The sequence below is a fragment of the Coregonus clupeaformis genome, chromosome 16 (genome assembly GCF_020615455.1).
Source record: "Coregonus clupeaformis isolate EN_2021a chromosome 16, ASM2061545v1, whole genome shotgun sequence".
Classification (NCBI taxonomy): domain Eukaryota; kingdom Metazoa; phylum Chordata; class Actinopteri; order Salmoniformes; family Salmonidae; genus Coregonus; species Coregonus clupeaformis.
The window spans coordinates 42,882,097-42,953,742 of record NC_059207.1 but is presented as its reverse complement, the minus strand read 5'-3'; the positions used below and the strand labels follow the sequence as shown (position 1 = coordinate 42,953,742).

At 43.3% G+C, this 71,646-nt stretch overlaps 4 protein-coding genes across 9 annotated transcripts in view; all 4 read right to left on the bottom strand.

Annotated features, from left to right (window-relative positions):
* LOC121584683 (zinc finger and BTB domain-containing protein 26) overlaps positions 1–3,610 on the bottom strand; it is a 3,916-nt gene extending 306 nt beyond the window's left edge. Inside the window, exons 1-3 of one of the 3 annotated variants that reach the window (XM_041900725.2) lie at positions 3,158–3,610; positions 2,441–2,598; positions 1–2,247 (exon numbers count right to left, since the gene is read on the bottom strand). The exon at positions 1–2,247 is cut by the window's left edge and continues 306 nt beyond it. In XM_041900725.2, the coding sequence (XP_041756659.1) occupies positions 1,030–2,247; positions 2,441–2,581 (1,359 nt within the window). In that variant the 5' untranslated portion in view covers positions 2,582–2,598; positions 3,158–3,610 and the 3' untranslated portion in view covers positions 1–1,029. Of the gene's footprint in view, positions 2,248–2,440 lie in introns of all 3 variants that reach the window. The other 2 variants (XM_041900724.2, XM_041900723.2) reach the window with 2 other exon arrangements.
* A 24,762-nt stretch (positions 3,611–28,372) lies between these two features.
* Positions 28,373–33,652, bottom strand: LOC121584684 (UDP-glucuronosyltransferase 2A2-like). 2 transcript variants are annotated; one of them, XM_041900727.2, is made up of 3 exons: positions 33,483–33,652; positions 31,290–31,292; positions 28,373–30,034 (listed from the first exon to the last, which is right to left on the bottom strand). In XM_041900727.2, the coding sequence occupies exon 3, from the start codon at positions 30,018–30,020 to the stop codon at positions 28,437–28,439; it is 1,584 nt and encodes a 527-aa protein (XP_041756661.2). In that variant the 5' UTR covers positions 30,021–30,034; positions 31,290–31,292; positions 33,483–33,652; the 3' UTR covers positions 28,373–28,436. The 2 variants fall into 2 exon arrangements, with proteins under 2 accessions (XP_041756661.2, XP_041756660.2); XM_041900726.2 differs by lacking the exon at positions 31,290–31,292.
* A 7,567-nt stretch (positions 33,653–41,219) lies between these two features.
* Positions 41,220–55,833, bottom strand: LOC121584113 (keratin, type I cytoskeletal 18-like). 2 transcript variants are annotated; one of them, XM_041899944.2, is made up of 9 exons: positions 55,712–55,833; positions 54,027–54,446; positions 53,656–53,738; positions 52,838–52,994; positions 51,726–51,890; positions 46,346–46,471; positions 45,117–45,334; positions 42,124–42,149; positions 41,220–41,977 (listed from the first exon to the last, which is right to left on the bottom strand). In XM_041899944.2, exons 2-9 carry the CDS (start codon positions 54,432–54,434, stop codon positions 41,862–41,864), a joined length of 1,299 nt encoding a protein of 432 aa, XP_041755878.1. In that variant the 5' UTR covers positions 54,435–54,446; positions 55,712–55,833; the 3' UTR covers positions 41,220–41,861. The 2 variants fall into 2 exon arrangements, with proteins under 2 accessions (XP_041755878.1, XP_041755877.1); XM_041899943.2 differs by having other exon boundaries at positions 54,027–54,451; positions 55,712–55,832.
* Positions 55,834–62,407: 6,574 nt separating this feature from the next.
* LOC121584114 (LIM/homeobox protein Lhx6-like) lies at positions 62,408–68,017 on the bottom strand. Of its 2 annotated transcripts, none has more exons than XM_041899945.1 (8): positions 67,534–68,017; positions 66,097–66,279; positions 65,649–65,770; positions 64,440–64,660; positions 64,040–64,140; positions 63,726–63,821; positions 63,380–63,560; positions 62,408–63,147 (listed from the first exon to the last, which is right to left on the bottom strand). In XM_041899945.1, the coding sequence occupies exons 1-8, from the start codon at positions 67,609–67,611 to the stop codon at positions 63,065–63,067; spliced, it is 1,065 nt and encodes a 354-aa protein (XP_041755879.1). In that variant the 5' UTR covers positions 67,612–68,017; the 3' UTR covers positions 62,408–63,064. The 2 variants fall into 2 exon arrangements, with proteins under 2 accessions (XP_041755879.1, XP_041755880.1); XM_041899946.1 differs by lacking the exon at positions 67,534–68,017 and adding an exon at positions 66,663–66,928.
* Between the last annotated feature and the right edge of the window lie 3,629 nt (positions 68,018–71,646).

Sequence of the window (71,646 nt, the reverse complement as noted above, 5' to 3'; positions counted from 1 at the left end):
AAGACAGCACATCATGTTGTGAGATTACATGGTATACAATGGCTCCATCTGCTGTAGGAAGCATAGTAATGCTTTTGGGGTTGCAGGCTGACTACAGTAACTTGATTGGTTCCATTGTGCAGAAAAAAATGTGTACTAGTATTTACATGGTGGTTACATTGACAGGTACAGTGTAATTACAGTGTAGATACACATTGTTGCATAGTACTTACAACTATACATGTTTGGACTTTGTAGGCTATCAATTAGATTTGCAAATACATTTTAATTGACAGTTGGCCCCAAACTGGCTGTACTAAGTACTAATGTGTACACACACTGTAATTATCCTGTACCTAACAATCTAATAACATTGCAAATATATCAGCTTTTAGTGTCGCTTAAAGTAATGTGGGACTCATTGTTTTCCTGTTGGGTGTCTGCTCCTCTGATATGGCACAGTAGAAACACAACATCCTCATCCTTCTCACCCACATGTCACGTACTCATACAAGATACAACATTTATTGTCTACCCATTTCCAAAACAGGCTTAATCGACAATAATAACATATTATCTTTTACAGACACACTATCATCACTTTGGTCCTACTGTGGGCTACCTTAGCCAAAACAATCCTCCTGAGGACAAATCATTTCAGTAAATATTTTTGGCACTCATTTCACTTAAGAACACTTGTTGTGACTTAACAGAAATGTCAGCATGACACATTTTTAAAGCTGGCTACTTTCATCTGATAAAAAATCTAACAGATTCACATTCTGTTGTCTATTCATAAATAAAATAAGCATTTGCATGTTTACAAAAATGACACCACACACAATCAGGGCAGCTTTTTAAATATCATGTTAACTCATTCACTAAATTAACATTGTTATGAAATATGAACACATGTACTGTATACAGTAACTTTTATTCTAATATTCAGTGTTGTACCTTCAAGTACCGTACGATACGGTTTACAATTAAGCTAACATTACTACGCAGCTATTAATTTATGACTCAGCAGAAATTAAACGTGATACAGCACTAAAGAGAGTCATCCATAACAACAGGCTTATTGTCCATGCTATTGTCCATGCTACAGTCCTGCAGATGCCCATACTCAAAATCCAGAACCCCGTCATGTAGTAGGCTCCGCTCGTTGGCGTTGTCAAAGCTGTTCTTGCCGTGGATTTGTTTGAGATGTTTGCGGAGCACGGGCTTGTGTGCGAACACCATGTCGCAGTAGTTACAGCGATGGGGCTTGTCTCCGCTGTGTAAGTTCTGGTGGTCCAGGAGAGAGCATTTCTGAGTGAAGGTCTTGCCACATATGTTGCATTGAAAGGGCTTGATGCCAGCGTGGACCCGCATGTGCCGGTGCAGGTTACCCTTCTGGGTGAACGTCTTTCCACACAGCAGGCACATGAACAGCTTGTGCATCTTGAGGTGGTTGGCATAGTTCTCTAGCTGGCGGAACACGCGGGCACACTTTGGGCATTGGTGGTACCACTGAAGTGATTTGTCTGAGTTTCGTAGGTGGCCCCCCAGATTAGGTCTCCCAATGGCTGAGGTGGGTAGTGGAGGGGGGCTGAGCGGGTATCCTGGCATTTGTGGTATGGTCATCTCGCCAGCCCGGGTGTCCACGGTGGAGTTGATGAGGGAGTGCTGGGGCTCAGGGGAGTGTAACGATGATGGGGGGCTGGTGTGGAAGCACCCTGCAATGGAGGCAGAGGAGCGTTCAGACATCTCCGACACCCGCTCACAAACGGCCTCCACCTTTACGATGGTGATGGGGCTCTCCTCGCCCTCACCCCTGTCTCGCCTCTGCCTCTGGGGAGGGGTCATCGGCTGAATTATCACATCATCATCTTCATCATCCTCCTCCTCACGATGTATTAACTGAGCTTGGGGCAGCTCCTGTATTTTCTGGGTGGGAGAGGCTCTGAGAGTCCCTCCATCTCCTTCCTCCTCCTGAGGCTGCTGTTTCACTTGGCAGTGTCGTGGCTGGATGAACTTCTTGAGGGCCTGGGTGCACTGCTCCACCACGTGGCCCATCTGGAGGAAGCTGGCCACAGTTAGGTAGTTGACCAGCTCCAGCTCAGGCAGCTCCAGGGTGCCCGTGTAGCAGGAGAGCAGCAGCCGCTGGCCCACCTCCGCCTCCTGGGTCATGGAGATCTGGACCTCCCTCGTGGACGAGTCCTGCAGGAAGAACTGGTCCCGGAGGAAGGGAGAACCAGCAGCCAACACCACCTTATGACCGGGGACCTAATAATAATATTTATAAAAAATGTAATAAAATGTATAGCACAATTCATACAGAGACTGCAACTCATGGTGATGTACGTAATAAAATAATAATCAAAATAGATACAAAATATATTAAAACTTGGTAAACAGTAAAAGCAGCAGAGAATGCTTATAATAAGTGTACAAACACAGGTGATTGATAGATGCGTACCTCCAGGTCATTGATGCGCACGGTGACGTCACAGAAGCGGGTCTGGCAGCGAAGCAGGTTCATCTTCTGCAGCATAGAGTCTCCGAAGGTTCCGAAGCGGAACTGGAGGATCACCTGGTTCTGCTGCTGGGCCATGGACATGGCAGCTGCCTGCAGGCCTGGTGGGAGAGAGAAAACACAGTGGCAATTAATTTGATAACAGGTATATGGAATATTATGTGGTTAAAATGCATTTTAAGACTTTTATAAGAATATGATCCCTTTATGAGGTATTATATTATCAGAATGATCCTGATTTAATAACAGCCAGTTTGAGGCAGTTGAAAATGTCCTAGAGAGACATAATATGTCATTATAAAGGCTTATAAGACATTATAAAGGCTCATACAATATGATAAGGGTCAAGCATGATGAGAAGAGAGTGCAACATTAATTTATGTTTCTGAGCAATGACTAGCAGTGTCATGAGAAGAAGTGTACCATACTCATACAGAAGTCCCATACTCATACAGAAGTCAAAAATAGAAAATCATGACATAACATAATATATTCGTTCTTACTATAAAATAAATATTTTAACAATAATAATGCCATTATTATAAGAGATCAATAGGAAAACTCCAACATATCAAAACATATCAAGACGTAAAACAATCCCAAAATCACCCATCTCAATTGGTAATATAGTAGGATTATTATTTTTAGGCCTATTATTACGCTGCTGTGCAGAGGAGACGTGGTTGACAGCAAAAAAACGCGGTGCCTATTCGTCAGATACAAACTGATGTTTGATAAACATTCAGAAAAAAAGACGTCACTCCCTTTGGATCAATCAGAAACATAGCTAGGCGTCATTCATTGTTTTAGTGAAACGATCAAGCAAAAGCATATTATGTCTACTCGGCGTTCTTTCTCTTCATCACGGGAATCTAGATACGACTCTAAAACAGTGGCCATATTTTACCAGTGTCCCGAATGAAAAGACAACAGCATTACTACATTTTCAGCGCTAGAGAAAACATTCACCTATCGTCTATTGTCAATAGGAAAATCCCGCCTCGAAAACTGTCTCGGTAAAATCACTTTACATTAATCTACTTTTTAATCTAGAATAGTCTTGAAAAATACTTCAATTTGCCTTCAGTGCGGAAGTACTAGTAAAGAGGTTCGTCACTGGATACAACAGCCATAAAGTCATAAACCCCGCCTATTTCTACCATTTATTTTCCTAAACTCAGATTTTAAACCTAACCCTAACCTTAACCACACTGCTAACCTTATGCCTAACCCTAACCTTAAATTACGAACAAAAAGCACATTAATTTTTTTCATGAACTCTTAACGATAATAGCCTAATTTTACTTTGTGGCTGTGGTAACTAGTGGAAAGCAGTAAGGAGGGGCACCGCCACAGAGTTTCTAAACCCAGAGACACAACATCGCGAGACTTCCGGGAACGCTTGCGAAGCAGACTCCGCAGAACGGGATTTAAGAAGGCAATGGGCAAATTCGAGCCTTTCAAAGTGTGTTGCATTATGGGGTAAATCATTGTCCGACTTGGGCCTGAACGTCAACTACATGAACGTTACAAAATCACGTGATCAAAGGTCATGAAGTTTTGACTGCTGTCTACTGCAAGTTTCTGCAGTTGACTTACCGACTTCATCCTGCAGCCATCGCCTGTATTGTGGGAGGATCTATTGTCAGCCACTCATTAGGGTGATTTTGTTTGACCCACGCGAATGTGACCTGACTGAAACAGCAACCAATTTTGCCGCAATTCATGTACAATGGAGGAATACAAATGAATGTGATATTTGAGGCTCTCGCTCACGGTTTGATTCTAGAATGTGTTCGCTTTACCACTCAAACGTGCTCAATGACAGAAGTGAACAATTCAAACTAAGTTGTTAATTTTCTCGATTTCTAATAGTACAACCTAGATTCAAACCAATTATTTTATGTAGCTGAATATGTCATTATTACAAAGTCGTGAGTGACAAACTGACACGTTTTCATTTTCATGAAAAACAACTTTATATCGAAGGAGCAACCCAGTCTCTCATTAATTATGTACTATATGTACAAATTAGCACAATGTTCTTATGTACAGTCGTGGTCAAAAGTTTTGAGAATGACACAAGTATTGGTCTTCACAAAGTTCGCTGCTTCAGTGTTATGAGATATTTTTGTCAGATGTTACTATGGTACACTGAAGTATAATTACAAGCATTCCATAAGTGTCAAAGGTTTTATTGACAATTACATTCAGTTTATGCAAAGAGTCAATATTTGCAGTGTTGACCCTTCTTTTTCAAGACCTCTGCAATCCGCCCTGGCGTGCTGTCAATTAACTTCGGGGCCACATCCTGACTGATGGCAGCCAATTCTTGCATAATCAATGCTTGGAGTTTGTCAGAATTTGTGGGTTTTTGTTTGTCCAAACGCCTCTTGAGGATCGACCACAAGTTCTCAATGGGATTAAGGTCTGGGGAGTTTCCTGGCCATGGACCCAAAATGTCAATGTTTTGTTCCCCAAGCCACTTAGTTATCACTTTTGCCTTATGGCAAGGTGCTCCATCATGCTGGAAAAGGCATTGGTCGTCACCAAACTGTTCTTGGATGGTTGGAAGAAGTTGCTCTCGGAGGATGTGTTGGTACCATTCTTTATTCATTGCTGTGTTCTTAGGCAAAATTGTGAGTGAGCCCACTCCCTTGGCTGAGAAGCAACCCATTTTACATTTTAGTCATTTAGCAGACACTCTTATCCAGAGCGACTTACAGGAGCAATTAGGGTTAAGAGCCTTGCTCAAGGGCACATCGACAGATTTTTCACCTAGTCGGCTCGGGGATTAGAACCAGTGACCTTTCGGTTACTGGCACAACGCTCTTAACCACTAAGCTACCTGCCGCCCCGCACATGAATGGTCTCAGGATGCTTTACTGTTGGCATGACAGAGGACTGATGGTAGCGCTCACCTTGTCTTCTCCGGACAAGGTGTTTTCCGGATGCCCCAAACAATCGGAAAGGGGATTCATCAGAGAAAATGACTTTACCCTAGTCCTCAGCAGTCCAATCCCTGTACCTTTTTCAGAATATCAGTCTGTCCCTGATGTTTTTCCTGGAGAGAAGTGGCTTCTTTGCTGCCATTCTTGACACCAGGCCATCCTCCAAAAGTCTTCGCCTCACTGTGCGTGCAGATGCACTCACACCTGCCTGCTGCCATTCTTGAGCAAGCTCTGCACTGGTGGTGCCCCGATCCCGCAGCTGAATCAACTTTAGGAGACGGTCCTGGCGCTTGCTGGACTTTCTTGGGCACCCTGACACCTTCTTCACAACAATTGAACCTCTCTCCTTGAAGTTCTTGATGATCCGATAAATGGTTGATTTAGGTGCAATCTTACTAGTGTTAGAAATTGCGTAATTCAAATCTGGTTTTGGAATAAGAATCAAGAGATCTTCAATCCAAGCTTAATTTATTATATGCAAAATGTATGTATGATAAGTATGAAGGTTCGTATACGGGCTCACTGAAAAACCACGCAGGGCCGACAGAGAACTAGAATTATTGTTTACAGATTCTTTCTCAAATACTCTGACAGAAAGCCTCCACCTCTTCTGTTGGCCAACCAGAGCAAAGGACTGAGTGTGGTCCAGACTCCATTCAGCCAATCCGTTGGCGCAGGGGTTGGTCCCAACTCCTCGGCATTCCATTTGTTGCCAGGCATAGTTGCTATGATAATAACCTGCGGAGTCAGCACCTAAAAGACACCATTCCACTGTACTCCATGTTCAAGGACAGTTTCACAGACTACAAAGAGAGAGTGTTCGCATCTGCAAGAAACACAAGTCTTATCTGTCCTACCCCCAACGTTCCCCACATGAATAACAGCCTGTTATGTGAAACAATCCATATCAGTACAGTGCTCCTCATTAATGCATTCCTTCCAAGCTATTCATCACATACAGATCCAATTATGAGAAAAATAAAACCCAACAATTCCCCCTTTTGACACCCTCTAGGGTGTCACTCATTAAAATACAATACAAACAAAAATAAACACTTTTATTACTAGACAATTTGATAATAAAAGTCCTTCAGTCCTTCCATCTACACCCAACTTGCAAACGGTTGGCCACAAGTCACCCAGGCACTTCAAACCTTCACATAAGGAAAGACAAACATTCTCAATGGTTAACTTGATTAATAAAGCATAAAACACAGGATTAATAGAACACAAAACATAAGATTATTAAAACATAAAACACCAACAGGGAAGTAAATTTTGGCCCCCTTTAGACACCCTCTAGAGTGTCACTCCACCAAGCCTGGTAGGTCATATCCTTCATTCCTTAGGTCGGAGTCCGGGATTGGGCCGTATCTCACCATCTGTTTGGAAACCACCTTCTCCATCTCCTTTTCTCACCAACCCTCAGACACAGGAAATAAGACAACATCCACAAAGAACAAGTATACCCATAGAAGCTATAACTTCACCCAGAATAGTCACAACAATAGTTTTCCATTTTACCAAATATGTTATCAAACCAACCGTTTATGGAGCTATCAATACCAGAGTTCTCAACCAGTTCGTTCGCCAGCGTGGTGATGGTCACTCAAGCGCTTTGGTCACGGACCCGTCCGGTGCTGTGTTGTTGGAGATGAAAGTACAGCACATATATCCAAACAGAACACAAACCCCGTCCCGCTCAGCCAAAAGCATATCTAAAGCTATTCTATTCTGCCATGTCATTAAGCTAGTTGCCGCTGTCTGCTCAGCTAATCCCTTTATTGCATCACGAGTGTGGTTTATAAATCTTTTGCTGGTTATATTAAATATAATTTATCCAATCTACATTTTTATTAATTGTTGACCACCAGAAAATACTTGATTCAAACCCAGCTACGATCTGATTGTGGATCCCATCAACATATATCCTTTCATCAAAGGATCCCGGGAGGAGGTCCTACTTTCTACGTGACAACTCACCAGTCTCTGACACGCTTGATTGTTTGCGTATGTAGGTGAGTTCACAATCAGTTATCACCACACAACCATCAGATGTCAGCACGGGCCTGGTTTTGGGTCCTAAAATCCTCTGGCTGCAACAAAGAGGAGAGATTAGTCATGGTCTCTTTTAGTTGTGACATTCTCTGTGTGGGAACAGGAGCTAAGATGCCCTACCCTGTATCCTATCTTATTAGTCCTAGAAAAACAATAAGAATCCCCTGTGACTTCAAACTGAGGCAACCCAGGTCGGGATGACTTTGTTATCGGGGAAACAGATAGTGCAAGTTACCATAAGACTCTTTCACCACATTCCCAGGTGGCTTGCATGGAGGATAAACCTGACAGAGAGTCAAAGCCTGTCAAGGGGAACGGAGTAGTTGTTAACCTTGGTTTGGCTGTCCTACAGGCATAACAGTCCTCTTTAGACCGTATACTGAATCCATTCCAACCACAGGTTAAAATCTATTTACTCCATCTCCATCTGTACTACTTCCTTCAGGTCTATAGTTTGCACTGTCTCACTACCTCCCTCAGAGAGGTTTACTCTATAGGGTGCCCCAGTTGAAGAAGATATCTCACTTGTCAGGTCTGTAATCTGTTTTAGCATAATTCAGACTTTCAGACAGTACCTACCCTCATATGGGTCGCACTGCCATTTCTGATAATTCCCTACTTTCACAATACTCCACCTGTCCCTAAACGGTGTATGGAGATTGGTGATGTCCTTCCCTAAAGTCCCTAGTATTTCCCTTTTCCTACGTCTAGCTGTCTCCTATGCCTTTTCAACTTGTGTTAGGTTAACTACAGCTTCTGGCTGAAACAGGAGGGTCCGTGTGTGTTAGGAATATGGCCCCCACAATCAGACAGCTACCTACCGTCGGGAGACCTGTGAATCCCCACCCTCGCCCTGAGAACATGTCAGACGCCAGAGGCCAACCCATTGCTTCACCTTCTATCGAACTCACACAGGGATGATCAGACAGGGTAAGGGAATCTTCGTTAAGGAGCCAACCCCCGAACCCTAGTGGTGATCGGATCTTTCTCCTAACTCTGTGTTTGTTCGTCAGGTGTAGCTGGGTTTACCTTTTTGCAGTGAGTGACATGCACCCAGATGGATCTCTCAGCTATTCTGCTGGCAAAGGCAGTACTTGGTAGGGCCCTTCCCGCCAGGCCTGCTTCAGTCTCCTGGTTAGATAGAGTGGGTCACCTTCTCCTTTAGTTCACCTGTGGGGCACAAAACCTCTGACATACAGGTGTGGTTAATAAACTATCATACATGTTTGTTTGTTTTTTAAAGTATTTTGTCCTCTCCTTCGTATATATTTAATATATATTTTTTTACAAGTATTTTGTCCTCTCCTTCGTATATATTTAATATTTTAATCCAACCACCCCCCTTTTTGACACATGATTTGGCCATGTGTCAATATTACCACCTATCTAAACAATCACTTTAGTTAATATTGGTAATTCATTATCCAATTGCCATTCCTCCACTCTCTCTTCTGTTATTTTATGGTCCAAATCAAATATACTATTACCAAACTATAATCTTCTTCACAATTTGCACAGTATTACAAATTACCCTCAACTTAGTAAAATAAACTATCTTAAAGTCCTCCTCTCATGCCTTTAGAATTTACTAGTGTGGATGATTAAAATAACACCAGAAGGTTAAAACAGAGTTCAGAGGCAACTGAAATCATTTAACGAACTGTTTAATCCCATAGTATACTAAACATTACCATTATTCTAAATATTTCATAAATGTTAGTTATCCCAAGTGTACATTAAGTCCTCATGACATTCATTCTCATAAGAAATCATATATACCCCAAACTCAGCCAAAAAACTCCATAAAATTCCCTGTGTGCTCCTCTAAGACCTATCACCCTTGACCTGCTGAAACCCCCCCAAAATTGAAACAACAAGGCTTTATAAACATCATACTAGGTGTGTTGTTTTTTGTTTGAAAAACCCAATTTGAAAGACTACCACAAATAGCCAGGCCTTAATTTGGTAGCTCACTTTTATGACCTAAATACTGCCTAACTCCACTACTGCTCCCCTAGCCCTTGGCAACATTCCAACGAGATGAGCTAATCTCTTTCTCCTGGTTATCCCCAGTCTTAACCCATCAATAATTGTTTGTATCAATCTAATTCCTCATTTCCCGCTAAACCATTTCAGTTCGCTATTCAATTTATTTAACTGTTCTCTCTGATTATGCCCTAATTAATAAAACAACTACTTGCTATCGTTGATTAGCATACATTTAATGATGTTTCTACCATCTGAACTGTACTGTCTCTCACCCTCCCCTTGCTCCTTCGGGGAGAGCGCATGGTAACCTTATAACATATTTTCATAGACTTTTCTAGAATACTTCTATTTAAGCTATCTAATTCAACCTTTCACATTTCTCAATCCACATAGTAATCTAGGTATATAGCCCCACTGCGAAAGCTTTGTCTACTGTCCCTACCTGTGTTCGAACCAGGGACATCGCCAGTCACTCCACACCATCTACGATTCTCTCAAAGTAAATACTTTCACGTTGCACATCCAGCCACGTCATCACCCCCGTCTAGCCAGCCCTTCCATCTCAAACACCCTAGTAGCCAAAATAAAACACACTCTCTAACAGCGTTCTGCATTTACCTCTATCATCGGGTTTAAGAACTAACGTAACAACATTAACTATTCTCTATTGCTGTAGTAACGTCTTGTTTGGTTCAGTTTATTTATTACGGAGTGTCCATAATACTATAATAATACATAATCGAATTCCCCTCATGCATACAGATTTCACCTTATGCCATTGAAATGCCAAATAAACCATAATAGTTCAATGGAGCCCCCTATTGGCTCTCCCCTACCTATACATTACTTCTATAACCACCAGTTATGGTCCGATTACAAATTAAACCTTATCACATGATCAAACAACGCCACAACCTTAAACTCATATGGGGCGGCAGGCAGCTTAGTGATCAATAGCGCCGCGCCAACAACCGAGAGGTCGCCGGTTCCAATCCCCGAGCCGACCAGGCGAAAAATCTGCCGATGTGCCCTCGAGCAAGGCACTCAACCCCAATCGCTCCTGCAAGTCGCTCTGGACAAGAGCGTCTGCCAAATCACCAAAAATGCAAATGTAAATATTCTCTACTTTCTCACCCATCTCATCCCTCGTCAGAAACCCACAGGTACCTCTCAAATAATCACCCCGTGGTGTTCCCAGCCAACTCCCAGTCTTTCCTCGCTCCAAAAGCCACAGTTTCGCTCTCTCCAGCCCCTCCCCTCGCAACTTTCTCTCCCTCTCCTCTGGGAGCAGGCTCTTTCGAGGAGCTGTGTTAGTGTTTCCAATATTCTGTGGTTATTTAAAGTATTTTAGTCTATTTATTTAAATCAAATCATTCCCACCTAATTAGTTAAAGTTGGTGCATGTTTATATTGAAACGATAAACCAAATTATTTCAGTCTAATTGTTTAACCAGTATTTTGCAGGGTCAAACATCAAACGTTAAATCAAATAATAAACCAAAAAGCCTCAACCCAAGCACCTAAAACCAGTATTATGCTATGTCAAACATCAAACATTAAATCAAATAATAAACCGAATTGCTTCAACACAACTATTCAAAACCAGTATTATGCTATGTCAAACATCAATAACAGGTTATACGGTTTTAAGCAACCACAAACCCAACAGTTATCCCCAAATTTATACAGTTTGGACAGGCACAGACGTCTTTGATTCCCAATTAGTTTTCTATCAAGGTATACAGGTTTATCATTCACACTCTCATGCATTGTTCCCTGTCTTAAAGAATTTTAAGTGTCTCCTTTGAACCTAGTCATATCTAGTCTGAACTGATATGTGCCATAGCGTCGCACTGCCTATTTATTTAAAGTACCTCCTATGGGTGTCTTTTGTTAACGTTTGCACAATTTAAACTTTATTTCCTAATTGTAATTCTCATTATTTACTGTTTTAAAATATTGTTTGTATTCTCAGCCAAAATGGTACACAGTTATTACACAGTTAAACGTAGTATACAGTTATCACACTCACTCACAACACACAGTCATAATCCTATCACAGTCATAAATGACACACTTACACTCGACACACAATCGTAATTCTTTGTCACACAACTAAAGTTTCTTAGGACACACAGATAACAAAGGTATACAATGGGGCACACAGCCACCTCTACTATGGGGCACACAGCCTCCTCTACTATGGGGCACACAGCCACCTCTACTATGGGGCACACAGCCACCTCTACTATGGGGCACACAGCCTCCTCTACTATGGGGCACACAGCCACCTCTACTATGGGGCACACAGCCTCCTCTACTATGGGGCACACAGCCACCTCTACTATGGGTCACACAGCCACCTCTACTATGGGGCACACAGCCACCTCTACTATGGGGCACACAGCCACCTCTACTATGGGGCACACAGCCACCTCTACTATGGGGCACACAGCCACCTCTACTATGGGGCACACAGCCACCTCTACTATGGGGCACACAGCCACCTCTACTATGGGGCACACAGCCACCTCTACTATTCCATGGGTTTAACCATCACAATTATCAAACATTTGCATAGTACATTATGAAATCGAAGTAGTATACTGTAATTGTTATTTATAGTAGAATAGGGTTCACTTACATCAAACAGGTGTTTCACAAAATTAATTTGGATAAAGCCAATGTGCAAAACTTCAGTTATATTACAATTGTCACACCCTGGCTCTGGGACTCATTATGTTGAGCCAGGGTGTGTTCATTCTATGTGTGTATTTCTATGTTGGTAATTCTGTTGTGTTTATTTCTATGTTTGCCTGAGTGACTCCCAATCAGAGGCAACGAGTGTCAGCTGTTGGCTGGTTGTCTCTGATTGGGAGCCATATTTAAACTGTCTGTTTTCCCTTTGTGTTTGTGGGTTTTTGTTCCGTGTTCGGTCATTGATACCGTTGGACGTCACGAGTCGTTTCTTGTTTTGTATTGTGTTTAAACTTTAACTAATTAAAGTATGTTTGTTCATCACGCTGCGCCTTGGTCTGTTCCATATGACGATCGTGACAGAAAAACCCACCATGCAACGACCAAGCAGCGTGTCCAGGGGCAGCTCTTGGGCTGGACATGGGAGGAAGCGCCGGGAGAAGAGACGGTGGAGGCGCGCCGTAGAGAGGAGCAACGGCGTGATCAGGGTCGTCGTCGGGCGGTCGAGAGGCAACCCCAGAAAATTTTTTAGGGGGGCACACGGCATGGGACGACGGGGCTGACGGAGGCAAAAAGGGGCGGATTCTGGAGGCCACCAGGTTACGGATACACCGCCCTGTACGTCCTGTGCGGATGCCTCACACAGAGTGTGTGAGGGTAGGCATTCAGCCAGGACGGGTTGTGGCCGCTCTTCACTCCAGGGCTCCTATCCGTCTCCACAGCCCGGTTCGGCCTGTCCCTGCTCCGCGCACCAAGCCTACGGTGTGCGTCGCCAGCCCAGTCCGGCCAGTCCCTGCTCCACGCACCAAGCCTACGGTGTGCGTCGCCAGCCCAGTCCGGCCTGTCCCTGCTCCACGCACCAAGCCTACGGTGTGCGTCGCCAGCCCAGTCCGGCCAGTCCCTGCTCCACGCACCAAGCTTACGGTGTGCGTCGCCAGCCCAGTCCGGCCTGTCCCTGCTCCACGCACCAAGTCTACGGTGCGCGTCGCCAGCCCGGCCCGGCCTGTTCCTGCTACTCGCACCAAGTATACGGTGCGCGTCGCCAGCCCGGCCCGGCCTGTTCCTGCCACTCGCACCAAGTCTACGGTGCGCGTCGCCAGCCCGGCCCGGCCTGTTCCTGCCACTCGCACCAAGTATACGGTGCGCGTCGCCAGCCCGGCCCGGCCTGTTCCTGCCACTCGCACCAAGTATACGGTGCGCGTCGCCAGCCCGGCCCGGCCTGTTCCTGCCACTCGCACCAAGTCTACGGTGCACGTCGCCAGCCCGGCCCGGCCTGTTCCTGCCACTCGCACCAAGCCAGGGGTGCGAGTCGTCAGCCTGGTAAGGCCCGTCCCTCCTCCACGCACCAAGCCAGGGGTGCGAGTCGTCAGCCTGGTAAGGCCCGTCCCTCCTCCACGCACCAAGCCAGGGGTGCGCGTCGTCAGCCTGGTAATGCCCGTTCCTCCTCCACGCACCAAGCCAGGGGTGCGCGTCGTCAGTCCAGCACAACCCGTGCCTGGGTCACCACCGGTCAACTGCTCCACTATGGAGCTGAAGCTAACCGCTCCTGCTAAGTCCAGTTCGGCTCCAGCCGGCGGGGCCAGACTGGACCAGGGGCGCTATGGGGGGTGTATTGGAGGGTGGTGGTCAAGGCCGGAGCCAGAACCGCCGCCGAGGAGGTATGCCCGCCCAGCCCTCCCCTGTTTTGTTTAGTTGAGGCGCGGTCGCAGTCCGCGCCTTTAGGGGGGGGTACTGTCACACCCTGGCTCTGGGACTCATTATGTTGAGCCAGGGTGTGTTCATTCTATGTGTGTATTTCTATGTTGGTAATTCTGTTGTGTTTATTTCTATGTTTGCCTGAGTGACTCCCAATCAGAGGCAACGAGTGTCAGCTGTTGGCTGGTTGTCTCTGATTGGGAGCCATATTTAAACTGTCTGTTTTCCCTTTGTGTTTGTGGGTTTTTGTTCCGTGTTCGGTCATTGATACCGTTGGACGTCACGAGTCGTTTCTTGTTTTGTATTGTGTTTAAACTTTAACTAATTAAAGTATGTTTGTTCATCACGCTGCGCCTTGGTCTGTTCCATATGACGATCGTGACAACAATAGGTGTTTTGCTTACCTTTATAGAAGCCCGGGCAATTTGTGAAACACAGTTCGATGACAGTGATGTCCAATAGGCTGGGTGAATTCCAGCAAAGTGAAGTTCCGCTACCAGATCACAGTCGGAGGTCACCAATTGTTAGAAATTGCGTAATTCAAATCTGGTATTGGAATAAGAATCAAGAGATCTTCAATCCAAGCTTAATTTATTATATGCAAAATGTATGTATGATAAGTATGAAGGTTCGTATACGGGCTCACTGAAAAACCACGCAGGGCCGACAGAGAACTAGAATTATTGTTTACAGATTCTTTCTCAAATACTCTGACAGAAAGCCTCCACCTCTTCTGTTGGCCAACCAGAGCAAAGGACTGAGTGTGGTCCAGACTCCATTCAGCCAATCCGTTGGCGCAGGGGTTGGTCCCAACTCCTCGGCATTCCATTTGTTGCCAGGCATAGTTGCTATGATAATAACCTGCGGAGTCAGCACCTAAAAGACACCATTCTTCTGTACTCCATGTTCAAGGACAGTTTCACAGACTACAAAGAGAGAGTGTTCGCATCTGCAAGAAACACAAGTCTTATCTGTCCTACCCCCAACGTTCCCCACATGAATAACAGCCTGTTATGTGAAACAATCCATATCAGTACAGTGCTCCTCATTAATGCATTCCCTCCAAGCTATTCATCACATACAGATCCAATTATGAGAAAAATAAAACCCAACACTAGCAGCAATATCCTTGCCTGTGTCAAGATCGTCTAACAGAGTGGACCAATGCGCAGCGTTGAATGCAAACATATTTATTCTCACTGAAGGCAACACGAACAAAACAACGAACGATACGTGACAGTTCACGGTTACCATAAACAGACTCGAAACAAAAACCCACAAACACGAATGAAAACCCGACTGTTTAAATATGGCTCCCAATCAGAGACAACCAGCTGACACTCGTTGCCTCTGATTGGGAGTCACTCAGACCAACATAGAAATAAGTAACCTAGACCCACAACAAAAACATAGAAACTAACACCCTGGCTCAACATACGAGAGTCCCCCGAGCCAGGGCGTGACAGCCTGTGAAGCCCTTTTTGTGCAAAGCAATGATGATGGCACATGTTTCCTTGCAGGTAACCATGGTTAACAGAGGAAGAACAAAGATTTCAAGCACCACCCTCCTTTTCAAGCTTCCAGTCTGTTATTCTAACTCAATCAGCATGACAGAGTGATCTCCAGCCTTGTCCTCGTCAACACTCTCACCCGTGTTAACGAGAGAATCACTGACATGATGTCAGCTGGTCCTTTTGTGGCAGGGCTGAAATGCAGTGGGAATGTTTTTTGGGGATTAAGTTCATTTTCATGGCAAAGAGGGACTTTGCAATTAATTGCAATTCATCTGATCACTCTTCATGACATTCTGGAGTATACGCAAATTGCCATCATCAAAACTGAGGCAGCAGACTTTGTGAAAATTAGTATTTGTGTCATTCTCAAAACTTTTGACCACGACTGTACAGTACTAATAGCACAAACTCATGGCGCATCAAACTCCATCAATGGCACGCCCCTTCTGAATTCCTTAACTCGATGCTCTCAGAGTTACTGGTATTTCCTGACTGCACAACCATTAAAATGATCAGAGAGAAAAAATGAGAATTTTTTTTGAGTCTTAGTAGTTGCTCAGTGAAATATTGTTGACAGTATATTGAGATGTTATTCACAGTACACTCAGAAAAAAAGAGTGCTTTGGGGGACCATTTGTGCCTGTAGGGGAACCCTAAAAAAAAAAATTCCAGATCGAACCATTTAGGATCAGATACAACTCTTTCTTTCTGAGAGTGTAGATTATTAATTGTCCCACAGCTCACTGTCTTTATTAACGATCAGGTAAAACACAAAATTACTGTTGTAGCCTAAGTTTGTGCGCTGTGACAGCATCAGTGGTAGCATCAGTGGCCTAGACAGAAGGCTTACTGTCCAAGTCTACAGGGGCAACAGAGATGTGACCCGGCAATAGTGCAATCAATAACACTATATTACTTTGGTAAAACTGCCCTACAAAGGCAAAACGCAGTAACTACGAATTTGGTAAAACATCTTTGATCTGTTGTAATGGTTTCCTGACACAAGAACAAACCAGTTGATCAGAATATATCATGGATTATCAGAAATTGCATTTGTAGGGCAGAAGTGGGAGCCTAATAATCATATTTTACTATCAATACTGCATATAGCAACTATACAATAAAATATAGGCCTACAACATTTTACAATCATGGAGGAACCCAGTCTAAATAGGCTACCCCTCAAGTACGGTCATAGAAATAAATAAGAAAACTATTGCATTAGGTAAAACGGACCTCCTAAATCTTTCTGTTGAGCACTTTGGCATTACAAGCCAGTTGTTAAAAGTACTCCTAAGGTCATTGGAAGTACTATACAGATATCCTGTTTCTGTCTGGTTCTCTGCTCTGTCATGACCTCCAGAGAGTCTGGAGTCAGGCCAATAACTAACTCCAATAACTGAATCAGCCTAGCTTCCTGCCATCCAGGACCTACAGTGCCTTGCAAAAGTATTCATCCCCCTTGGCGTTTTTCCTATTTTGTTGCATTACAACCTGTAACTTAAATTGATTTTTATTTGGATTTCATGTAATGTACATACACAAAATAGTCCAAATTGGTGAAGTGAAATGAAAAAAATAACTTGTTTAAAAAAAGTATACAAAATAAATACCGGAAAAGTGGTGCGTGCATATGTATTCACCCCCTTTGCTATGTAGCCCCTAAATAAGATCTGGTGCAACCAATTACCTTCAGAAGTCACATAATTAGTTAAATAAAGTCCACCTGTGTGCAATCTAAGTGTCACATGATCTCAGTATATATGCACCTGTTCTGAAAGGCCCCAAAGCAAGCGGCACCATGAAGACCAAGGAGCTCTCCAAACAGGTCAGGGACAAAGTTGTGGAGAAGTACAGATCAGGGTTGGGTTATAAAAAAATATCCGGACCTTTGAACATCCCACGGAGCACCATTAAATCCATTATTTAAAAATGGAAAGAATATGGCACCACAACAAACCTGCCAAGAGAGGGCCGCCCACAAAAACTTACGGACCAGGCAAGGAGGGCATTAATCAGGGAGGCAACAAAGAGACCAAACATAACTCTGAAGGAGCTGCAAAGCTCCACAGCGGAGATTGGAGTATCTGTCCATAGGACTTTAAGCCGTACACTCCACAGAGCTGGGCTTTACGGAAGAGTGGCCAGAAAAAAGCCATTGCTTAAAGAAAAAAATAAGCAAACACGTTTGGCATGTGGGAGACTCCCCAAACATATGGAAGAAGGTACTCTGGTCAGACAAGACTAAAATTGAGCTTTTTGGCCATCAAGGAAAACGCTATGTCTGCCGCAAACCCAACACCTCTCATCACCCCGAGAACACCATCCCCACAGCATGATGCTGCCACCACCATGCTTCACTGTGGGGATGGTGTTCTCGGGGTGATGAGAGGTTTTGAGTTTGTGCAGGGACTGGGAAACTGGTCAGAATTGAAGGAGTGATGGATGGCGCTAAATACAGGGAAATTCTTGAGGGAAACCTGTTTCAGTCTTCCAGAGATTTGAGACTGGGACAGAGGTTCACCTTCCAGCAGGACAATGACCCTAAGCATACTGCTAAAGCAACACTCGAGTGGTTTAAGGGGAAACATTTATATGTCTTGGAATGGCCTAGTCAAAGCCCAGACCTCAATCCACTTGAAGATCTGTGGTATGATTTATAGATTGCTGTACACCAGCAGAACCCATCCAACTTGAAGGAGCTGGAGCAGTTTTGCCTTGAAGAATGGGCAAAAATCCCAGTGGCTAGATGTGCCAAGCTTATAGAGACATACCCCAAGAGACTTGCAGCTGTAATTGCTGCAAAAGGTGGCTCTACAAAGTATTGACTTTGGGGGGGTGAATAGTTATGCATGCTCAAGTTCTCATTTTTTTTGGTCTTATTTCTTGTTTGTTTCACCCCAAAAAATATTTTGCATCTTCAAAGTGGTAGGCATGTTGTGTAAATCAAATGAAAAATATATATATATATATTCAATTTTAATTCCAGGTTGTAAGGCAACAAAATAGGAAAAATGCCAAGTTGGGTGAATACTTTCGCAAGCCACTGTAAGTAAGCATTTCACGGTAAGGTATGTATTTGGCGCATGTGACAAATAAAATGTGATTTGATGTCATACATGTAGCCTGTCAATATGCAATGGGACCAGGGAGGACAACACTTTTATTGTTGTAATCTACCCAATTAATATTGGTTTATCTATATTGTTACACGTGTAGGCCTAATATTAAAGTTAGTCTGCAATCAAGGTTAGGCCTAGTAGAATGTATTTATTAACCTTTATTTAAACAGGGAGTCACATTGAGATAGTGATATTTTACAAAAGAGCCCTGAATACGTTTACAAATAAAACCCAGTACTTAAATAAAACTCAACAGCCTTACATATACATTACAAATAAAACACACTATAATAAAACACATAATACACATTAAACATATTTAAGAAAAGCAATTGCATTCTGTAACATAAAGTCTCCAATCAATAATTTAAGGCACCAGAATATCTAATTGCAAGGAATTTCTGTGTATTGTTCCACACATAAGGGCCCAAAAAACTAAAAGCAGATTTCTCCAATTCTCTGGCGACGAAAGACATCTCCAGAGTTAAATTAAGATATTAAGATTTAGTTCAGTAACATGAACAATTCTCAGGTCAATAACTGCTAAAATATGTCTAGGGCATACATTCATTAACTGGCAATAAAAGTCATACTGAATCGGTATGTTCCTGGTCAATGTTGAAGTGTTGTTATAGTTTGTACCGCTGACACGATTGCCTCTACACAAAACATTTCTATGTGTTTAACCCTGCTGAACAGGTCCCGTATTTTTGGCAACAGCTTCGTTTGCTAGTAAAGCTCGCAATTGCTTGTATAATTATTACAATTAGAGGAAATTAATTGTACATTTTACAGGTTATGATCATAACAATAACTAAGTCTCTGACATATAAAGAGGGAGAATGGTAAACATGCACTTCGAACAGACATCTCTATGTTGTCTTTGTGCTTTGGGTCACTGCTGTGTTCTTCCGGTACGGTTACGTCACGTGACGTTGATACTCCTTTGTAGGAAGGGTATCATGTGAACCTGTCAGATTTTTATTCTAACTTTTTTTGGGATAATATTCATAAATTATTGTAGCTGCATCAGTCTTTAATTTGAATCACGTTTACGTTTGCTTATGCAACATCAGTTTTTTATGAAATCATGTATGCAAAAATAATGAAAAATTTTCTTCCCTAAACCGGATAAATTGTGAACTACAAATATGCCAACATTTTGTTGTTTATTTTTCTAACACTAACCCTAATCGGATTCTTATCAATATATTCGTCAATATCATTATAATATGTCTGTAAATTGATATGTACCTTCATTAAAACCTACATAACGATGTGCTACATTAGCACATGCCAACTCAATGTTTAAATTGGTGCACTTTTTTAAATGTGTTTTTCCGTCCTTAATATTTAAGTTTGAAATGTGAGAGCCTCATGATTTAATGAGGGTCCCTTAGTTAACCTTCATGTCAACTGTAAGTCGCTCTGGATAAGAGCGTCTGCTAAATGACTAAAATGTAAAATGTAATGTAAATAATGTTAGGATATGTTCATCTGTTCTTCACTTAAAAATCATTTAAGTTTGGAGGAATTTCACCTTTGGGGGGCGCTACTGAGCACCCCATGGCCACCAGGGGTATGGGATTGCACAAATATGTCTGATTCATCCCAAATATATTTTGTGCCAAGCCACAAGTCTGAGCTACAAAGAAATAACATTTTGGATTCCATGACCAGACATGGCTTGTTAAAATAGAAGGTTTTCTAGAGGTGTATAGAGCTTCATAGCAGAAAACAAGTGTATGTATGTAAATGTTTATAAAAATGGTTTTATATTGATATTGGAGCCTTGAGAACCTCGAAAATATACTATTTAAACATTCTACACCCTTTATATGGCCATTCAACCCCTATACCCATTATTCGCATAATGGCCATAACCACACCTCTATTGCCATGGTTTTCAGCACAGCATATTTCTGATAAGCAAGACAATTATGCACTGAATTCTCACTGCCTATCCAAATAGAGCAGCTGTGCCATGATTTGTCTTTCACCTTCAGAAAATACATCCCTCTGTTAATAGCATCCCTCTGTTAACCCAAGCAGATAAACGCACCTGTCGCAAACCATGCCGCATGTCAATATGATGCAGTGGTAGCCTACAGAAAGAATGGACGTAAGGTGGTAGGCTATATATACAGCATATAAGCTATGATGATATACACGTAGGCCAAATGTATTTTAATCTACAGCTACATCTAGCATATTATAGGCCTATAATAAACTCCTCTATGAAGATGTGCTTATTATCGCATATAGCCCTATTTTGCGTAGCCTATTTGAAGGTCAGTCGGAAATATAATAAGTTATAGCCTAATAAGTTGTTCCCTGTTACAAAAGGTAACAGGAGCCCTGCATGGCCTAAATAGTGTAACACTGTATCAGCGCCCTAATTCTTCATGACACGCAGGTCCACTGATGTTGGAATTTGCCTACATATTTAATCTAAATATTTGCTTTTCATAATGCAATGTTCCCATCACTTTTGATGATTGTTTTCTCATTACTCACAAGAAAATCACTAGGCCTACTAAAGTTGTTCAGCCCAATCCACTGCTCATAAACTGTATCAATCAGCATTGTGCCAGGTGCCCATTTTAGTAGGCTATAGCTTGTGAACAGTATACTGTAAAATGCTATATTTTTTTATATGATGAATATATCAATTGACATCAATGAATTTTGGTAAAACAACTATCAAATCATATGCTGCCGTAAATAGGCATACATTATTGTCCTTCAGCCAGTAAGCTTCAATAGGACACATGTAAAGAGACCCTATGTCCTACCATTTTAAATTATGGTGTAGGGTACAATGCACTGCTGAAACAGTACATTCCATAGTACATATCAGATTTTCACTGATACACCGTTAACTGATTTTAAGTCAAACATAAGAACGAGTGATAGACTACTGTTAGATTTGGCAAGTGACATTTTAGAAAGGTGATGTTGTACTTACAATGTTCCTGGTGTTGTCTTGGTCTTGTGTCGGTTCACTCCATCTTCTCTTCAGGAGGCAGAGAAGGCCATTCCTCCCTCCCTTTGACAACTCCACTGCATTGCCTAAAAGTCATATGTAAAGCAGCAAATGATTTACAATTCCACTACACAAAATAGTATGGAGGGTATTTGTAAAGACAAAAAGTTCCGTCCAAAAATAGCATAAACCTCAACTTCCTCTGTTCTTGCAGCTGTAGGGACAGTGCCTCCAGAGTTCCCGCTGCCCTTTGTAGGCTCCCCCAGTGCCTCTTCATCTCCTGCCCCAGGATCCTCTCTTCCTCCTGCAGTCTGTTCACCAACCTCAGTCTGTCGAATATTGCCTTTTTGATGGCAAGATGGCTGTTGCCTGTGAGATGTAAACTCACAGAGGTATATAACAGAACAACAGCAATGATTGCAGCCTACGCTGAAGGTAAAAATTCAATCACAATACATACAGTACCTTCTGCAATCATATACTTACTGGTGCCAAGTCTCTCCCATGGCCACACACAGTTGTCAGTATCGAGCAGCTCATTCACTGTGGGGAGCCTAAACTCTGCCTGCTGCTCGTGAAGTTGAACAATGTCAGTTGTCAAGGCTGCCTTGTCCTCAACAATTTTTCTCAGAATCTGATGCCTCCTCTTGTTGCCGTCTGAATAAAAAGGGGTGATTAGATGGACTGTAGATTCAGGAATATTACATGACTATAAGTTATAGAGCTACTATAGAGGCACAAATAAAGAGAGTGCAAAGCAATCAATTCATTTCTAAAGTATTTGTTGTCATGCAGTTATAACATTATACAAGCCATGCAGAGTTGTGGCTCACAAGGTTGTCTGCTGTTTATGGTCACGTCATTTCTCAGTTTAATTAAATATTTTACATTAGATCAATTAATAAGATAGGTCATGCCTACACTTGATCATGAACATAGTCTGATGTGTATGACTAATGCATTTTATTTCACAAATCAGTTCTACTGCTTGATTAATAATGTGTTGTTGTAATAATATTGTTGTTGGGCCTTCCCTGTCAAACGATATATGTAGTGTTTCCTCTGTTTCACACTGAGGTAAAGCACCACAATCTTCTTCTGGAGATGCCCTGTCTGCCCTGTCTGACTATCCTGAAGTGTGGCTGTCAAACATAAGGTAAGTTACAAACATTACTCCACTGAAATCAATGCAATTATGCAGTTGAGAGACAGAGAAACATTAACTTTTCAACCTGTTGGATTCTGGCTTGAAATATACTTATTCCTGTCATCATATTAGAACGTATTGATTACTTTACATGTATAAGAAATGTATATGTTATGTGTCAATTAAGGGTGAATAGGAACTTTGTGCTTGGAAAGTTACTGAGTGAGACAAGGGGAAGTGCAGAAAGTTCATATTCTGTTCAAACATGTTTTTCCTGAATATTAATATTTCCAAGGAAGGAAGCAAAGGGTAGAAATCTAGTTTCAGTTCCTGATAAGGCAGGTCAGTTGCTGAGGAACTAGGACAATGGATGTGGAACTCAACTTGAGATAAGTCAACAGTTGAAGAGAGAAGACACTGGTGGGAGGGGGGCCATAGGGGCCCACCCCGAAGACCATCTGACTACAGTCCTATCCCATACACACACACTTCCACGCCCATGAGGGTCCTAGACTTAGGCAGGCCATGACAATACCAGTGAGAGGAACATACTATGTTTCTGCCTAACAGAGAAGGATTGTTTATCTTCCGCCTAGTCGGAAGGTATAAATATATGCTTATGGGTTGAATAAAGTTGGTTTGAGCTTTTTCTGGTTGTCCGTTTGAGTTTTTGCTCTATTTGTTCAGAACCTAACATACTGTACCTTCAGGCCACTGCTGCACCTCAGCAACCCACTCCTGAAGCACAGCGTCGTTGATGTCCAGCTCTGCCTGCTTTTCTTCAAGGAGGCTGGTCTCCTCCTTCATTCAGTCTTTTGATATTCTGAAAAAAATACAATTCAATTAAGGAATAACATAGGTGAAGGTCCTAAGTTTTCAAGTGAATCACACTAAAATATTTGACTTTAATGTATACAGTCATCTTGATGTTTTCCTACAGTAAAAATAATAAAAAGCTGAGCCAGGATTGCAGACTGAATACCAGACATGTAGAAATAGATAAACAAGAATGAGAAAGCAGATACAAGCAGATACAGGCAACAACAAAAAAAAGTTAAGAAAGCCCCCCCCCCAAAAAAAAATATCTTCACATATCTCTTTGCCAACATGCGATCCATGTTGGAAAACTTCCTCTTATTCCAGCCCATTGCCAGTAGTGTGATAATGTCTGTCGGTATTGTTGGAAAACATCTTCAGTCAGCTATTCTAATAAATTATAACTGTGTGCCTAACCAATCAACATAAAGACTGCAATTACAGTCATGGGTAAGATAAAAAATCAACAACAATAAAATCATCAACATAGCATAACATAATATTGTCATAGCATCATCAGTTAAGCCCAAAAAGTAAATGTCCTTCACTGTCAGCTTCTCCCTTCAGCAGTAACATGTGTCCAAGACAATGTCCTGCTTTGGGGAAATTAATTTGGTTTCCATTCGTCAATGTTTCTGTTTTTTCCGTGGTGGGGTAGCCCCACTCCCAGCCCCCAACATGGAGGACCATGGACTGCTTTGTCTGCCTCCTACCCTTTGACCTGGCCGGCTTGGTTGCTTGGGAGGAGATGCGCGAGAGTCTGGCAAGAGGGATGGAGGCCATGATCACGGGGGAGAGACAAGCCCCAACATTTTTTAGAGGGTGGCTCACGCCGTGGACGACGAGGCAGCAGGAGGCCGCGATAGAGCGGTTCAGCCGTTTAGCAGAGGAGGCCGCCAGATTAAGGGGGTCTTTGGTTCAGAGGGAACAGAAGGAAAGTGTAGAGGCACGGCGAGAGGAGCTGGTTAGGCAGCAGAAGGAGCGGGGGTTAATGAAGGAACCCAGTCCCGCTCCTCGCACCAATCAAGTGGTGCGTGTCGCCAGTCCGGTCCGGCCCATTCCTGATTCCCGCACTAAGCCAGTGGTGGGTGTTCCCAGTATGGTTCGGCCCGTTCCTGCTCCTCGCATCAAGCAAGTGGTGCGCATCGCCAGCCCGGTCCGGCCTGTTCCTGCCCCGTGCACCAAGCCAGTGGTGCGCGTCGCCAGCCCGGTCCGACCTGTTCCTGTCCCTCGCACCAAGCCAGTGGTGCGCGTCGCCAGCCCGGCCCGGAGGTGGAGAGTAAGTGGTGGTCACACCCGGAGCCGGATCCGCCTCCGAGGCGGAATGCCCACCCGGCCCCTACCCTGTTAGGTTTATGTGGCGCGGTCGGAGTCCGCACCTTTGGGGGGGGTACTGTCACGCTCTGACTCTAGGGACTTGTATTTGTTGAGTCAGGGTGTGTATTTTCTGTGTTGGGTTTGTCTATGTTAGTTTCTAGATCGTTTAGATCTATGTTGGCCAGGGTGATTCCCAATCAGAGGCAGCTGTAGCTCGTTGTCTCTGATTGGGGACCATACTTAGGTAGCCTGTTGGCACTAGTGGGGTGTGGGATCTTTTTCCGTGTTGAGGTATGTTATTTGTCTACCTTGGACTTCACGTTTCGTTTGTTGTTTTGTCGTGTGTTTAGCCGTAAATAAATATGAATGCATATCACGCTGCGCCTTGGTCCTTCTCGTCCGTAAACGATCGTGACATCTTCAGCATTAGTTATGTTATCATAATACACTTACCAGCCTTGGACATGTACTTTGTCGTGACAGCAGCCCTGGATATAAAACTGTTCACCTGCTCGACTATAATATAATGCCATAACGAACAAATAATTTTTTCAAAATAATGTATTCATTCTATTATTTTAAAAAGCATTACAATATCCTTTCTGCAAAACACAAAAACAGTCATGAAGGAAAACAATTACCTCACGAGACCATTCATGTGCCTTCGCATGCATAATGGAGAGGAGAGGATGCCTTTTTAGAAGCTCCTCCAACTCTGGGCACGCCTGCACAACTTTATGCAAATATGGCCAGTATTTGGATGCAACATCGCAGCAGAAAAAGCCCACATGCCAGCAGAAGACAGCTCCTTCTGCAAGTACATTGCATAGGCATATCTCTCGCCTCTGTACATGTTGAGGGCCTTGAGGAGAACGCCGTGTCGGCAAACTGCTATCTCAAGACCCTCCTCATCTACTTTGGCAGATGATTTTCCTAACGGGTCTTTTGCCGCTGTCCAGTCTAACGTGCCACACACTCCTTTGCCTGGCGTCTACAACATGAAAATCACAGTGAAGTGCCGAGATTAACTTAAAAGAAACAAGTTCTAAACTGGGTGACATTAAAGCTTTGTTATAGAAACTGAGAATAATTACATGATTGGTCTTTTTATGGACATGTTTGACGAAGGATGACATAGTCTTTCGCCAAGAAGACACTGTCGCAGAAGCCCTTCTCAACACTAAACAGAGAGTCAGACTGCAAGATTACATCACAAAATTGACCACGACCACGACCACAGCCTCTTGGGGGATGGGGGGGTGGCTGCATCGCCGTCTGGGGCTGGCGAGCACCTGTGTTAGGCTGGTGGTAGGACCAAGGGCTCCTACTCTGTGATGCCTGTTTTCTGGGATGTGGGTTCCACAACGGTGTAGCCTGACTCAGCTGTTTTCTACGTTTGATGGCCCGCTCAGCCGCGGGCCGAAGAGCAGTCCGGGGACCACTGGGAGCTTTCTCAGAGTCCGTCTGAAGTCATCGGGCATTGGGGCTTGGGCGAGCCAGACCTGGCGACGAGTCACATCAGTCTGCCTAGCTCTCGGGTCATGAACGCAAACGCTTGAAGAGATGCGTCATTCATTCAAGTTGCAGAGGTCCAGGTCTGTGTGCTCCAGCTGGAGCATCCTGTTCTGTGCTAGCATGAGCACTGAGAGGGAGTTTCCAATGCGGGTCATGAGGGCTGCTGTGTCGTAGGCCCGTGAAAGTAGCTCATCTGTGGCCCTGCACTGAGGTCTGGGGCAGCGGGCGTCATCCTTCAGTGCTTCATTTGGGGAGAGCATTAGCTCTGCTATGCATTCATCCACCTTAGGCATGTTGTTTCGCGTCGCGCTTGGCAGATAGCATACTACTGTCCTTGCCATGGTGGATGAATGCAAATTAACTAATATAATAGTAACCGGAGACTGTATACAACAGCTACCACAATACACAGTTAGGGTAGAGAGCTACAATAATCTGGTGGGAGCTGTACAGCTGTCACGACTTCCGCCGAGGCTGCCTCCCCTCCTTGTTCGGGCAGGTTTCGGCGTTCGTCGTCACCGGCTTACTAGCTACTGCCGATCACATTCTCATCACTCCACTTGTCATGTCTTGTCTTGTCAATCACACACACCTGGTGCTCATTCCCCTAATTAGTATGTGTATAAGTGTTCCCTCTGTTCCCCTTGTCTTTGTGAGTGATTGTTTCATTGTGAGAGCGAGTAGCTCGGTTGAGCTACTCTTCCATTTGTTATTGCCAAGGTGGAATATTTCCCTTGTGATAGTTTTGTTTTGACGCTTGGTGCGTTTTATTTATGTAAACGGAATAAACTCTGGACTTCGGTGTTTTACCTCCTGCGCCTGACTCCTTCATTCACACCTCATCACAACAGCACCTACAAAATAATTTCGGGTGAGCCTAGCTATGACCACAGGGCTGGAGCAGGAGAGATATCATGTTTAAACATAGGCTCATTTATGGGAAACACGCACGAATGGCCGTCGTTTGGTAATTCAAGCTGACAACACACAGTGGCAGCTAGGTGGAGTTGGTAAACTAGCTGACGACACACAGTGGTGTCTTTGTTTATCTATGCCTTACTTACCTCTGCCTTTCCTAAACTCCAAGGAGAGAAGGTATGCAGAGAGCTGAAGGAGGAGCTGAAGCTGAGATGCAGCAACCTGGTAAGCCACAGCTGGTACCATGGACACATCCTCTGGGAGACTCTGCTCTGGTCAGACAAACGCACGTAATACACACACATACTGTCCTTTGGCCTTGTTATACAAATATAATAACTATTTGTAATCAGATCCAGGAGTTTTACCAGCTCTTGGCACCTATCAGAGAGACCTCTTTTTCTCTCTCTCTCTCTCTCTCTCTCTCTCTCTCTCTCTCTCTCTCTCTCTACCAGGCAACTCAAGTGAGTTTTTGTGCTGTAGTACAACATACAGTAATATCATATTTGGAGAACAATACTTCATGTGAGGGTGACATAAAAAAATGGAATGCAAAGATATATTGTCAAAAGTAACCAACTGTATTGTTTCAAATACCCACATAAATTATTGTGGCCTTCTTATTGATGTTGTAGAAAGGAAGGTTTTAGGAAGAATACTATAGAATTATTTTATGTATCATTAAGGCAAATGTAGGGAGAGGTCAAAGGTAAAATATAATAAACATGACTGTGTTTTAAATGAATGTATGTGCTTTTTCACAAAAGCTTCTTTAAGCTTTTTTAAGAAGGGGCCAATAGAATGATAGAATGAGAGGCTTCATATAGAAAAAAGCATTCATGACCTTTTGGAGTGGACATTGTGTGACAGCTGGACGTTGGAAAAGAAGGGTGGTGCAGAACTAAAATAAGTTAGGAATTTGCCATAAGGGGGTAACTGAATATGCCATGGAAGTATGTTTGTGCATTTGTGTGTGTGTGTATAAAAGGGAGCTCTAAGCCAAAGAGAGACAGCCATTTCATGGAACTGCTCGGCTTTCGTTATTAGATAATAAAAGTCAAATTTTTGGATTCACAGGCTCCAGTTTCTTGAGAGATATGTTTGAGTTGACTACTTTCGAGTCATATATTTCTACGACAATACCAGCAAATAATCATTTGACTATTTTATTAATGATCATTTGATAATGTATTAATATTCATTAATACATCATATCATTCATGTTTCACTTTCCTTCTACAAAACACCTTACGCCACAAAAACCTTACAGCTAAAGTGCTAACCAGCATTATGAGCAACACAATGGCCAGTAGCGTGGCTATGACGTCAACAGAGTGGTAGGTGAACCAGGACATCTTATAGGACTCTGTCCTCAGATGTGCCGCTCCTTTGTTCCTCATGACAAACTCGATCCAGAACATGGCGCGGTCCAGTGGTGTCATAGGCTGGTCCCTGTGCAGCCTGGATAGCCTCTGCATGTTCTCCCTGTAGGTCGGCTCATAGAGAACAGCCTTCACTGCCTCCAGGAAGATGTCTTTGTTTACGGTGGCGATGTCCACTATCTTAGCCACTCCCTTAACCCTCATCCTGTTGAGGTTATCTTGCTGGTCAAAGACCAACGGGAGGCCGACAATAGGGACACCGTGGTAGATGGCCTCCTGGACTCCATTGGTTCCGCCGTGGGCAACGAAGGCTCGGGTCTTGGGGTGTCCAAGGAGGTCGTTCTGGGGGAGCCAGTCCACTAGTAAGGTGTTGTTGCCCACGGAGGCGGGTCTCTTCCCAGTGTGCCTCCAGACGACCCTCTGAGGCAGTTGGGCGAAAGCAGCTGCGATGTCCTCAGCGATGTCCTCAGGAAGTTGTCCCACCAAGGTCCCCAGGGACATCATGATGACCCCATGGTCCCCAGACTTCTGGACAAAGTCCTCCATGTCCTGGGGAAGCGGCTTGGAGGGCTTGCACTGGAAGCCACCCATGTAGACCACGTTTGGCATGGTGGGACGCGGAAACTCAAAGGTAAAGTCATTCCTCATGAGCCAGATGTCTGCTGCCTGGAACAATGACATGTAGTGAACGTCAGGGCCGAAGTAACGATGGACGAATGGAACGTAGTTAGGGTCTATGACGTATGCAATTTGAAACCTTGTAAAAAGATAAAACAGAACATTTATGACTCTCTCTTGAAAAGTCATTTTGTCTGTCAACAGTGCTCCTGACAATGGGACATATGAGAGAGGCGAGGGGGCGATGGCAAAGTGACCCTCACCCTGGACTGTCCATCGGACATTGAAGACAAGAGGAAGACCAATGCGGTGAGCCAGAAACACTCCCCCACCATTGGCAGGATCTGTCAAAACCAGGTCATAGTTTGCGTCGCGGAACGATTGCATTAGTTCGGCATCTTCAAATATCATAGTCATCATTTCAACCAAATCCTTGTTTAACTCATAGAACTGCTTCACCACCTCAAGCTCCAGACTCATACGAGACCAGAAACCTCCACCCTCTCTTTGGATCTGCAATAGTCTGGTCACAAACAAACTAAAGAACTTCTCATCTAATCCACCACCAGATACTGGGATGGTAATACACGAGTAGTAAGGGGATTTCTCCTTGATGTACCAGTTGGTGGTTGGACGAATCACTGTGATGCTATGGCCTCTGGAGTGCAGCTCTTCGATGAGGACTTTCATATTGACCCAGTGGCTTCCATCCAATGGGAAGACCAGCACGTTCCCCCCATAGACAGTGGTCAGAGAGAAGAGCAGAACAGCAACCGTGACAAGGGCTGGTTGATGCATCTCTTATGTGACTCCTTTGATAAAAGATATAAAGGAAGAATAGTTAGTTACAGAGAAACTCCATCTCTTATTTCCTAATAAATAGGTTTTTAGTTACATTTACATTTTAGTCATTTAGCAGACGCTCTTATCCAGAATGACTTACAATTAGTGCATTCATCTTAAGATAGCTGGGTGAGACAACCACATATCACAATTGTAGAAAGTACATTTTCAGTCAATAAAGTAGTTGTCAGCAACGTTCTAGTGCTAGTGCTAGTAGGAAAATACTAATTCTCTGTGTAGATCAATAATTTACTGTGTTATTCATATGTTACTTCAGAAAGTATTCACACCCCTTGACTTTTTTCAAATTGTGCTGAAATGAATTAAATTGAGATTTTATGTCACTGGCCTACACACAATACCCCATAATGTCAAAGTGGAATTATGTTTTTAGACATTTTTACAAATTCATTACAAATGAAAAGCTGAAATGTCTTAAGTCAATAAGTATTCAACCCCTTTGTTATGGCAAGCCTAAATAAGTTCAGGGGTAAAAATGTGCATAACAAATTACATAATAAGTTGCATAGACTCACTCTGTGTGCAATAATAGTATTTAACATAATTTTCTTATAACGACCTCATCTCTGTACCCCACACATGCAATTATCAGCATGGTCCCATAGTCGAGCAGTGAATTTCAAACACAGATTCAACCACAAAGACCAGGGAGGTTTTCCAATGCCTCGCAAAGAAGGGCACCTAATGGCAGATGGGTAAAAATAATAAAAAGCAGACACTGAATATATCCCTTTAAGCATGGTGAAGTTACTAATTACACTTTGGATGGTGTATCAATAAACCCAGTCACTACAAAGATACAGGTGTCCTTCCTAACTCAGTTGCCGGAGAGGAAGGAAACCACACAGGGACTTCACCATGAGGCCAATGAAGACTTTAAAACAGTTTAATGGCTGTGATAGGAGAAAACTGAGGATGGATCAACAACATTGTAGTTAGAGTTTTTATTTTTAGGATAAAAAGAAACGGAATAGAGCTAAGCACTGGCAAAATCCTAGAGGAAAATCTGGTTCAGTCTGCTTTCCAACAGACATTGGGAGACAAATTCACCTTTCAGCAGGACAATAACCTAAAATCTACACTGGAGTTGCTTACCAAGACGACATTGAATGTTCCTTAGTGACCTACTTACAGTTTTGACTTAAATCAGCTTGAAAATATATGGCAAGACTTGAAAATGGCTCTCTAGCAATGATCAACAACCAACTTGACAGAGCTGGAAGAATTGTAAAAAGAATAATATGCAAATATTGTACAATCCAGGTGTGCAAAGCTCTTAGAGACTTACCCAGAAAGACTCACAGCTGTAATCGCTGCCAAAGGTGATTCAAACATGTATTGACTTAGGGGTGTGAATACTTTTGTAAATAGCATATTTCTTTATTTCATTTTAATTAAATGTGCAAAAATGTCAAAAAACATGTTTTCACTTTGTCATTATGGGGTATTGTGTGAAGGTGGATGAGATAAAACATTTTTTTAATCCATTTTGAATTCTGGCTGTAACATAACAAAATGTTGAATAAGTAAAGGGGTATGAATACTTTCTGAAGGCACTGTATATACATATGAAGTGGGTAAAACAGTGTGTAAACATTATTAAAGTGACCAGTGTTTAATGTCTATGTACATAGCGCAGCAGTCTCTAAGGTGCAGGGTAAAGTACCAGGTGGTAGCTGGCTAGTAACAGTGACTAAGGTCCAGGGCAGGGTACTGGGCGGAGGCCGGCTAATGTTGACTATTTAACAGTCTGACAGCCTGGAGATAGAAACTGTTTTTAATTCTCTCCGTCCCAGCTTTGATGCACCTGTACTGTCTCCGCCTTCTAGATGGTAGCGGGTCAAACAGGCTGTGGCTGAGGTCCTTGATGATCTTCTTGGCCTTCCTGTGACACTGGGTGCTGTGGATGTCCTGGAGGGCAGGCAGTGTGCCCCCGGTAATGCGTTCGGCTGACCGCACCAACCTCTGGAGAGCTCTGCGGTTGCGGACGGTGCAATTTGCTTTACCAGGCGGTGATACAGTCCAACAGGATGCTCTCCTGTTTGTGACAGTCTTAGGGGCCAAGCTGAATTTCTTCAGCCTCCTGAGGTTGAAGAGGCGCTGTTGTGCCTTCTTCACCACACTGTCTGTATGAATGGACCATTTCAGGTTGTCAGTGATGTACACGCCGAGGAATTTGAAGCTTTTCACCCTCTCTACTGCTGTCTCCTGAAGTCCACGATCAGCTCCTTCATTTTGTTGTCATTGAGGGAGGTGTTATTTTTCTGGCACCATTCCACCAGGGCCTTAACCTCTTCCCTGTAGGCTGTCTCGTCATTACAATAAATGCGGCCTCAGCATATGCGGTTTCCAGTTCGCACAAAGTCCAGTGTAGCTCTTTGAGAGCCGTTGCAGTGTCGGCTTGAGGGGCAATATACACGGCCGTGACGATGACCGAATAAATTATCTCAGGAGGTTTTGATGGTGAGGTATTCCAGATCGGGAGAAGAAATGGACTTGAGTTCCTCTACGTTACCACAATCACACCATGAGTAGTGAATCATGAAACATACACCTCCACCTTCTTTCTTCACATATTACAGTCTTAGTAAGTAAATGTTTCCTCAATAAAGTAGCTATCAGCAAAGTCAGAACTAGCAAGGGGGAAAAAGTCAGTGCGAGTGTTAGTTAACGAAAGGCAATTTCTTACAAAATAATTTACACAATAAAAACCTTTACACTTACAAGTAAATAAATAGTCAATGTACAATTGAAAATGTAGAGGCACTGTGTAATGCTATTAAGTCTTCCAATGCTGTCACAATTCTATCAGTCATTGTCAAATGGACTCAAGCCTTCAGGCACGTTACTTCTAAAGTTGTGCAAGTTCTCTCTATGTCTGGATCAGGCTCGCTTGTTATGTAACGCCATTGTTTCCACTGGCAAAGCCCAGAGGGACAACGGAATATATATCGGATGGGAGCTACTCCGACAACGTCTCTTTAAAAACTCTTATTTTGTTTACATACCTTACAAAAAGCTTTAATAGACCTCACTGAAAATATTCAATCAAAGACGTTCATCTAATTTGAATGGTGATGCTGAGTTTTATATGGATTTGCAGAACTACAAATGTTTGTGGAGGATGCTTCTTGAGATATTACACATTTATGTTGTATAAAGGCTATTGAATCAAGTCAAGTTCATAGTTCTTCTATATAAGTTTATAGGTATTCTATAATTCTCTGTAAACATTGATTGATATGAGTTCAAATGTGTTAATTTGAGAATGTTGTAGGTCTGATGATGCCATGTTTTCAACACCAGGTACTGAGATCAGAAACTGTTTCAACAACAGGTTTAAATATTTCGATATTCCACTACTTTAAACTAGATTTTCTTCACATAAACACTTACCAAAAAAAAAAGCCCAGTCAGCAAGTAGCTTCAATTCCAAAGTGATGTTTGGCCAACACCCCGTAAACAGCAGTTCTTCACCTTACAAACAGTGAAAGTAGTCCTATGGTTGTGGCTTTGAGTTGGAGTAACCTGACCTATGCCGCGACAACTAATCTGTGCTCTCTTGTTCAAAGTTCACAAGTTCTGACATGCAGCGTAATAATACCCCTGTAATTGCGTAAGGCTTTTATGTGTTGGCTTCCTGTTCTGTATTAGGAAATGGTCATTAGTTCAACATGAACATCATTATGGAGCAAGGTTGTTATAGTAAACTAAAACGGAAACTAAAACGAAAACTAATCATGAAAAAACTGTTTAGTAAACTGAAATAAAATAATTAATAAACCTGTTTGAAAAACTACAATTGGAGTGGGTCCAGCAAAATTAAGGCAGTTATACATTTTAAAAACATTACAATACATTCATAACAGATTTCACAACATATTAAGTGTGTGCCCTCAAGCCCCTACTCTACTACCACGTATCTATAACGTGTGTGTGTAGTGCGTATGTTATCGTGTGTTTGTATGCATGTTTCTATGTTTGTGTTGCTTCACAGTCCCCGCTGTTCCATAAGGTGTATTTGTATTTGTTTTTTAAATAAAAAAATTCTGCTTGCATGAGTTACTTGATGTGGAATAGAGTTCCATGTAGTCATGGCTCTATGTAGTACTGTGCGCCTCCCATAGTCTGTTCTGGACTTGGGGACTGTGAAGAGACCTCTGGTGGCATGTCTTGTGTGGTATGCATGGGTATCCGAGCTGTGTGCCAGTAGTTCAAACAGACAGCTCGGTGCATTCAACATGTCAATACCTCTCACAAATACAAGTAGTGATGAAGTCAATCTCTCCTCCACTTTGAGCCAGGAGAGATTGACATGCATATTATTAATGTTAGCTCTCTGTGTACATCCAAGGGCCAGCCGTGCTGCCCTGTTCTGAGCCAATTGCAATTTTCCTAAGTCCCTATTTGTGGCACCTGACCACACGACTGAACAGTAGTCTAGGTGCGACAAAATTAGGGCCTGTAGGACCTGCCTTGTTGATAGTGCTGTTAAGAATGCAGAGCAGTGCTTTATTATAGACAGACTTCTCCCCATCCTAGCTACTGTTGTATCAATATGTTTTGACCATGACGGTTTACAATCCAGGGTTACTCCAAGCAGTTTAGTCTCCTCGACTTGCTCAGTTTCCACATTATTCATTACAAGATTTAGTTGAGGTTTAGGGTTTAGTGAATGATTTGTCCCAAATACAATGCTTTTCGTTTTTGAAATATGTAGGACTAACTTATTCCTTGCCACCCATTCTGAAACTAACTGCAGCTCTTTGTTAAGTGTTGCTGTCATTTCAGTCGCTGTGGTAGCTGACGTGTATAGTGTTGAGTCATCCACATATATAGACACACTGGCTTTACTCAAAGCCAGTGGCATGTCTTTAGTAAAGATGTAAAAAAGTAATGGGCCTAGACAGCTGCCCTGGGGAATTCCTGATTCTACCTGGATTTTGTTGAAGAGGCTTCCATTAAAGAACACCCTCTGTGTTCTGTTAGACAGGCAACTCTGTATTCACAATATAGCAGGGGGTGTAAAGCCATAACACATACGTTTTTCCAGCAACAGACAATGATCGATAATATCAATAGCCGCATTGAAGTCTAACAAAACAGCCCCCACAATATTCTTAGCATATATTTCTCTCAGCCAATCATTTACATTTTTACATTTTAGTCATTTAGCAGATGCTCTTATCCAGAGCGACTTACAGTTAGAGAGTGCATACATTATTTTTTATTTTTTTTCATACTGGCCCCCCGTGGGAATCGAACCCACAACCCTGGCGTTGCAAACGCCATGCTCTACCAACTGAGCTACATCCCTGCCGGCCATTCCCTCCCCTACCCTGGACGACACTCTGCCAATTGTGCGCCGCCCCATGGGTCAATCATCAGTCATTTGTGTAAGTGCTGTGCTTGTTGAATGTCCTTCCCTATAAGTGTGCTGAAAGTCTGTTGTCAACTTGTTTACAGATGTGAGTGCTATGGGACGATAGCCATTTAGGCAGGTTACCTTGAAGTTCTTGGGAACAGGGACAATGGTGGTCATCTTGAAATATGTTGTGATTACATACTGGGACAAGGAGAGATTGCCAGCTGGTCTGCGCATGCTCTAAGAACGTATCCTGGTATTCCATCTGGCTCGGCAGCCTTGCGAGTGTTAACCTGTTTAAAAGTCTTACTCACCTCGGCCACGGAGAGCAAGATCACACAGTCATCATACCTTTAAACTGATGGAGTCACGATTGTACTTTTCCTTATCTATCAAAAGGTCTCGGAGATGTCTATGAAAGATTAAAAGATGCAGTAGGCTGGCTCCACATGTTTCAGTCATTCATTGCTATTCTCCAAAGTACTCTATGCAGCCTACTGCATATTATGTTTGATATCCATGTCATTTGAATACAGTCAGAGGTTATACTATAAGTATTATGGGCCACAATTAGTGGATAATACGTTCCGTTTTCATAACACCTTAGCAATGTTTTCACAGTGTCTTTATATAAATTACTGCCCTCTGTGCACACACTTCTTATTCTGAAAAGTGTGGAAGCATATACCTGTGAAGGGGACTCTACATGGTAGTAGTAGTAGTAAATGCTATGAGGTTTTTACAGTGTTCATTCTTAGATTTTATTTGACCATGGGAAGAATAGCTACAGTACTGCATCGAAACGGGTTTGGTTGAACTGAGCCTTGAATATTACAGATCAGACTTGGCCACAGGGGGGCAGTCCTCTCATAGAAAAGAATACAGGCTACTGAAAAACATTCACCAGAGGTATTCTGCATAATGATGGTTCCATGAGGACACACCACCTGCACTATTCTCACACCACATCGACAGATGCAACTGCAAAAGTGGGTATCAATTTATACCTCCAATAGGGTTGTTTTGCAAGCTACTTTCAGATTTTACAGGGAGTTTCCAGGAATGTATTGCAGATTTGGCAGACAGTGATGTGGTTTATACTGCACATCAGTGACATAATATGAAAGCACAGAATTAACTGAGTTTTGGTGCCAGTCACTGTTCCTCTTATTCCTTTTTAGGAAGAAAAATATGTTATTATTTGAACTGCACCTGTTTGCTTATGTATTTGTAAGTCATTATCTGTGTCTTTGTGTGTGCTTGGGAATTACCGGGATAATTTAAATTGGCAGTTAGGGGAACTAAAGACAAAGGTTAGGATAATATACGTAGCAGGTCAGGTGAAACGGGTTAGATTTAGAATAAGGGGAAGGGTTAGCTAAAATGCTACAGTTGTCCCTGACGCGACTCAAACATGCAACCTTTGGATTGCTAGACGGTTGCGGATTATGCCTACCCATCCTTCCCGACCAACCTCCCTACTTTTGCTTCTGTCTAAAGTAGTAGGTATCATATGTCTTGGAGGTGCTCAGAAATACGTAAAGTATGTTTCGTAGGCCAGGCTGACCTATGCCTGCATGCTGGTGTGTGTGACCTCATAAATGAATGCCTTGAGTAACCACAGCCCCTCCGTGACATTGTCTCATCTTCCATTCAGTTGTTCTTCAAAAGTATGACTGTGAGACAAAGCCATTCATCATATTTTGTTTAGCATAAACTTTAAAAGGAATAGCTCTCCCCAACTCACATTAACAGTTCCTGTTGGAAAAATGTACTTTCATGTTGAACATGGATGTGACCCACATAGGTGTATTTTTGGTGCTGCTATTCCCCTGATAGTTTCTCTCTATTCTGCTGCACTAAACCCTCCTGGTTCATATTACCACTGACACTATGTCATAGTCTTTGTATTGTGAAAATGTATGTCAGCGGCCCACTGTGTCATTTAACAGTATACAGTATATTGTCAATAGACTATACTCTTCACAGTCATCAAATGACTATCATAAAATCAGCCTCTATACTGTAAAATGATGGTGGATTATCAATAGAGATTTGCATACTTAGGGTAGATTGATACATGTCGTATGTGTGAAGTGAGCGGAGGAGGCATCATGTTATATACAGTGCTTCAGTGACATCAGTACCTCAGCTGCTTAGCGAATACGTACAGTAGCTGATCACTATAACCCATTTTTTCATATAAGCACTACATTAATACCTCACTCAGATATGCAATTAAACTTGCCATGGTTTCTATGGCATCACAGGGTCCGATACCTGCAGCTGGTTGGGTGCACACACACACACACACACACACACACACAGATGTCACTGGGGAACTTCACACACTAGTGAGGGACTCAGTGATTAGAGACTGAACTCAAGGTCAGGGCAGTGAAAAGGGTAGAAAAAAAGGGTGCTTTGAAAAAGGAGCATTGTGCACTTTACAGATATTGAGTTACACAGGCTCATTATAAAGTGGTAGAAGATAAAAGTTTGTCCCTTATCTACAACTGATCATCCATGTTTAAAAGAATAAGAGAGAACTTAAATAGACGATGGAAAGATCAGACCAGATTTTCAAGCTTATTTAATGGGTTGGCCACTTTGAGGCAGGTGACAGTAGCCATAGATGGTATTATAACTGACATGACACCTGATCTTAACTCTATGCGTACCACAATAACACAGAAAGACAGGAGAATACAATACTTTTCATGACATCAACGCTGTTGTACTGCCTGCCTAGGCTGTCAAGGGCGTCACTGTTGTCATTGCAAACTAATGTGTGTTTTAGTTTGAGAAACGTGATTTAGAGATCTCACTCTATCTCTCTCGCTCTCTCGCTCACACACACACACACACACACACACACACACACACACACACACACACACACACTTGACATCTGAGACTGCTGCATTTGGGTCTCTCTCGTTGAAGCTGAGTTTTATACCTCTCCTCAGTTTCTGCCCCCCTATTATTTTCAGTTCCTGATTCTTCTTCCACAGATTTTCCATGTAGCCTTGTTTCACCACTATGACAGCATATACAGTGCATTCAGAAAGTATTCAGACTCCTTGACTTTTTCCATATTTTGTTACGTTACAACCTTATTCTAAAATTGATTAAATAAAAAATGTTCCTCGTCAATCTACAGACAATACCCCATAATTACAAAGCGAAAACAGGTTTTTAGACATTTTTGCTAAATTATTGCAAATGAAAAACAGAAATACCTTCTCTACATAAGTATTCAGACCCTTTGCTATGAGTATCGAAATTGATTACCAGGTGCATCCTGTTTCCATTGATCATCCTTGAGATGTTTCTACAACGTGATTGGAGTCCACCTGTGGTAAATTCAGTTGATTGGACATGATTTGGAAAGGCACACGCCTGTCTATATAAGGTCCCACAGTTGACAGTGCATGTCAGAGCAAAAACCAAGCCATGAGGTTGAAGGAATTATCTGTAGAGCTCCGAGACAGGATTGTGTCGAGGCACAGATCTGGGGAAGGGTACCAAAACATTTCTGCAGCATTGAAGGTCCCCAAGAACACAGTGTCCTCCATCGTTCTTAAATGGAAGAAGTTTGGAACCACCAAGATTCTTCCTAGAGCTGGCACCCCCGGCCAAACTGAGCAATTGGGGGTGAAGGGCCTTTGTCAGGGAGGTGACCAAGAACCCAATGGTCACTGACAGAGCTCCAGAGTTGGGAGAACTTCTTCCATTTAAGAATGATGGAGGCCACTGTGTTCTTAGGGTCCTTCAATGCTGCAGACACAATCCTGTCTCGAGGCTCTACGGACAATGCCTTTGACCTCATGGCTTGGTTTTTGCTCTGACATGCACTGTCAACTGTGGGACCTTATATAGACAGGCGTGTGCCTTTCCAAATCATGTCCAATCAACTGAATTTACCACAGGTGGACTCCAATCAAGTTATAGAAACATCTAAAGGATGATCAATGGAAACAGGATGCATCTCAGCTCAATTTCGAGTCTCATAGAAAAGGGTCTGAATACTGTAAATAAGGTATTTCTGTTTTAGTTTTTTTATAATTTAGCAACATTTTCTAAAAACTTGTTTTTGCTTTGTCATTATGCGATATTGTGTGTAGACTGCTAATCTATTTTAGAATAAGGCTGTAACGAAACAAAATGTTGAAAAAGTCAAGGGATCTGAATACTTTCCGAAGGCACTGTATATATATATATATATATATATATATATATATACAGTGGGGAAAAAAAGTATTTAGTCAGCCACCAATTGTGCAAGTTCTCCCACTTAAAAAGATGAGAGAGGCCTATGACAGACAAAATGAGGAAAAAAAATCCAGAAAATCACATTGTAGGATTTTTTATGAATTTATTTGCAAATGATGGTGGAAAATAAGTATTTGGTCAATAACAAAAGTTTCTCAATACTTTGTTATATACCCTTTGTTGGCAATGACACAGGTCAAACGTTTTCTGTAAGTCTTCACAAGGTTTTCACACACTGTTGCTGGTATTTTGGCCCATTCCTCCATGCAGATCTCCTCTAGAGCAGTGATGTTTTGGGGCTGTCGCTGGGCAACACGGACTTTCAACTCCCTCCAAAGATTTTCTATGGGGTTGAGATCTGGAGACTGGCTAGGCCACTCCAGGACCTTGAAATGCTTCTTACGAAGCCACTCCTTCGTTGCCCGGGCGGTGTGTTTGGGATCATTGTCATGCTGAAAGACCCAGCCACGTTTCATCTTCAATGCCCTTGCTGATGGAAGGAGGTTTTCACTCAAAATCTCACGATACATGGCCCCATTAATTCTTTCCTTTACACGGATCAGTCGTCCTGGTCCCTTTGCAGAAAAACAGCCCCAAAGCATGATGTTTCCACCCCCCATGCTTCACAGTAGGTATGGTGTTCTTTGGATGCAACTCAGCATTCTTTGTCCTCCAAACACGACGAGTTGAGTTTTTACCAAAAAGTTCTATTTTGGTTTCATCTGACCATATGACATTCTCCCAATCCTCTTCTGGATCATCCAAATGCACTCTAGCAAACTTCAGATGGGCCTGGACATGTACTGGCTTAAGCAGGGGGACACGTCTGGCACTGCAGGATTTGAGTCCCTGGCGGCATAGTGTGTTACTGATGGTAGGCTTTGTTAATTTGGTCCCAGCTCTCTGCAGGTCATTCACTAGGTCCCCCCGTGTGGTTTTGGGATTTTTGCTCACCGTTCTTGTGATCATTTTGACCCCACGGGGTGAGATCTTGCGTGGAGCCCCAGATCGAGGGAGATTATCAGTGGTCTTGTATGTCTTCCATTTCCTAATAATTGCTCCCACAGTTGATTTCTTCAAACCAAGCTGCTTACCTATTGCAGATTCAGTCTTCCCAGCCTGGTACAGGTCTACAATTTTGTTTCTGGTGTCCTTTGACAGCTCTTTGGTCTTGGCCATAGTGGAGTTTGGAGTGTGACTGTTTGAGGTTGTGGACAGGTGTATTTTATACTGATAACAAGTTCAAACAGGTGCCATTAATACAGGTAACGAGTGGAGGACAGAGGAGCCTCTTAAAGAAGAAGTTACAGGTCTGTGAGAGCCAGAAATCTTGCTTGTTTGTAGGTGACCAAATACTTATTTTCCACCATAATTTGCAAATAAATTCATGAAAAATCCTACAATGTGATTTTCTGGAGAAAAAAAATCTCAATTTGTCTGTCATAGTTGACGTGAACCTATGATGAAAATTACAGGCCTCTCTCGTCTTTTTAAGTGGGAGAACTTGCACAATTGGTGGCTGACTAAATACTTATTTCCCCCACTGTATATACTATTTTATACAATTCCATATGGTAACATGGGATTCTGTTATTTTGGGAGGGGGGGTTCTACTTTGTAACTACTGCTAAGAGAGAGTTCCTTTTCATTACAATACAATCATTGTTTTAGGCACTTTATCTGCAGGTACAATATAGGGATAATTACATTTTGGTGAATGTACAGTATAGTTACAAAGTTACTACATGCCATAAACTTAATGTAAAGTACAATGTTGAAGGGATCTCTCATGCCCTCCGGCTCACATAATAACATACACACTTCTAGTCCACACTTAGCCTACTGTTTACTATTTCCCAAATAAACCCCCAAATGATATATTCTCAATTTTGATTACACATTGACCCCACACATTTTCCACATTTTAGTCTACAGTTACTGCATGTCCAGAGATTGGTGGTCAGACATCTCCTTAGTCATGGACATCTCCTTAGTCGACTCAGTCTGTCCTTGTTAGTAGATAAAAAGTAATCTTTCACAAATAAGTGTTTCCAACCAGAATGTGGAGGGCCAAGGCTCTGTGTATGTGATGATGATGAAGATAATGAAGATATAAACGAATGAAGCTGATTAGCTCATTTCTTGCTCTCCTTGATCTGCTCCACCTCGCTGGATTCATCCACTACCCTGCCGTTGATCATGGTCTGGGTGACCACCTTGACGATCTTCCTGGTCCTCACCTCGGGCTCCTCTGTAACACAGAACAGATCCACAGTTTCAGTTTCCACTAATCAGCACTAGTACACTGTAATAGCTGGTGTGTGGCACAAAATGGCTGCCATGATTTTAAAGGCTGGGATAGAGTTTAGACAATAAATTATCTGACAATGTACTTACTTTTAGGAGGAGGCATTTCCTTGATCCTGAAAGTCAAATCAATAAAACACAGTTTACTTATACTGAACAAAAATAGAAATGCAACATGTAACAATTTCAAAGAATTTACTGATTTACAGTTCATATAATGAAATAATTCAATTGATATAAATTCATTAGGCCCTAATCTATGATTTTCACATGACTGGGAATACAGATATGCATCTGTTGGCCACAGATACCTTTAAAAAAAGGTAGGGGCGTGACCACCATTTGCCTGCAGGCCATTTGCAGACCATTTGCATGCAAGAACTGGGACATTTTCAGCTTCCAGGAATTGTGTACAGATCCTTGTGACATTATCATGCTGAAACATGAGGTGATGTAAACTAATCCTTCTCCCCCCCAAAAAAAAAGTGGTTGTCCCACTGGCTATTATTTACATTTTACATTTACATTTTAGTCATTTAGCAGACGCTCTTATCCAGAGCGACTTACAGTTAGTGAATACATGACTGTAAGTCGCTTTGGATAAAAGCGTCTGCTAAATGGCATATTATTATATTATTATTACATATTTTTTTATACTGGCCCCCCGTGGGAATCGAACCCACAACCCTGGCGTTGCAAACGCCATGCTCTATCAACTGAGCTACATCCCTGCCAGCCATTCCCTCCCCTACCCTGGACGACGCTGGGCCAATTGTGCACCGCCCATGAGTCTCCCGGTCGCAGCCGGCTGCGACAGAGCCTGGATTCAAACCAGGATCTAGTGGCACAGTTAGCACTGCGATGCAGTGCCTTAGACCACTGCGCCACTCAGGAGTATAGTTGAATGCACCAATTTGTAAGTCGCTCTGGATAAGAGTGTCTGCTAAATGATGTAAATGTAAATGTGATGGCGGCGGATGAATGGCATGACAATGGGCCTCAGGATCTCGTCACGGTATCTCTGTGCATTCAAATTGCCATCGATAAAATGCAATTGTGTTCGTTGTCCGTAGCTTATGCCTGCCCATACCATAACTCCACCGCCACCATGGGGCACTCTGTTCACAACGTTGACATCAGCAAACTGCTCGCCCACATGACGCCTTACACGTGGTCTGCGGTTGTGAGGCCAGTTGGACGTACTGCCACATTTTCTACAACGATGTTGGAGGCGGCTTATGGTAGTGAAATTAACATTCAATTTTCTGGCAACAGCTCTGGTGGACATTCCTGCAGTCAGCATGCCAATTGCACGCCAATTGCATGCTCCCTCAAAACTTGATACATCTGTGACATTGTGTTGTGTGACAAAACATTTTAAAGTGGCCTTTTATTGTCCCCAGCACAAGGTGCACCTGTGTACGCCCCCATTCTCATCGACGGGGCTGTAGTGGAACAGGTTGAGAGCTTCAAGTTCCTTGGTGTCCACATCACCAACGAACTATCATGGTCCAAACACACCAAGACAGTCGTGAAGAGGGCACGACAAAGCCTATTCCCCCTCAGGAGACTGAAAAGATTTGGCATGGGTCCTCAGATCCTCAAAAAATTCTACAGCTGCACCATCGAGAGCATCCTGACTGGTTGCATCACCGCCTGATATGGCAACTGCTTGGCCTCCGACCGCAAGGCACTACAGAGGGTAGTGCGTACGGCCCAGTACTTCACTGGGGCCAAGCTTCCTGCCATCCAGGACCTCTATACCAGGCGGTGTCAGAGGAAGGCCCTCAAAATTGTCAAAGACTCCAGCCACCCTAGTCATAGACTGTTCTCTCTGCTACCGCACGGCAAGCGGTACCGGAGTGCCAAGTCTAGGTCCAAAAGACTTCTCAACAGCTTCTACCCCCAAGCCATAAGACTCCTGAACAGCTAATCATGGCTACCTGGACTATTTGCACTGCCCCCCACCCCATCCTTTTTACGCTGCTGCTACTCTGTTAATTATTTATGCATAGTCACTTTAACTCTACCCACATGTACATATTACCTCAACTACCTCAACTAGCCGGTGCCCCCGCACATTGACCTCTGCAACGGTACCCCCTGTATATATAGCCTCCCTACTGTTATTTTATTTTACTTCTGCTCTTTTTTTTCTCAACACTTTTTTTGTTGTTGTTTTATTTTTACTTTTTTTGTTAAAAATAAATGCACTGTTGGTTAAGGGCTGTAAGTAAGCATTTCACTGTAATGTCTGCACCTTTTGTATTCGGCGCATGTGACCAATACAATTTGATTTGATTTGATTTGATTTGTAATGATCATGCTGTTTAATCAGCTTTTTGATATGCCTCACCTGTCAGGTGGATGGATTATCATGGCAAAGGAAAAATGCTCACTAACAGGGATGTAAACAAATTTGTGCACAGAATTTGAGACAAATAAGCTTTTTGTGCATATGGAACATTTCTGGGATCCTTTATTTCAGCTCATGAAACATGGAACCTTTACATGCTGCATTTATTTTTGTTCAGTGTACATATGAAGGAATTAAGCCAAGTCACACATACAGTGGTAGCATTGTCACCAGGCTCTTGTCTCATTTACAGTCTTGTCTGAATTAGACGTCAGTTCACCAAGGCTCAGGCTTATTTAAGCAATAAGGCCTGAAGGGCTTTTCTTATGCACGTCGCAACGCGGAGTGCCTGGACACAGCCCTTAGCCGTGGTATATTGGCCATATGTCACAAACCACCGAGGTGCCTTTTTGCTATTATAAACTGCTTACCAATAATTAGAGCAGTAAAAATAAGTGTTTTGTCATACCCGTGGTATACGGTCTGATATACCACGGCTGTCAGCCAATCAGCATTAAGGGTTCGAACCACCCAGTTTATAATCCCAAATAACTCATACCAAAAAGCATAATCCTACCCCAGTATCTTACTGTATTTATGTTAAAGTCTGAGGGAATGTCAGTAAGGGAAGGTTAGGCAATGTCAATCTTCATACTAATTATGAAGTCTGTGTAAATCTGAGCTTAAAAAATGAATACAATTATTTAAAATAAATAAAGGGACTCACACTTCCTCTCCCTCCAGCAGTCTCCTGTAGGTGGCGATCTCCAGCTCCAGGTTCTGTTTGATGCGGAGCAGCTGTTCATAATCTGTCTTGTTGCGCTGCATGTCCAGACGCAGCTGGGACAGCTCCTCCTCCAGCTGAGACAGCGTGGCTTGCAGACTGTCCATCTCCAGAGCATACTTATGGCCAGTCTCTCTCAGGTTCCCCTCCAACACACCCACCTGCATGGGCACAGACAGGACAGGCCAGGGCAGCTAAATTAGCCTACTGTGTTTAGCTAGACGTTGGGATCGTCGCTAAGCTAAGATGCTAATGTTATACTCAGACATGCTAGAAATGTAATAGTGTCTTACCACTACACCGCTCATCATTGTAATGCTTATGTTATACAAAAACATGGCTGCCAAATTGTTGTAGCTTGCTACACACTAGCTCATCGCTTTTCAAGCTAGCGCACTAATATTATACACAGCAGTCATGCTATACGCTCCAGAGTAGAACTACACAGAGTCTATCTATGGCTCTCGACTTTAACACCTGGCTCATCAATTTACCATCTGTCAAACCTCACCAATTGACCAGTGAGACCAGGGAGTGTTATCATCACTCATCATTCTTCAGCTTATAGATACAGTATGTTGTTTATCAGGTTGAACAAACACACATTATCTGTTTTCTAAAGCAGCGCCTACTCTATGTAGATCTGGAGCTACTGCAGGAAGTAGCCCTCACATGTCACTGACAGTGCCACAGACATGACCTTGACTTGTCTGGCTCTGTCTGGGTCCTGACACATTGATGAATCGTCCTCCATTCACCTCCATTCTCTCAGGAGAGCAGAGGATATTCACTGTGTGCACTGTAGCACTGTTGCTTTGTAATGGCAAAGCAGATGCAGGTGTGAAGCAACACACTAAGAGAGGATGACTCAATCTATTTGAGGAGTGTTTTCATGTGTCTCCCACAGGGTTCATTTTACAATGATGCCCAGGGATTCTGTATCCTCAAAATCCAGAATGAATTGACCCCAACCCTGCTTCTCATCAGGCAGAAAGCATTGGTAGAGGCCGAGGAAATTGTATGGGACAGATAAGGGTGTGTCTGGACAGAAAGGGGGTGTGTCTGGACAGAAAGGGGCTGTGTCTATACAACTGAAGAGGGTGTGTCTGGACTGAAAGGGGCGTGTGTCAACAGAAGGGGGCATTTGGACAGCTGAAGGACAGCTGCAGTACCTGTTTGTGCAGACTGTCCAGTTCCCCCTCCAGGGCCTGTAGGAAGCGGCGTCTCTCGCTGAGCTCGCTCTGAGCACAGCGTAGCACCTCACCGCTCTCCTTTACCTCCGACTGCACTGACTCCAGCTGCAAAACACACACACGTACACACACACACACACACACACACACACACACATACACGTACACACATACGCAGACACAAGCGCACACACACATACAGTGGGGGAAAAAAGTATTTAGTCAGCCACCAATTGTGCAAGTTCTCCCACTTAAAAAGATGAGAGGCCTGTAATTTTCATCATAGGTACACGTCAACTATGACAGACAAAATGAGATTTTTTTTTCCAGAAAATCACATTGTAGGATTTTTAATGAATTTATTTGCAAATGATGGTGGAAAATAAGTATTTGGTCAATAACAAAAGTTTCTCAATACTTTGTTATATACCCTTTGTTGGCAATGACACAGGTTAAACGTTTTCTGTAAGTCTTCACAAGGTTTTCACACACTGTTGCTGGTATTTTGGCCCATTCCTCCATGCAGATCTCCTCTAGAGCAGTGATGTTTTGGGGCTGTCGCTGGGCAACATGGACTTTCAACTCCCTCCAAAGATTTTCTATGGGGTTGAGATCTGAAGACTGGCTAGGCCACTCCAGGACCTTGAAATGCTTCTTATGAAGCCACTCCTTCGTTGCCCGTGCGGTGTGTTTGGGATCATTGTCATGCTGAAAGACCCAGCCACGTTTCATCTTCAATGCCCTTGCTGATGGAAGGAGGTTTTCACTCAAAATCTCACGATACATGGCCCCTGTCACGGTTTCGGCCGAGGCTGCTCCTTCTCCTTGTTCGGGCAGGCTTCGGCGGTCGTCGTCTCCGGAGTACTAGCTGCCACCGTTCTATGTTTCGATGTTTGTTTGGTTTTGTCTGTTTACTTTATCCTATCCCAGGTATTCCTTAAAGAGGTGGGGTTTCAAATGTCTCCGGAAGGTGGTGAGTGACTCCGCTGTCCTGGCGTCGTGAGGGAGCTTGTTCCACCATTGGGGTGCCAGAGCAGCGAACAGTTTTGACTGGGCTGAGCGGGAACTATGCTTCTGCAGAGGTAGGGGAGCCAGCAGGCCAGAGGTGGATGAACGCAGTGCCCTCGTTTGGGTGTAGGGACTGATCAGAGCCTGAAGGTACGGAGGAGCCGTTCCCCTCACAGCTCCGTAGGCAAGCACCATGGTCTTGTAGCAGATGCGAGCTTCAACTGGAAGCCAGTGGAGTGTGCGGAGGAGCGGGGTGACGTGAGAGAACTTGGGAAGGTTGAACACCAGACGGGCTGCGGCATTCTGGATGAGTTGTAGGGGTTTAATGGCACAGGCAGGGAGGCCAGCCAACAGCGAGTTGCAGTAATCCAGACGGGAGATGACAAGTGCCTGGATTAGGACCTGTGCCGCTTCCTGTGTAAGGCAGGGTCGTACTCTCCGAATGTTGTAGAGCATGAACCTACAGGATCGGGTCACCGCCTTGATGTTAGCGGAGAACGACAGGGTGTTGTCCAGGGTCACGCCAAGGCTCTTCGCACTCTGGGAGGAGGACACAACAGAGTTGTCAACCGTGATGGCGAGATCATGGAACGGGCAGTCCTTCCCCGGGAGGAAGAGCAGCTCCGTCTTGCCGAGGTTCAGCTTGAGGTGGTGATCCGTCATCCATACTGATATGTCTGCCAGACATGCAGAGATGCGATTCGCCACCTGGTTATCAGAAGGGGGAAAGGAGAAGATTAGTTGTGTGTCGTCAGCATAGCAATGATAGGAGAGGCCATGTGATGATATGACAGAGCCAAGTGACTTGGTGTATAGCGAGAATAGGAGAGGGCCTAGAACTGAGCCCTGGGGGACACCAGTGGTGAGAGCACGTGGTGCGGAGACAGCTTCTCGCCACGCCACTTGGTAGGAGCGACCGGTCAGGTAGGACTTTTGGGAGACTGAAGGACCTGTTTACTTCGGCTCCGGTGCTGGCGCATCCGGATCCCGCTTTACCATTCAAAGTGGAGGTGGACGCGTCAGAAGCTGGTATCGGGGCCGTTCTCTCGCAACGGTCCGGCACACCACCTAAACTCCGCCCCTGTGCTTTTTACTCGAAAAAGCTCAGTCCGGCGGAGCGAAATTATGACGTAGGGGACAGGGAGCTGTTAGCCGTGGTACAGGCCCTAAAGGTGTGGAGGCATTGGCTTGAGGGGGCTCAACACCCTTTTCTCATTTTGACTGACCACCGTAACCTGGAATACATTCGGGCAGCTAGGAGACTAAATCCTCGCCAGGCTCGGTGGACTATGTTTCTAGCCCGGTTCGTGTTTAAGATCACTTACATCCCTGGGTCCCAGAACGGAAAGGCAGACGCCCTGTCTCGGCGGTATGACACAGAGGAGAGGTCTGTTGAGCCCACTCCCATACTACCGAAGTCTTGTCTGGTGGCACCGGTGGTGTGGGAGGTCGATACGGAGATCGAGCGGGCGTTACGCACCGACCCTAGCCCTCCACAGTGTCCGGTGGGTCGGACGTACGTTCCGCTCGAGGTTCGGGATCGACTCATTTATTGGGCTCACACGTCACCCTCCTCTGGGCATCCAGGTATTGGCCGGACAGTGCACTGCCTTAGCACAAAGTACTGGTGGCCAACGTTAGCCAGGGATGTGAGGGTTTATGTCTCCTCCTGCTCGGTGTGTGCCCAGTGTAAGGCGCCCAGACACTTGCCCAGGGGTAAGTTACAACTCCTGCCCGTTCCACAACGACCCTGGTCTCACCTCTCGGTGGATTTTGTTACAGACCTTCCCCCCTCACAGGGGAATACCACATGCTGGGTCTTCCTACTGCCCTACAGACCGCTGAGGCACTATTCACCCACGTCTTCCGGCATTACGGGGTACCCGAGGATATAGTGTCTGATCGAGGCCCCCAGTTTACCTCCAGAGTCTGGAGAGCGTTCATGGAGCGTTTGGGGGTTTCGGTGAGCCTTACCTCGTGTTACCACCCGGAGAGCAATGGGCAGGTCGAACGTGTAAACCAGGATGTGGGTAGGTTTCTGAGGTCGTATTGCCAGGGCCGGCCGGAGGAGTGGGCGAGGTATGTTCCCTGGGCCGAGATGGCACAGAACTCTCTCCGCCACTCCTCCACTAAACTAACTCCTTTCCAGTGTGTGTTAGGGTACCAGCCGGCTCTGGCACCTTGGCATCAGAGCCAGATCGAGGCCCCTGCGGTGGATGAGTGGGTGCGGCGCTCGGAGGAGATGTGGAACGCTGCACACGTCCATCTGCAGCGGGCCATCCGTCGACATAAAACGAGCGCCGATCTCCACCACAGTGAGGGGCCGGTGTACACACCGGGAGATCGAGTCTGGCTCTCGACCAGAAACCTGCCCCTCCGCCTGCCCTGCCGGAAGCTGGGTCGGCGGTTTGTGGGGCCTTTTAAAGTCCTGAGGAGATTGAACGAGGTGTGTTACAGGTTACAACTGCCAATTGATTACAATAATATTAACCCCTCGTTCCATGTGTCTCTCCTCAGGCCGGTGGTAGCTGGTCCACTACAGGACTATGAGATAGAAGAGACTCCTCCGCCCCCGCTGGACATCGAGGGGACTCCGGCGTACACTGTTCGGTCCATCCTGGATTCGAGACGCCGGATGGGGGGTCTCCAATATCTCGTGGAGTGGGAGGGGTACGGCCCGGAGGAGCGGTGCTGGGTGCCGAGGAGGGACATCCTAGAACCGTCTCTTCTGACCGAGTTCCATCGTGGTCATCCCACGCGCCCTGCTCCGCGTCTTCCTGGTCGTCCTTGAGGCCGGGGTCGGCGCACGGCTTGAGCCGCGCGTCAAGGGGGGGGTACTGTCACGGTTTCGGCCGAGGCTGCTCCTTCTCCTTGTTCGGGCAGGCTTCGGCGGTCGTCGTCTCCGGAGTACTAGCTGCCACCGTTCTATGTTTCGATGTTTGTTTGGTTTTGTCTGTTTTGTTACACCTGTTCCTTGTTAGTGTTAATTATGCGTCCTATAAGTTCTCTTGGGTTTTGTCATGTGTTGTGTGTAATTGTTCGTTGTCATTTTGGGATGCTAGTTCGTTTATCTCTCTGTATTGTTTTTGTAGAGAGTTCCGCACAGTGTGTGCCTTTTGTTTGTACTATACCGGTGTGCGTAAAGTTCGCTTGCCTGCCAGGTTGTATTTAGCCGTGTTTGGCTTGTTCTTTTTGTCTTCACTAAAGACGTTAGTACGAAGCCTCTGTGTGTCCTGCGCTTGATTCCACACCACATCTACACTCAACCTTGACAGCCCCATTCATTCTTTCCTTTACACGGATCAGTCGTCCTGGTCCCTTTGCAGAAAAACAGCCCCAAAGCATGATGTTTCCACCCCCATGCTTCACAGTAGGTATGGTGTTCTTTGGATGCAACTCAGCATTCTTTGTCCTCCAAACACGACGAGTTGAGTTTTTACCAAAAAGTTCTATTTTGGTTTCATCTGACATTCTCCCAATCCTCTTCTGGATCATCCAAATGCACTCTAGCAAACTTCAGACGGGCCTGGACATGTACTGGCTTAAGCAGGGGGACACATCTGGCACTGCAGGATTTGAGTCCCTGGCGGCGTAGTGTGTTACTGATGGTAGGCTTTGTTACTTTGGTCCCAGCTCTCTGCAGGTCATTCACTAGGTCCCCCCGTGTGGTTCTGGGATTTTGCTCACCGTTCTTGTGATCATTTTGACCCCACGGGGTGAGATCTTGCGTGGAGCCCCAGATCGAGGGAGATTATCAGTGGTCTTGTATGTCTTCCATTTCCTAATAATTGCTCCCACAGTTGATTTCTTCAAACCAAGCTGCTTACCTATTGCAGATTCAGTCTTCCCAGCCTGGTACAGGTCTACAATTTTGTTTCTGGTGTCCTTTGACAGCTCTTTGGTCTTGGCCATAGTGGAGTTTGGAGTGTGACTGTTTGAGGTTGTGGACAGGTGTCTTTTATACTGATAACAAGTTCAAACAGGTGCCATTAATACAGGTAACGAGTGGAGGACAGAGGAGCCTCTTAAAGAAGAAGTTACAGGTCTGTGAGAGCCAGAAATCTTGCTTGTTTGTAGGTGACCAAATACATATTTTCCACCATAATTTGCAAATAAATTCATTAAAAATCCTACAATGTGATTTTCTGGATTTTTTTTTCTAAATTTGTCTGTCATAGTTGACGTCTACCTATGATGAAAATTACAGGCCTCTCTCATCTTTTTAAGTGGGAGAACTTGCACAATTGGTAGCTGACTAAATACTTTTTTTCCCCACTGTATGTCTCAACAGTGACTTCCTACTGAGCTCATCTGAGATCTTCATCATTACCATGTCAGATGTCTCACTGACCTTCTTAAGGTACCAGGTCTCTGAGTCCTCCTTGTTCTTACGTGCGATGCCCTCATACTGGCTCCTCAGCTCAGCCATTATGGCCCCAAGGTCTGGGCCCTGGGCTGCATCCACCTCCACATTCACCTGCTCGTTGGCCATACGGGCCTTCATGGAGCCCATCTCCTACAGGGACAGAGACCATAGTTGGGGTCAACTCCATTTCAATTCAGTCACCTCAGGAAGTAAACTGGAATTAGAATTGGAATAGAATTGACCCCAACCCTGATGGAGAGAGACAAACACATTCAGTGGGCCTGGAAATGGAAAACTGTAATGGCTGATACTGATAGGTCCTAATCAATGTCTACACACTAACTCCCAGATGTCAGCTGGCAGTTGACGTCAGTGTGTTGTTGCTGGTTCTATGGGGAGGCAGCCAGGTGAGCTGTCTTAAAAAGGTACTACTGTCTGTTAATAGGACAAATATAAGCACCCAACAAATTATTTATAATTATTATTAATTATTCAGAGGTAATATTGTGTGTGGGAGATATTATTTCTACTAGGGAGCCTGTGTAGTTGGCCACATCCTGGCTGTCTAAACACACACACTCCCTGTGGCTAGTGGAGCTTGCGTAATGATGTGTGTGTGTGTGTGTGTGTGTGTGTGTGTGTGTGTACAGTAGTCTGTATGATCATGGTATCAACAGACTCAAAGACTACACATAGTACAGGGTGTGGTCATTCTACACATGATTATATTTCAGTGACATTCAACATGCATGGGAACAAAACTGTACTCGCGTACCAAATGGGAATACTTTATAAATTTGAACACAATTACCCATGTACCAAGAAGCACCATTTGTCTCAAATAATAAACATTTTTCTAAGTAAAACAAGATGCCTTAAGGATATCATATGAATCCTCATGTTTTTTTGAGGATGTAATTCATATTTAAGAGTATGTGCACTGGGACAATCCGGAATAAAACTCAGTTTCCTGGAACAACCCTCCACAGAACCAAAAACTGTTTGACAACGCGTGAAGTGATTAGGTTGATGTGTAATTACTCATCAGTAATAGCTAGGCCGGTTTTGACCTTTGACCCATGCAGCGGAGCTCTCACCTCATCGTGATTCTTCTTGAGGAAGTAGAGCTCCTCCTTCAGGCTGTCCAGGTCTCCTCTCAGGGTGGCTATGATCTGGTCATGGTCTGACTTGGCCCTCCTGAGAGCCAGACAGTCCCTCTCTACAGACTGGCACAGTGTGGCCTCAGCCTCCCATCTACACAGATGGATGGTAACAGAGGCATAGCACACAGACATGGACACACACAGGTACACACGCCGGTATGCACACACATGCACGCAGGTAAACACACACACACACACGTAACCATACCTCGGTCAGCAGATACATCTACACATACTGTGAGCTCTGCTGCATTCCAACATGCCATCAGTACATTGTGAATACATAGGGACCTTGACACAGACTGAACTCTGGCGCCTCTTGATTTGTGCTTCACCTTGCCAACCGCAGATACCTCTGAAATGGATGATGTCTCCTTGACCCTATCTATCTATCATGGCCAGTACTAACTGATGACCTCCTTTCAGTCTGTGAGTACCGTGGGAGCAGGCTCTTATTTCTCAGCCTGACAGAGAGGTCATTTATCCAAAGTGCAACGTAGTCTAGCGCTCCCATGTGAATCTCACAGCCCGACAGGTAAAAGAAAAGCCCCTCTGTGTTGGCACCATAGAGGTCTTATTAAATTACGAGAGGGGCTATGTCATAAACCTAAAAGTTTCCCGGAATGGGGTGAAAACACTGGCAAACCATGGTTGACCAACTCCCTGACCAAAATGTCTGACCTTTATCCCATCATAAGAAGGTTCATGTCCATTCTAGTATTCTAATTCCTAATTCTATGGTTGGCACTCACTTAACCCTGAAGTCATCGGCGGCCAGCTTGGCGTTATCAATCTCCAGCATGATGCGAGCATTCTCCAGGATCTTCTTTCTCACCTGAGAAGTAGCAGGAAGGAAGGAACACATTTACTTTAAAGTTAGACACTAAAGCACATAGATACACATCTGTAAGTGTCCCATCGCAGGACAGCAGTCGGATCTGATGTACTAGTGAAAGAACAAAGTTGAGGAGCACGGCAGGGCACATACAGGAGACGTTTGTGGAATAGGCCTACACAAATGTAAACAATAAGGGTACCCAGGTATTGTAACCTATAGTGGTACACAATTACTGACTGGCTGATTACATATCATATTTATCATTACGGCCAGGTGGGCACTGACCTCCTGTCCAATGGCGTGAGCCTGGGCTATCATGCCCTCGATATCATGACCTTTAGGTGTCCGCTCCAGCATCAGTTGTTTGATCTTGAGCTCCAGCTCAGCGTTGGATCGCTCCAGGGAGCGCACCTTGTCCAGGTAGTTGGACAGCCGGTCGTTCAGGCCCTGCATGGTCTCCTTGTCGCTGGCGCCCACACCCATGCCATTCAGGGAAGAGAGGGTGCCCAGGACATTGAGCCCATTGCCCATGGAGAGGGAGCGGGAGAGGGACAGGGTGCTGGCAGAGGACAGGGAGGAGACAGGGGCCTTGGAACGGCTCCTGCCACCACTACCACTGCTGTCTCTCAGAGACATGCTGGAGAAGGATGGCTGGCGGGCTGAGTAGCTGCGCATGGAGAAGGTGGAGGACATGGTGCGTTTCTGCTGCGCTGGGGCAGAGAAGTGGAGAGAGTAGAGTGTTGTCAGTTGTCACTAACTGGCCAAGCTGCAAAGGCAAAAGTTATTCAATTTCTCTCCTAAAAATCTGATTAAAAAACTAACCATAACCTTAACCACACTACTAACCAGAGTAGAGGAGGACTAAAACACACTGTTTGAACTATTATGTAGTCTGTAATCATATAGCAGCTGGACTACACACCCACTGTAAATGCAGTGGTGAAAAAAGTACCCAATTGTCATACTTGAGTAAAAGTAAAGATACCTTAATAGAAAATGTCACCCAGTAAAATACTACTTGAGTAAAAGTCTAAAAGTTTTTGGTTTTAAATATACTTAAGTATCAAAAGTAAATGTAATTGCTCAATTATACTTAAGTATCAAAAGTAAAAGTAAAAGTATAAATCATTTCAAATTCCTTATATTAAGCAAAGCAGACGGCACCATTTTCTTGTTTTTAACATTTATGGATAGTCAGGGGCACACTCCAACATAATTTACAAATTATGCATTTGTGCTCCGCCAAATCAGAGGCAGTAAGGATGACCACATGTTCTCTTGATAAGTGTGTGAATTGGACCATTTTATGTCCTGCTAAGCATTCAAAATATAATGAGTAATTTTGGGTGTCAGGGAAAATGTATGGAGTAAAAAGTACATTATTTTCTTTAGGAATGTAGTGAAGTAAAAGTAAAAGTTGTCAAAAATATAAATAGTAAAGTAAAGTACAGATACCCCAAGAAACTACTTAAGTAGTACTTTAAAGTATTTTTACTTAAGTACTTTACACCACTGTGTAAATGCAGTGTTGTATCATTATAGAAACATAAAGCACACAGAGCTCAGACCTAAACTCATAATATTCGGATCTGATTGTGTACATTAAACAATAGCCTTTGCTCATGTCAGTGTTCATGGTGTACAATAAACTCTCAGTCAATATTGCTTTAGTGAACAATACAGTATGTTTGAAATCATCCAAAATCATCCACTTATCCAATATCCATGAAGCTTAAGTCTCCATCTCTTTGCACAAGACAAATTAGTTTTGCATCTAGATGTCACTGCTTCAGACCTACACTGTGTTTTAACAAAGAAAATGCAAAGAAAAACTTGCTTACCAAACACTAGAAAGCCTGTTAACTTTCAATTTCAGGTCACATAACAGTAATCAATTCAACATACATAATCATTATCTATTTACAAACTTTTGGAAAATAAAGAAGAACTTCAAAGAAAAAAGTACTTACATGTGTATGTGTGCTGAAGTTGGTCCTGAAAGTGTGATGGGATCTGACCCTGATGGTACAGGTGACTGTTTTGGCTATATGAGAATCCTCAGGTGAGCTGGGCTGTGTCACTGAAGGGGGCGAGGGACTTGCTCAGAATATCTGTGGATTGGGCGGAGCCATCATGGATGTATCCAATCAAAAGGATCCACTAGTAGAGTGCAATGTGACACCCTAGAGTTGGTACAAAATATGAAGTCTTGTCATGATAGAGAACTTATCTCATCATTAAATATTGTAAAATCCCTTATCTCTTAGTTCTCAGCTCCTTCACCAATTGACAAAAATGGAGGCTAACAAAAAATCCCATAATCGCAATGATACACCATCAACTGAACAAGTATGACACAAATATATAATACAATAGACGTATATTAATTAGACAAAGATTATACAAAAAAATCAATACTAGCACATCAGTGATATACTAATTATGCTAGGGCAAACTGAGGAGTCACACAGACAGTTTCTACAGTGTGGTGTTCACACCGGATCAGCAGCACTGCCTGTCATGCTTCCAACCTCAGTACAGTAACAGCATCCTCTTTAAAGGCACTGTCCTGTCTGACCTGATTAGATACAATGGAGAGTTTAGCTAGGCCAGCACACACGCATGCACACACACACATGCACACATGCACACGCACACACATACACACTCTCTCACACTCACACTGGACAGGGATCCCATTTAGCTGCAGCACAATACAGGGTAACTGGATACAACTGTTCCATCTGAGGATGGGCTGAGGGCCGAGGGGCTGGGGAGAGCAGGGAGGAAGGGAGGAAGGGAGGAAGCTGGGACAATGGAGGGAGAATGAGAAAGGGAAGAAAGGAAAAACCCCTGAGAAATGCTACCCATGGCCTAAAAACACAGCCATACCTTTGCATTGCAAGTGTAGGTTTCAGTAATGTCTATCTGTGCCTTCGTGCAGTCCTCATCGTTGATATCTAAACACTGTCAGATTGAACAACATTACATTTACATTTTAGTCATTTAGCAGACGCTCTTATCCAGAGCGACTTACAGTTAGTGAATACATTATTATTATTATTTTTTTATATATATATATTTTTTTTATACTGCCCCCCCCCCCCGTGGGAATCAAACCCACAACCCTGGCGTTGCAAACATCAACATTAAACAATGAAAGAGAGGTTCTTTTTGAGTCAAACTGGGGAAGAATCAGTTTTAAATGGTTCCATGGGGGAAACATCATCACCTCCATCAGATACTAAAATTGACCTCATTCATATTGACATACTAGGACCCTGACCACATGAGGAAATCCAAAGTCATTAGCAATAAATAAAGAACTTGTTGGGATAATTAAGATTTTAAGGTTACTGGTATAATTCTTACAGCTGTAGTCTGGAAGATCATAAATAGTACATCCCTAAACACTGTGTGGAGAGTGGAGACATACCTGTTGACATCCCCAATATGAAATGTTGATAGGAGCTGCCTTTGGCACTCAGTGCCTCTCAGTGGTAAGAAGGAGCTATTGCATTTATGGGCAACTACATTCCTTTTCTGAAATATCAAAACAGACTTAAATTGATATTCACTGAGTATGTCAAACACTAGGAAAACCTTCTTAATATTGAGTTCCCCCCGGCACCTACTACCATACCCCGTTCAAAGGCACAAATATTTTGTCTTGTCCATTCACCCTCTGAATGGCACGCATACACAATCCATGTTTCAATTGTCTCAAGGCTTAAAAATCCTTCTTTATTAACCTGTCTCCTCCCCTTCATCGACACTGATTGAAGTGGATTTAACAAGTGACATCAATAAGGGATCATAGCTTTCACCTGGATTCTTAACAGGCTTCTTAACAGCTTCTACCCCCAAGCCATAAGACTCCTGAACAGCTAATCATGGCTACCTGGACTATTTGCATTGCCCCCCCCACCCCACCCCACCCCCCTCTTTTACGCTGCTGCTAATCTGTTTATTATTTATGCATAGTCACTTTAACTCTACCCACATGTACATATTACCTCAATTACCTCGACCAATCGGTGCCCAAATTGACTCTGTACCGGTACCCCCTGTATATAGCCTCCCTACTGTTATTTTATTTTACTGCTGCTCTTTAATTATTTGTTATTTGTTATTTTTTACTTATCCATTTTTTACTTTATTTTCTTTAAAACTGCATTGTTGGTTAAGGGCTTGTAAGTAAGCATTTCACTGTAAGGTCTACACCTGTTGTATTCAGCGCATGTGGCAAATACAATTTGATATGATTTGATTCACCTGGTCAGTCTGTCATGGAAAGAGTAGGTGTTCTTAATGTTTTGTATACTCAGTGTAGATGCATTTTAATTCAGCAATTTAGTGCAATATAGAAATCAAGTAATTTGTAGGCCTAAACATATGTAATTAAACTGGGTTAAGAATATAGACACTGATTTCTCATTCTCTGTCTAAGAGGGCAGGGGTGTATTCAGTAAGCTTAAAGGCTGATTGGAAACAGTCTATACCCTAGTCTTCCAGGGTAGTGAGTGTAGCCAATCATTAATCAAACTGAAGTACTGCTGTACAGTTTTAACAGTTGTTGTCATCCTGATAAATAAACACATTTTTGACTCACGCTGACGTTTCATATTTATTTTTGCAAAGTGGGAGGTTGGCTTTGAGCGTTGTCAAAGTGAATCATTTGTGTTAGCTATTTCCTCAGTTTTCCTCAGTGGTAGGCTACTCCTCATGTTAAATGCACATCTGTGTGGTTCTTAGTGTAGGCCTAGTTGTACTGTGTGCTACTGTAAGAATCTGAGCTCATTATACTACGGTATTCATGTTCTAGCATTCAGAAACTACTTTGTGTACTGTCTCGATTTTTGAAGATCTTCACATTTCTCCTTCCCATATTTAACAAAAATACACATGTACTGTAAATGACTGTAATGCTGTTCATAAACGGCATGCTCTTGGCCTCAAAGTGAGGTGTTTCTCACTTTGAGGCCAAAACAGCTGATGAATAACCCTGCATTCCAGAAATACTTTAAATATGAGGTTAAAGTACAACTATAGTGTTCCAACAAAAAATATTGCATGACTCTTATTCTTGATATCCGATGTGAATACTCTGAAAAGAGTTGAGGCATACCTAGAACACTATGCTTTTAGAGCTTGCCTTTTTTTCTAACTTACAGTATGTCATCATCATTATCTATGTTAGATAGTCTAAGTCCTTGTGACCATTATGAACGTTTTTGTCATAGGCTATTCTCTGTACATCATTGTGATACATTGTATGGATGAGCGTTTCTCTGAACAGAAAAAAAGGTGCACGTACAAAAAAACAGTCAGAAAATGAAAATGAAACTTCAAAAATAAACTTTACTTTAGGAAAAGAAAGAGGAAAAATAGGAGGTAGAGGAACTAACACCCACCCACACAGACTTTTGTTGTCTGCAGCGAGAGTTGGTAAGTGCTGCTGATCAGTATGATGGTGAGTAGCATGAACAGTGATGTGATGATGTGAATATGCAGCAGAGACGAGAGGTACTGTAGATGTAATTGCTCATCAGTGGAGCTACGCTGTAATCCCGGAAGAGGAATCCTGCAATCAGAGGCCTATTCATTAGCATGGGGCCCCATTTCATCTGTAAGCACTTAAACCTGCCAATCACAGGGCAGACGCATGACATTATGACAAAATGAGACAGTTCTAACTACCAGAGATGCTTGTGCATGGAGAAACATGGCTCTAAATCCTCTATTCTGTCTGCTTCATGCTTTCAATGGGTATTGGATGCTGTGTTAGAGATTTTGATTTGACTAAAAAAATCTAATTTGCATTTATATCTCATTTAGTTTGACTGTAGCCCAGAATATGCCTGACTGATAATCATCAGGCAGTTCTTTGTACAACACAAAATAAAAAGGTCCTTTCACAGATTAGATCTAGAAAGGCACAAGAAAGGCACAAGAAAGGCAAATCAGATACATATAGCTGATAGCACTGGTTATTGGTGGTGTCTTGCAATACCAGTCACCTCAAGGAATTCAGAATTGTTTTCTATTTCACAATTGGTTTGATTGTAAAGGAATAATCCAAAAAGTGACTTTGAGTATACTGTAGAGACCGTTCATAATGACTTGTTTTAATAAAAAATATACGTTATTACATTGTAATTACAAATGTAATTAGAGTAATTAGAATGAATGTAAACTTCATGTTAAATTCAAAGCTGTTGTACCTGACTGTTGTTCTTTTCCATCTCTCTCTGTAATCGGCCATATCTTGAGATTCCGTTTCCTCCTCCTTGTTCTTGTTTCGATGTGTCAGGTAGGGTCCTCTCCGTTGCTCCACTCATGTTGGGTGGGTTTCACATCTCTGCCTGATCCACACCTGGCTCAGTCAAAGCATACCCATCTCTAATGAAATCTTCAATGGTCAAATCACAGCACAAGGGAAGCCACTGTTGCTGCTTGTATCTACAGCATATACCCCTCTTTTTACTGTAGCTCTGGTTTCTGTGTCACTGGGTCAAGGATCATGTAGTCATGTATCTAACATTCTCTGTCTCCTAGCCTTGGCTTCCAGGCCTCGCTAAGGTGAAAGCCTGGTAGAGACTATCTGTCTCCTAATGCAGCAAGGACATGTTCTGGGTAGAAGTTGCCCATAAGCACAGATCTCGGATCGGCTTACCCTCTCAATCCTTACCTTAACCATTAGAAGGGAAAATGAAAAACGGACCTTAAATCAGTGTCAACGCGCAACACAACTACTACTCCCAAGAGCACCATTGGTCTATGGCTTGGGATGATGTGGTTATTGGATGTATGCCCCCTTGTGGTGAACAATGGTCCCGCTGAGCATGGATGAGGTTATAGGTTGACGTTGCCCCTAGACACTCCTCTAAGGTCAGCATTGCATTCTCCCCTCCCTAATGGTTGAGGTTCGATTAAGGTTACGCTGATCCCAGACCTGTGCCTGCGGGGAACGGTGATAATAGAGGGCTGGTGAGGCTGGCGGTATCTTCATTTCAAATGGTTCTATTTGGCCTTTACCAACACACCTACATTTTTTGAATCCTTGAGATTCTCAAACAACAGACTAGCTTACAGTAAATCCTCTTCTTTGTCAAACATACTTTTCTGGTGTTGTCATGCATCAAATTCAAAACACATTTCCCTCTATTGAATGTCAACAACAAGATTCTTTGATTTCAAGTGAATTCCCTCTGACAGAGAAAGGTTCTGACTGGGATGCCAGATATGTGAGCTCCAAACAGATGTCTGTTGGTGCTATTTTAGCATGGTAAAACACCAACGAATGTCACAAGCTAGGAACGATTGTGGTTTCCATTTGTTCCACAGTATGTGGCATACGTGCGTGTATGCTGTCTGCCGGAGTATTGTTCTTCTCTCACTTTCACTGCTTATGACAAGACCTGTTTAATTTAATGTACTGTTTTCACAATAATTTTTATTATGTGAGCTGAAAACACTGTATGCAATATGAGTATGAATAAGTTTGTTCATTGAATTACTGCTATGTATAATCAGTGTTTCACTTTAGTTTTACAAGGCAAAGAATGACAGGCGGTATAACATGTTGAAGTGTTGTACTGTTTTTATGCAAGGTACATTGAGCTGGATTTGTCTCTCATTTTATCAAATTCAAAGATCAGGGAAAATGGACCGTCAACCTACTTGAAGAGAGCATGCAAATGAAGGTGGGAATTAATTCAGGCTTAGTTCGTATTAAAAACAGATAACTGACTGGGGTCCCTAACAAAGGAAACGGTCAGGACTATATTTTCCTCAGAGTTCATTATTCTGTTCCTTGCCACAACAGCAGCTTGAGTGCTGCCAATCAATACAACAACTTCAGATTATCACAGTAAAAAGGTTTTATGGAATGAAATGGAGTGCTAGATCAATACTATCCAAAGAGTTAAACACTTTTAAATGGTCTTGCCATCGGATTGATTGTTGCAGCCATTACACACATAGGGAGTAAATTGGGGACCCTCAAACTGTATCTTGATCATTACATACCTATGAATATTGCTGTTAAATACAGGTTATAAAGGGTACTTGGCCTTTACTGGGTGACCTAATGGATTTGCTATTGTTGAATGAGGGGGGAGTGTGTGTGTGTGTGTATTCAAGTTTATTTGTCATATGCACAGGATGCACATGGTGTACACAGTCCAATCAAATGCTTACTAGCAGGTTCCTTCTTTACAATGCGAAAACAATAAGAAATAATACAAAATAAAAATTAAGCTAATGTAATTAAATAGAATAAAAATGTAGCATAAGTATAAATACAGGAAGGAACTCAACAATTTACTGTACATTATTTATATTTGGAGAGCAAAGTGTTTAAATTGTGCAGTATTTAGCAATAAATAAAAGTGTGTGTGTGTGTGCCTGCGTATGTGTGTGCGTTAGTAAAATAATTAGTTAAACTGTGTGTATTTTATCTTCTGCACAGCATGTTCTCTATTACACACGATTATAGGACTTGAATCCTTCATGTCTCCTGTTGTGTCCATGTAAAACCAAATGTTCTATTTCTCAACAGATTTTTTTTCCAATAGTCTTTCAGGCACATTTTATTAAATCAGTAAAATATGTACAATTTACAATAAATGATTTATTTCATTTGAAAACATTTTTAAAAGTGCTTCTTGGTGAAGTATATTTTTTAATAAATAAAGGGGCACATAAGCTTTCCATTTTACAACCAAAACAAGTTAATAACAACACTCAACACTCTCTCTCAACACACAAGATCAGAAGAGTATTCATCGTCACCTTACACATAAATAATAGCCCATGCATGGGAGGGTTTTATACAGGAAAACAAGCAGACAGAGTGACAGAAAAAATGTCATATTTAAAACGATGGGAATTGAAACATGAAATACCTTTAGTACTACCAGTTGATGAATAAGATGATGAAAAATCATAATCCACAATGATTGAAAGGAGATTTCCTGTTAGATTAGTCTTCCTGTTCCTAATCCTGGTCCTGGAGTTTCAGTGTATTCCCTGTCAATGGATGGGTGGTCTAATCTGGTCCTGATGATTACCATATTTATATTGGACTGGGATGTTTTTCCACAGATGATCTAAAGTCTAGCTGCCATTATAAAACTGTCCGTCCATTTGACAATGTGATATCTCCAACTCTGCAGACCATGGAGGCGGAAGAAACCGCAGCAGTCCTCATGTATAGTCAAATGGGAGAGGCAAATGTTGAAATGTTCTCAATGTTGCGGGATGAAAAGTTCTGTGAGAGATAAGGCTTGTGGGGGAGGTGGTGGTCTCAGGGGTGTTAGTTAGCGGCTGATGGGTAACTGTGGTAAGGCCATGCCTGGGTGGGTGAGGTGGTTAGGGGCAGACAGCATCGAGAAGGGATGACCTGTGCACAGAAAGCAACAGAAAGAGAAAAAATATATTAAACTCAATTAGACTAAATACATCCCACAACAACTATAGGTGATGTGATGTGAATTTAAATACACTGTAGTCAGAATCCTGTCGTCGATAATCTCCATTGGTAGAATTTTAAAAAAATAAAGAATTATGTCAGAGCCAAAGTCACGTAAATGTACATGCATGTGTTGTCCATCGATATGGAAAAAACTACTCACTGTCAATGTATCCATGCAGAGCCAGTAGGTGTGGTCTGTCAGGACTGCTGAAGGGGGAGTAGAGGTCGTCTGACAGTGAGGGGGGCATTCTGGAGTGGGGATGGGGGGCGCCCTGGAGGTGACCGTTGTGCTGGGGTGGAGGGTGCTTTTTATGTCTTGCTCTGCAGTTTTGAAACCAAACCTATATGAAAATGGAACGTTACTAAAGATCGTTGAATGATGTATGCAACAAGTGATTTGGTATAGATGAATGATTTTATGATATCATATTATCTTATTACATCATACTTTTTTTCCGAAATGTGTAACAACTTTACACCCACTAGTTCGATATTGTCATACATACTTGTATGACCCGTCTGCTCAGTCCTGTCATGTCTGACAGCTTCTGTAGAGTCTGGGCATCAGGGTTGTTGTCTTGGTTAAACTGAGACTGCATCACCTGGGAACACATACCTAGCAAACTCAGTCATGAAGCTTCATATTCAGCTGAATATTCACTGAATATAGCGAATTCAGTCAGCCAATCACATTCATCTGAATGATGTAGAAAGCAATACTAAAACTAACATTCATCCTGTCTTTTTTGTTCTGTCACACACAAATACTGTGCATACTTTCACAGACACACTCACACACGTAAACACACACAGACGGTACCTGTAGTTGCTCAGCGCTGAAGGAAGTACGTGCTCTCTTGGCTGGTTTGGGTTGGCCATCCTGATCAGAGGGGAAGGCTCCCTCCAAAGTGAGACCCGTCCCTAAGTCACAGGAACAGTGTGGAAAAAAACACCACACAGTGTTATATTGTTTGCAAGTACTGGATAGCAACGCATACATTCCTAAGAGTAAGAAATATATGACCCCAATTATGTCTGAATTCTCCCCCAATACCGTTTACTCCTAACTGTTAAATCCCATACATGGCTAATTACTTGATTAAATTCTGAGGCTGCATGCATCCCACACAAAATGTATTAGAAATCAGCACCCTTCCCTTAAATCATATTTGGGTTCCCTACTCCCTGACATTGTCTGAGACACAAGTCTGACCACGTACCGTTTTCAGCCGCTCTCTGGAGGTTCTCCACCATGGTGTCGTAGTGGGCTCGACATAGCACCCTGCCCTCCACCAGACCAAACTCCTCCCCCGTGGACAGCTGCCTCTTACAGGAGTAGCAGGCGAAGCAGGCCAGGTGGTACACACTGCCCCGCGCCCGCCGCACCCAGTCACTGGCATACACCTGGCGCCTGCACTGGCCACACTTGGTGCCAAACCTACTGTGGTGAGACAGAGAAGAGCAGGGGGCATTGTTAGTAGTCTTTCACTGCTAATGAAAATAAACTTGTAGTCAACTGAAATGTTGTGCAGGCCAGGAATAGAAATAAGTTATTTTATTGTAAAAGATTACAGACAGCATTGCTTACAGTTTTCCAAACTAATTTCACTTTAGTAAAAATTATTTAACCTTCTGTTAATTAAAACAATAACCAGCACCATATGATAATATAATTATAATTATAGAATAATGATAATAATATAACAATAGCGTTTACTTGACATGCTTCAAATATAGAGTGAGTGAGAAAAATAGCCCTTGATAAATTACATAATGTTTTAGCATTGGCCCCGGTCAGAGGAGGGAATGATACATTGATAAATGAAGAACAACGAAAACGAATAACCTAAATTTAGTGATCTCAAAGTTGTAAGAATCATGATTGAGAGTAAAAATGTTGATGATATCCACCACATTATCACTAAAGACAATAATTAAAATATATACAGTATGAAAATGTATGCACTCACTAACTGTAAGTCGCTCTGGATAAGAGCGTCTGCTAAATGACTAAAATGTAAATGTAAAATAAATAAGAGAAAAATAACTTGACCTTTTTTTATCGGTCATAGAAGTGTGCATACATATGATATGTTATAAATGGGCTATGTTTTTATTCAAATAGCCTCGTTAACATGTCTGCATTCGTTGCTTAAAAAAAACAAAAACATAATGCGTGTAGTTGTATTTATGTGATTTAGAAGTTACAACGAAAAGAACAGTCCAATCCTGTTTACTTGCCCGAAGATATAATGAAACACTCGCCTTGCAACAATGTATTTTTAGTAATAAGTATAATAACGGAAGAGAATAGAAATAGGATAGGTTCAATATGACGTGATAAGTAATCAATTGTTTATGAACATTCACCCTCGCGCCAAACATAGAACATACATTCTAAGGAAAACATATAGCAAAACTTACCCTACCTGAAATAATCCAATTTGCAAAATATTTCTTTGTTTTTGATGTAGCAGCTATTGTGCTGACGTAATGATACTCTGCATACTGAACACTCCAGACATCCCACGTGCCAATTCAAATTGTTCACCTGCAATGATTAAAAAAAACACTCATGATGATAATGATGATAATAATAATAACAATAATAACAACAACAACAATAATATAATAATAATAATTGTAATAATAACAGTAATAATAATAATAATAATAATAATAATAATAATAATAATAATAATAATAACAAGAATAACAATAATAATGTTTTGTTCGGCGTACTTATTCTATAAAGTAGAAGTAATGTGAAAGATTATGCAAATATGCATGCAATATGTGAGGAAGAAATAGGTTTGAAATTCAATTTTAAATGATGCTTGATTTGAGCGGTGTAATAAAAGGCTTTATAATGCTCACTTTCAGTAGGTATCTGTCTTGGATCTCTGTGCCGCAGCTGGCACACTGGTTTTTCCCGGTGGACGGAACCGGCGTCGGGGAGGCCAGGGTCGGATGCAAGCACATAGACGGTGTTACCAGAGGACTGGGCAGGAGAGGAGCCTCTTCTTTTACATCCGCATAAGACTCCCCGTCCGAGTGAGACTGAGGTTTGGGATAGATTTTTCTTGTCATAATCTTATATCGCCCGGGATGCAAGGTATGCTACAAGGCCTCTCGACTTGTATGAATTACAGGAAACATGACACAGTGCATGACAAACCCTCACAGGATACAAGAAAACAAGCATTGTATGCAGTAGCCTAAATGCAACAAACATTTCCAATGAAATGGGCTTACTACAACATCCTGCTACTGAAAACAAAACTTAAAAGGCATGTCACAAAAGTAAACTATGAACATGGGGTTTGGAAATGAAAAAAAGGTAGTCCAAGTTCGGCCAAGTCTCCGATTATCAGTTTACACTATGTCGAAGTTTCTATTTTGATTAGATAACATAATGAATGTCTTAAGTCGGAATAACTCACCATTATCAAGCTATTCTGTTTGTGGAGAAACAGCCGTGCAGATGAAACCTGGAGCTGTGCCTGAAGTCTGCTCTGTGCCCTGTTCTGCTCTGCGCATTACGCATCCCTACCAGCCCATACTGCAAGCTATATCCAGTCCAAAACAATGAATAACACTTTCTACTGCATTTAAATGCTGGCAACAAAAGCTACATTTGCTGAAGCAATTATAATTAGGATTTATCGTTTTCCTTTAAGCACAACCCGTAAACTACCTCCCTAATCGCATATAGTTCCCATGCAATCGAAAGCACTGAAAAGATGGACTACCTGCAATTAGTGATGGCTTCAAATGCTCGGGATAAGAGGCAGCCAGTGTCAATTTCAACTGTCAATCAGAGAAGGCATCGCGCCACCAGAATAATTGTATATTTTAATTTTAATAGCCGTAATCGAAAATCGAATTTCTCTACACAAGACTAGGATGTGAAGAGCCTCAATTGAACATCGCACTATTCATAGTAGACAATGTAGCCTACATAAGTTGCAGCTGATCTTGAAACATAAAGGAGCGTGATTGTCTCAGCTTCGCTTATGATAGGCCACTTGAGCCTCTCTTGGTGATTAAAACGGTATTCAAAGAGTGCCAAAATCTGGGTTTGGGTGGAATTCAGAATCTATTTTGTCCTTCATTTAAACAAAATTAGGCTAGCACAATTGTGAAATATGTTTATAATTATCATTAAACATAGGCTGGAGCGTGGAAAACAAAAAGGCAATCAGCTGGGCTATTCAAAGACCAGCGCAGCCAAGCAATTAGCCCAAGTCTTCACTTGCAGTGAGTCGATAGCCTATACTGCAAATACTCAAATGATTAGATGTCATGTCATACCTGCTTAACGAAAACATTGTCCAACAAGACTTTATTCTCCTCCGGGAGTGGAGATGGAACTTCATTGTTCCAGTACATGCAGGGGACCCGTTAACACTGTAGTCTAAGTGAGAGGCAGGCGGTATCCAAGTAGTGTCCCGGGATGGGTTTAGTAGAGAATTATGATTTTACACATGAAAATTAAAATTGAAACAGCAAAAAAGCGTTTACCCTGACACGGACATACATAAAATTAGGTTGAATTGTCCATGACAGTTAGCTTTACTGCCACTCCCTGTTGGTGTTTATTTCCAAGATACAGTCCTTTGCGCTATATGTTGTTGAAGCTGCAGCCAGCAGCAAATTAGTCCAAATCGAGTGAGCGGTGGCCTGCGATGTATCGGCATGCGCTGAGTTGGGAAGGATATCCCGCGCGCTCAGGAAATTCAACGACCCGTGTCCATTCAAGAAAGCTCTTGAGGGGATGACGGACAATCACTGGTTCTTCAGGCACTCGCCCTTTCCACCTCTTCAAAATGGAAGTTACTCCCGACTGCCTTGAGAGGAATAGGATTGGGGTGGGGCATAAATAACAGAATTCAGATGTTTTTTAAATTGTTGTTGCGTGCAGCAGATTATGAAAATAGGCCTATCTATAATCTCGTTTGCCAGTGGTATACAAGGATGCTTCAAAGTGCTACAGTAAATGTGAGACCATGCATAAATATGATACTTACAATTAAATAAATAGGCCTACCATTATGTAAAATAGAACACTTTTGGTTTAGAAAAAAGTAGAACGCTAAACATTCACATTTTCTGCAGTGCTTGTGATGATTTGAGGTTTGAATCAGCTGAATGGATACATTCTTGATCATCCTCGAGATACTGAAACCTTTAAAGCAGCGGTAGGCAACCCTGTTCCTGGAGTGCCGCAGGTACAATGTGTACGATGTTACTGACAATCCCATTGTGTTACTGACAAGCCCATCCCACTGGGCACAAACTGATTGAATCAATGTTGTTTCCACATCATTTCAATGAAATTACATTGAACCAACGTGGAATAGACATTGAATTGACGTCTGTGCCCAATGGGATGTCTGTGCCATTACAGAGCTGCATGGGAGGCTTACCGGTGTCTGGGAAGTGACACTCCCATGAATTAAAACCCCATGGGGAAACAGGCCTACCCCTGTTTTATAGTAACAGCAGATGAAATATAAATAATAGGCCTATCAAACTAAACATTTAGGTCTACTTATTTGTTCATTTACTGCTTTCTTAAATTCAACAAATCTCAATATTAGTGGACATTTCAGAAGTGTGTGTGTGTTTTGATGGGAGGCATCCTTTAATGTAACTGTTCCATCAGAGGATGTCTCTCTATAAAACCATGCCACACCTCTTTCTCTTGTAGAGAGAACACACTGCAAACAGCATTCAACGTCTTTGTGAGGACATTGAGTGTTCCTTGGATGTTACACATTGGGATTGTCTCAGGAACTTCCATTGATACATTTTAGACCTACTTTAATTGTTCTGACACCAAAACAAATGTGATTAAGTATGAACTTGAGGAGCCACATTGTCCTGCTTGTTACATTAATGTCTTCCGCCTGTTTCCCCATGGGGTTTTAATTCAGGTGAGTGTCACTTCCCAGACACCGGTAAGCCTCCCATGCAGCTCTGTAATGGCACAGACATCCCATTGGGCACAGACGTCAATTCAATGTCTATTCCACGTTGGTTCAATGTAATTTCATTGAAATGATGTGGAAACAACATTGATTCAATCAGTTTGTGCCCAGTGGGATGGGCTTGTCAGTAACACAATGGGATTGTCAGTAACAATGGGTCTTGTCAGTAACAGGCTTTTGCACTCTCCTTCAGTCCTTCTATATTATGAGGTAAAATAACCATACAATGTACTGTAGTCTGGGAATCAGCCTCTGCAACATTCCACTCCTCGTACTCCATGTTATTTGGCACATTACCCGGAGTACAAGGACTAAGGAGTGCAAGACTGGCACTCAGACTACTGTCACCTATGATCCTACTGTAATACAGTAAAAAATAATGGATGACTATTTTCTCTGTTTAATAGTCATTCTGTTCGACATTAATTTCTTTGGATTTGCTTCTTCAGCTTCTGCTCTAAGGACTGTAGACCACCACACCGCGACTAAGCATGTCCCGAAACACCTCGTTCACAAAGGACTGGAAGACTGATGGAGCATTCATCAAACTGTACGGCATCACCAGGTATTCGTAATGCCCCGTGGTTGTGCTGAATGCTGTCTTCCACTCGTCCCCCTCTCGGACACGCACCAGGTTGTACGCACTCCGGAGATCTAATTTTGTGAAGAAGCGCGCCCCATGCATTGACTCGATCACAGATGGAATGAGGGGTAGAGGATTACTATAATGAATAGTCCCTTTGATCAGTGCTCGGTAATCAATGCAAGGGTGTAGACCTCAGTCTTTCTTCTTCACAAAAAATAAACTTGAGGAGGCGGGTGAAGTGGAGGGACGTATAAACCCCTGGCCCAGGGACTCGGAGACGTATGTCTCCATCGCCTCCGTTTCAGCCTGCGACAGGGGATATACATGACTCCTGGGAGGCACAGCGTCTACCCGGAGGTTTATCGTGCAATCCCCTGCCCGATGAGGTGGTAATTTGGTCGCCTGCGTTTTGGAAAATGCGTGTGCCAAATCGAGGTATTCGGGGGGAATGCACACGGTGGAGGTAGTGTCTGGACTTTCCACCGTGATTGCACCAATGGAAACAGCCAGATACCGACCCTGACACTCTCGCGACCACCCAGCGAGAACCCTCTGCGGCCATGAAAAGGTGGGGTTGTGTAGTGCTAACCAGGGAAGACCTAACATAAGGAAATCAGGAGACTCAATAATAAAAAAAGTGACTTGCTCTCTATGGGTCTCTTGTGTAACCATCGTGACTGGTGCTGCAACCTCCCTAACGAACCCTGACCCTAATGGCCGACTGTCAAGTGCTTGGATGGGCAGTGGAATGGATAGGGGAACCAATGTAATACCTAGACTATGGGCTAACGACCTGTCCATAAAGTTCCCAGCTGCGCCTGAATCGACCAGCGCCTTACACTGGGGAACTACCGGGTAATCAGGGAAGTGGATGTGTAGGGTACAGTGCGCAGCAGAGGGCTCTGAACGAGTGTGGGTGTTCGGGGTGGAATGGGCAGGCCCCTTCCAGGACGTCCTCTAGAAGCCAGCAGGTTGTCCAACCGGATGACCATGTCCATCGGTTGATTGAAGGACAACGTGGTGTCCCGGCAGGCTAGCTCCTTTCGGACGTCCTCTCGCAGGTGGCACCAGAAGTGGTCGATAAGGGCCCGCTCGTTCCACCCGGACCCAGCCGCTAGAGTCCTGAACTCCAGAGTCCTGCAAGGTCCTCGTCCCCTGCCTCAAATGGACCAGCATCTCGCCCTCCTCTCTCCCTTCGGGGTGATCGAAGACGGCCCGGAAGAGGTGAGCAAACTCCCCGTAGTTGTCCAACGCGGCTCCTCCTTCACTCCAGACCATGTTGGCCCACTCCAGGGCTTTGCCCGAGAGGCAGGAGACGAGGGCGGACACCTTCTGTCCAGCTGCAGGAGGAAACCCTGGCAGCGGGCCGCTGTCCCGTCGTACTCCCTCGGTCGGGAAAGGTGAATCCCTCTGGGTGCTGGGGTGTGGGTAGCTGGATCCGGTAGCCCAGCTGGTCCCGAAGGATCGGGTCCTCTCCCCTCCAGGCGTTGGACGACCTGGAGAACCAGATCCATCGTTTTGCCCAAGCTGGCTAGTGTATTCGAATGCTCCCGGACCCGGTCCACGACTCCAGACATATTCCCGGTTCCTGCTGACGCCATGTATTCAGGTGTGTGATTCTGTAGCGAGTGATGATGGACGGAGTCAGACGCAGGAGAGGAAATCACGTAATAAATTGTTTAATCAATAAACAGAGGTACACATCAATGCGTAATACACACCAGTGCGGACAAACGGCAAACTGGGGAAAATAAGGCACACGGGTGAATAACCCAGCGATACACAATAGAAACGAGCTCCGCCGAGCAATAATCTTGTGAACGTGAAAAACATGTTCTAGTCCAGGGT

Bases quoted from the DNA above. Each gene is read 5' to 3' on its own strand.
- LOC121584113 (XM_041899944.2), bottom strand. From the start codon at position 54,434: ATGTCCTCCACCTTCTCCATGCGCAGCTACTCAGCCCGCCAGCCATCC. The intron at 53,739-54,026 runs GTCAGTGCCCAC...GCTACTTCTCAG, and splicing joins CTCACGCCATTGGACAGGAG to GTGAGAAAGAAGATCCTGGA. The intron at 46,472-51,725 runs GTCAGTGAGACA...TGTGTTTTGCAG, and splicing joins AGACCTGGTACCTTAAGAAG to CTGGAGTCAGTGCAGTCGGA.
- LOC121584684 (XM_041900727.2), bottom strand. From the start codon at position 30,020: ATGCATCAACCAGCCCTTGTCACGGTTGCTGTTCTGCTCTTCTCTCTG.
- LOC121584114 (XM_041899945.1), bottom strand. From the start codon at position 67,611: ATGTACTGGAACAATGAAGTTCCATCTCCACTCCCGGAGGAGAATAAA. The intron at 65,771-66,096 runs GTGAGCATTATA...TAATCATTGCAG, and splicing joins AAGACAGATACCTACTGAAA to GTGAACAATTTGAATTGGCA. The intron at 63,561-63,725 runs GTATGTATGACA...ATTTTCATATAG, and splicing joins TGAGCAGACGGGTCATACAA to GTTTGGTTTCAAAACTGCAG.